A 65,304-nucleotide genomic window follows, 5' to 3' on the forward strand; every position below is an offset into this window, starting at 1 on the left:
TCCAAGAATATGCTTTCCCAATTTGGGGTTTGGGGTTTGTTTTTGTCTTTGTTTCTGCTTTGCAAATCTGATAACGCTATTGATAGAGTTCAATAGGATTCTTCATTCAACATTCTACCGTATGTTGTAGAATAGTTATTTGATGCTCTACAAAATGAACATAAACACATCCTCAAGACTCTTCTAGTCAGATATGCTTAAAAGTCGTTCCAAATATTTCTTTGGATAAGTTAATGGAGGTCCAGTGCCCTGAGATAGGGTAAGAGATCAATTAAAGCATTAGGGACTAGGGTTTGAGGAAGGTGAAATTATCTGGCAGGCTGTACATTGTCTCCCTGCTTTCTGCAATTACAGGATTTCCCTCTGGGAGGTTTCCACACAAGAGTCTCAATTAGAAGAGTCTATTAACAAAAACAAAGCCTTCTAGGCAACTGTTTCTTGCAAGTCTTCCATTCAAAACAACCACGGCAATATTTTCAATAATATGTTTATAATATTTCTGATGCTCGATATACACGTCAGAATCCATCTATTTTTCATTCTGAGAAGATTTAATTCTCAGTCTACTATGTTAGCACACATCAAGCTAGTAAAAGAAATCTATGCACAGTATGACCTACTTTTCATGTACTGAATTTTTTTTCTCAAAAAGAATTAAAAACTGTCATTAAAAATTCAGACAGAACTGCATTAACACAATGGATGTAAAAGCCTATTTCAAAACAGTAGAAAGCATTGTATTTTCCATGAGCTTCTACAACCGATCATTTCTAGGTATATTTTGCTGTTAGATACATTAACATAAATCCTCCCAGTTCTTAGAATATGTTTAATTCAAAGTCACATCCTCAATTGCCTGTTCTGGTACATAATTCTTTTTATAAAGGAAAGAACAACCTTTATTAAAGTAGGTTAATTTTCATAGTATGAATATTCATATTTTTATCATACGATTATCATGTTTTTCATTTAGACATGCTCAGAGATACTCTTGCCTCTACAGTAGAATTTTATTTTTAATACCTAATTCTTCTGCTTTGGTTATTATAAAGTGCATTATAAGCTTTTAAAACTTTTCTACATTCACAACTCTATGACATATGCACATATGCTCATTTTACAGATAAGGATAGTGAGGCTCATAAACTTAAATAACCTACCTACTTTAATTTAAAGTCTAGAAAAGGGTAAAGGCAACTCTATAACCAAGTTCTCTCTGGCTCTACGCCTACATTCTTTCCACCATATCAGGTAATGAACCATATAACTGTACTACGTCTAGTTGTGAGCGTCTGAAATGATGTGATTTTTGGCGACCAGTAAGTGACACCTACTTATTATCATCAATATCATGTTCATGGTGTCATCTAATTATGAGCATTCCTCTGTCATTCCTTGCCTATTCACGAGTCTTTTTTCAATCAAAGCATATTCTCTTCCTTGCCTATGTCTCTTCTTGCTTAACCTACAAAATCTACTGACTGAACAAAATACCATCCCTCATTTTCTCCTCCATATACATAAGTTGAGGACAGTAGGAACACAGTAGAAAGAACACAGGCTTTGGACAGGTGGATCTGCATTTGACTCCCAACACCAACACTTAACAGCTACCTAACTGTGGGCAAGTTACTTCTCGGAGATGACGATCTTTTCATCTGTAAAGGGAATAATGGTGTTTATCTTATAGGGTTTATAGATAAAAAACCAATGCGTGCACGTGGTAGGTACTCAGTAAATAATTTCCCTCATTATTGTTTTCATCATCCTACCATATGCTTCAGTTAAATCAGATCACATACCCACCCCACCCCCAGTACTGTCTGTGCTTTGCCACACCTTTTGTCTGTGATTCTCACCCACCCCATCGTCATCCAATTTATTCTTCAACCTTAATTCAAAAGTCACTTTCATCTTTCCCAGCTCCTACTAACTGGGAGAGATTGCTCCTTTATCTGAACTGCTATAGTGCTTGGAACTTACTAGATTCACTGTATCTTTATCATATGTTTATTTTTGTCTACTGTATCATTAAACTATACGAACCTTGACTACATGGCCAACATGGTAATCTTCTCTCTTTTCTCTGAAGCATCTAGCTCGGTCCCTGGCACTCAATACATGGATGAGTAAATCGACCATATAAATAAAGCTTTTAAGAAATCTGTATTCTCTAATAGCCTCAAAATTTCCTAATTCAAAATGTGCAGGAACTCTTAAGCTAACAGTTTTAGAGATGCGACTTATTTCTGAAGTGACCAAATAAAAACTTCAACTCCTGTGACCCTTCTCCAGAACATCCCTACCAGGATGGATATGAATAAACCAGAATACTCAGACGAGACTTAGAAGTTCCGCGATATACTATAAACATGTAATCTGAAACAAAAAGAATGAGAAGATGAGCAGTACCGTGGGGTGAAGGGAGAAGTAACATGGAAAATCAGACAGAAAAATAAAAGTCCTTCTACTTGAGAATGAACATCCTTTGGTCCAGAAAAAGAAAACTCCGTGATGTGTTTGTGAAAAATCAAACAATTTTATACCATTATTGACTCTAATATTAAGGTTCCCTAGAGAAACAGAAATAATAGGTGTCTATACATATATATATATATATGCAGAATAAAGAGATAAGGATAAATTCCTTATAAGGAACTGACTTACAGGATTATGAAGGCTGAGAAGTCCCACCACCTGCCATCTACAAGCTGGAGTCACAAGAGCCTTGGGATAATCCCAATCCAAAATCTGAAGGCCTGAGAACCAGCAGCACCCATGGCGTACATCCCAGTCTGAGAGCAGAAGACCAACTGCCCAGCCCAATTAGCCAGCCAGCCAGAGAATTCTCCCTTCGTCCATTTTCTTATTCTAATCAGACCCTCAAAGTATTGCATGATGCCCACCCACGTTGGGGAAAACAATCTGCTTTACACAGTCTACTGATTCAAATGCAAATCTCATCCAGAAACACCCCCACAGACACACCTAGGAAATAATGTTTTTACCAGCTAGCCGGGCAACCCTTGGCCCAGTCCAGTTGACACACAAAACCAACCATCACAACCCCCAAGTTTGAAAGGATGTAATTTTGGCAAAAATGAGGAAATTCAGCGACTCATACCACAGGAGTTAGTAACTCTTAAACCCCATGGTGAACACAGCCACGAGTCTGCAGGAGAATCACCGAAGACGGGCCTGGAACGCGAGAGGTTGTAATAGAGGACTTGTTCCAAATTGTCTCCTGTGGTCGACAACAGCTTGTCAATAAACCCTTTGGGCATTCTGAGAAAAGCATGCCTCTTCCATTCCCTAGTAGGTATGTGTCCCCAAAAACTGCCTGCTGTGAACTGGGGCTGTGAATGCCAAAAGGCTCAAAAATATTCAGTGCAGCAAGGCCTCACCTGCACTTTTGCCACATATAAATTCTTTTAGGGCAAGAAAAACACCTTAAAGTATTAAAAATAGCTACTAGCTCTTGGGTGAATCTTTGAAAACAGACGTGCTTTCAATCTATTGTTTTATTTAAGAAAAACAGCCTTACGTGGGGATCCCACTATTTATGCAAAAGACATCAGAGAAAGACTTGTCACATGTGCTCCTGAGAGGGAAACTTTCTCTCGCACTATTCCTCCCACTTCTAAAGAGGCACTCTCTCAAGCTTGTTTCTTTAAAAGCTTGAGAGAGTAGGCGGCTCAGAAAAGGATGACAGTGTCATTCCATGTGACAGCCAAGCATACAATGAACACTCCTCTGCGACTCACCCAAGGATATTCCCTTCTGCTGAGACAAATTCTGAACCTCTGCAATCTGGACCTCAAACCACTAATAAAACCATCATAATTATGGACTTGCATCCTGGCTCGCTGATAGCCTCCTCCCCACACACAAGCCATCTAAGCAGCGGCATCAGGAAGTCTGAGGGTAGGATCACCGTGTGGGGGACAGTGGCAGGAGGAGGCCAGTGGCACTGAATGTGGGGTGTGTGCTCTGAGGCTTCCTGGAACCCAGGGGAGGTGATGGGAGGAGCCTCCTCTCCCTCAGGAGCTGGAACATTGTGGAGACGATGACGATTATACAGGTGGGAACAGTGGGCAAAAATAGGCCAGAAGAGGCACCATGCAGGTCCCTCCGCCTGGAGTGTCCTTCTCTGCTCCTCCCCTTATGGGAATTTTCCCCCACCCCTAAAGACCACTTAAATAAATGCTTCTCCAGGAAGGCTTTCCCAATCTTCCTCTTTCGCTCTGTTTTCCCCTCCTTCTCCCTCTCCTCCACTAGCACAGGCCCAGAATTCATCTCCACTTCCTCTATGATGTTAACCTTTATTGCACTTACTCCTCCATTATTAGTATTTAAGTTTATCCTGTTTATTGTGTTTGAATCTTTATGGGTTTGTTTCCCATAAAATCCACAGATAACTTGAGGGTGGAGATGAAACTTTGGTTCATCCCTATATCCACCACCATCCCCCAACGCTGGGCACAGGGCCTTGTTCAAAGCTGTCGACAGGGCCTTTGCACATACTGTTTTATTTACCCAGGAAACACTTCTCTATTCTCTACATACCCCACCCCACCTTAACCAGGTTTACTACTACTTGTTAAGACAGGAACATTATCCTCTCACTCCTCATGCGCCCATTCATGACGAATTCCCATCGTGACATTTATGGTCTTTTTCCTCCCACTCTGACTCACTCCATTCTAGGATAAGGAGCAGATGTTGGCAAGAAGGGCCTGAGTAAACCCAGCCCAGCTCTCATCTTACTCCCGATTCCAGCTTCCATGAGGGTGTGTTCTGGTCTGCAATCTTGCCTGAAGTCACAGAGCGTAAATTCAATTCAGAGAAGTATTAGCAAGCTTATCTGACTATATAGGTAAGCTTGATCCTAAATTGTATCCTTAATAAAGTTGATATTTTGATCTCCATCTGTCTTTGTCTTCCTCTCAATTGTTTCCAGACTCAAGCAGGAGAGGAGGGTTATGTACAGTCCTCCTTATGTCTCATTACTAGTCCTATTCCAGATTAGAACAAGTACATCACTTCCTTGGAAACCCTTTCCTGGCCACTGAAACTTGGTTGGGTCCCCCTGTACATCATATATATGATATATGTTATATATATAAATATCACTTTATCATACATATTTCCCCCCTCGTGCCACTTATCCAATAGCATATTTTTCTCGGGACCACTTTCTTAAACATCTTATTATAGAACATTTCAAACACATACAGAAGCAGAGAGAATAGTATATGGATCCCCACACACCCACCAACTAGCTTCATCAATAACCAACCCATTTTTATTTCATCTATACTCCCAACCCCCTCCACACACCCAGTAAACTGAAGAAAATATCCCAGACCTCGCAGCATGATATCTACGTTTACAGCATATATCTCTAAGGGACAAACACTAAGCGTTAATGTTTGATGGGTTTTTTTTCACTTCACCTGTTTGTGAGGTTATTTAGTTTAATGATTGTTCGTACTCCTTCCCTCAGATTACAAACTCCATGTGTTTGACTGTTTTACCCCTATTACATTCCTAGTATATTATAGGTGCTCAATAAGGAAGAAATTTTAAAAGTCAATACAGAAAACCATTTGCAACTTGGGGACCAGACAGCATCCATTGCCCTTCTTTTGGTAACAATACTCAGAAGTTCCCTGAACTCTCATTCCCTGTGATTCAAGAAGTGTTGCTCTACCCATCCATGGCTCTAGCGTGATGGCACATGGATAAGGTCTGACAACGCAGAGTAATGTAACCTCACAGCCCAACAGTATTGGTTTAGTGATGAGCACAGGACCCAGTCAAAGACAATGGGATGCCGGGAAACGTGGTTGGCAACAGGGAGAGAGACAAGCACTTTCTCCTACTGGACATGAACCTGGAGAATGAGAAGCTCATATCACTGTAAGGAACCGAGTGCATTGGAAAATGGCTCTGACACAGAGGGTACAGAACCAAGGCACAGAGAGAGAAGTCAGGGCCTAGAGAAAGCACTTGAGTCAAATGTCATGGGCACCAAACCAACCTGGGGATCTTTAAAGTTATGTTACTCAGTGAACACCATTTTGGCTTAGACAAGCTTGAGGTATAGTTTCCAAGAGTTTTCAACTGGAAGTTCCTGTCTGGTTATAAGGGAAGAGGGAGAAGAGAGAGAGTAAAGGGAAAACCACTTGCATAATAAATAAAATACATTCTCCTCAGTCGAGTCCTCGGCCTAGTAATCGAATATGCTGAGTTTTTACAGCTCATCAAGCCTCTAGCCTTCAGATTTTTCCTTCATGTGAGGAAAGGAACGAAGTGGCCTCTAAATCCCCTTTGAGAAACGGTGTGAGTTTTGTGGGGGAAAACTTGAGAGAGCATTCGGAGGGATCTAGACTTCCTTGCTGGAAATAGCATCAGCTTACTAGCATACCTCCTTTCTTGGTTTAGTTCATTTTAAAGCATTTCCTATCTCCTAGGAAAATAAAAAAATAACTTCTAAAATGAGGAAGACCCCTGCTCGGCATTTCTCTGTTGGGCAGCAGATACTCTGTAGGAAAAAAATAAGTCTTTCCTCACTCACTGCGGCCCAAGACTATAATATAATATCGACATTATGAAAGCACATTCAGATATTAGGCAGGATCAACAGGGAGCCAGAGATAAGCTTTTAAAAAATTTTCCCCAGCAGAGACGTTGCCTTCTGCAAAGAATATGCTCACCTCAGCTGCTATGAAGATCACTTGTTTTCTCTTAAACACACGTGTCTGTATTTCAAGTTCCTCTTTTTGGAACAGTATGAAAATGTTCACCTGGGTGAGAGACAAATCTCTGAATAATGCTTAAGGGGAACAAAGAAAACTCGTCTAATAATTAGGAATTTTTTGGCTTTAAAGCCTCGGAGTTCTTAAATTCTGTTAGGAGAAAAGACATTTATGGTCCTGCGACTAGGAACCCACTTTTATTGAAGGAGGTCAGAATAAACTGTGGCGGGAAAAGAAAAGGGGCTCAGGAAACACCAAGATAGGGATAGGGCCTCTGGCTGTCGCCCTCCCCTTCGCTACCTACCCTCCCATGTGGTCAGAAGGAAAGAAACTTGGGCAGTTAAAGAACCTACTGCCCCTTGGTATTCTCCTCCACCAGAGAATGCAGCAGCTGGGAAGATTGTTCTTCGAAAGACACCTCCTCTGATCCTGCTGAAATCTCTATTTATCCAAATTTCTGGTTGTCGAGATTCGTGAGATCTTTCTAGGGAGCAGTGTGACAATAGAGAGATCAATACCTTAAAAGCAGACACATCCTCTGTGGCATCCAAGATGGCTCCGGGACTTCGCTCCTTCCTGTAGGTTCCCCCACCCAGTGAATCACAGCCTCGTGACTGCAGCAGCTTCCTGTTGCTGCTGTAACCGATTGCAACCAACGTAGCTACTTAAACCAACATAGATTTAGTGTCTTCAGGTTCTGGAGGACAGAAGTTCAAAATGGGTCACAGTGGACTCATTATGGAGGGGTCGATGGCGTATGTTTTCTCCAGAGTCGCTGAGGGAGAATCTGTTTCCTTGCCTTTTTCCAGGTTCCTTGGCTCGTGGGCTCCTTCCAGCCAGCCATCGCACCACTCTGACACACCTGTCTGTTGTGTTTCCTTCTCTAACTCTCCTTTCTCCTTATTTTACCTAAAACAACCCTTGTGATGATGATACGGGATCCACCTGGATAATCCAGGCTAAGCTGCCCATCTCAAAATCCTACCTTAACAACACCTGTAAATTCCCCTTTGCCATTAAAAAAAAAACAAAACAAAAAAACAAAAACATAGTCACAAGCTCCACTGTTTTAGGACGTCTTTGAGAGATCATTATTCTGCTTACCACAGTGACCAATAGAAAATGGCAGACGTAAGAGCTGTGATTTACTTTGTTAGGTCATGAAAGGCAATGCAGCTTCGGTCTTGCTTTCTGGAACGTTTTGTTTAGGGAAATCAGCCATCATGTGTGAGGACACTCAAGCAGCCCTGTGGGGAGGCCCATGTGGAGAAGAACGATGTTTTCCCACCCACAACCGCACCAACTTGCCAGCCACATGTAGAGCCACGTGGAGTGGATCCTCCATCTTTGGTCAAGCCTTCAAATGACTACAGCCCAGCCAACATCTGACTGCAACCTCAGGAAAGACCCTATCTAGCTATTCCTGAATCCCTGACCCAACAATAAGACATTATTTTTGTTTTACACTTCTAAATTTTGAGGGCAACTTATTATGCAGCATTATGACTGACATAGTCTCTGGCCCACTAATTCCACTCCTAAAAATGGAATCATGTGTATGTGGAGAGAATTCTGAGCAAAGAATGTTGCACAGAGTCATTACATGTATACAAAACTCTGAATAGAGAAGCTCATTGGGGTTTTTATTAATGAAACTTTAAAAACAACCTTAATATGCAGCTATTGGGAATTGGTTAAATAAAGTAAAACATGCCCACGTGATGGATGAGCAAGTATCACGTCGCAGAACATAAAAGTCACGTTGTAGAAAAGAAGATCTCAAACCTTGTCTGGGTAGAACCTGTCCTATAAGCAAAAATGCTAAGAGAAGCTTGCATGATAAAAGCAAATCTTTCCCACTGAGGTAGGTTGAGGTTCCTAGAATGAGGTCCTGGCAGTGGTGCACCCCAAGGACACCTAGGATTCTGGGAGCGGTTTGAAAGTCACTGTTCTCAGAGGATCTTTAATGTCACATTAACCAGTATGTCAACTGAAAGAGGCAAGATCCCTGTTTTTTCTCATGTGCCCAACCCCCTCACCAGCCTCACCTTAGATGCTCTGCCCTTGCCATCAGCGCATTGGCCTTTTGGCTTTCTCAGCTCTCAGCTTAAATGTGACTTCCTCAGCAAAAACCTCCATGTCCATTTCTTCCTTTCTCCCCATACTAGCCCAGATTGGATCAGATTCTGAGGCTGGAAGTCTAAGACTAAGGTGTTGGCAAGGTTGGGTTTTTTCTGAGATCAATCTCCCTGGCTTGCAGGTGGACAATTTCTCGTTGTATCCTTGCATGGTTGTGTCTGGTCTATGTGTCCCTATGTCCCAATCTCCTCTTCTTATGAGGACACCAGTCACACTGGATGAGGGCTATTATGGGTTGCATGTGTCTCCCGCAAAGTCATATGTTAAAGCCCTAAACCCCAATGAGATGGTATTTGGGGGTGGGGTTTTTGGAAGTGAATTAGCTTTAGATCTTCATGATCTTCATGTCCTTGAAGAAGAGGCCAGAACTTACTCTCTCACTAAGGCGTGCTCGCTCTCTCTCCCTCTCTCTCTCTCTCCCCCACTTCCTTAAACACCCCCTCCCTTTCTCATGGCCATGTGGTGATATAGTGGTATGGCTGGCTACAAGCCAGGAAGAGAGCTCTCATCAGTAACCAAATCTGTTAGCACCTTGATCTGAGACTTGGCCTCTGGAACTGTGAGAAATAAATGTCTCCTGTTTAAACAACCCAATCATTGTATTGGGACCATCCTAATGTGGATATGTTCTCTTGACACTATGTGACAAGAAGGGCAATTCATCTCTGTGATATTCTTCCCCAAACCTATCACCCTGGCCTAACCTTGAAAAAAAAAAAAAAAAGAAAATCAGACAAATCCAGATTTGACACATTCTACAGGATATGTATCCAGTACTCCTCAAGATCATCAAAGTCTTATGGGGAGGCGGAGAAAGAAAGAAAGAAAGAAAGAAAGAAAGAAAGAAAGAAAGAAAGAAAGAAAGAAAGAAAGAAAGAAAGAAAGAAAGAAAGAAAGAAAGAAAGAAAGAAAGAAAGAAAGAAAGAAAGAAAAGAAAGAAAGAAAGAAAGAAAGAAAGAAAGAAAGAAAGAAAGAAAGAAAGAAAGAAAAGATTGAGGAACTGTCAAAGACCAGCAGAAACATTAACAGAAAAACTGGTGAAATCCAAATGAAGTCTAGAATTTAGTTAAAAAAAAAAAGCTTGTCAAGAATAGAAACTTTATTCTGATATCTAACTCAGAAAAAATAATTCTCATAATTTCCTAGAAGCAAGTAATTTACATTCTCAATACAGGAATGGGAAAGAGGCAGCAACCTCATCAAACCCACGGAGAAAGTTCCTAACTTGTTGGGAAATTTGGCTCTCATTCTGTGTACATTAGAATCCTCTCGATAATCTTGTATGAGATACATGAGAAAACTACTGATTCCTTTCTATCCTCCCTTACACGTGCCACAGCCAGAAGGCCAAATCAGCTTGAAACTATATTATTTTAAGAAAGTACACTATTGATTTAAAAAAAAAAAAGCTTCAAGTTTAATAAACTGAGATCTCAAACCATACAACCATTCACATAATATACCCAATGCTAATGCAGCTCTAATCCCTTTAAGGAAGATTGTGAAGAGATACAAAACTTCCAAGAAAAAAAAAATGAATAAATGATTTAACAGAAAGAAAAAAACATATATAATCTTGTATACTCATATCAGAGGGCCATTCTTATACATTTAAACTAAGAAGCAGAATAATAGTTTTTTTTATTTCAGTGGTACTATTTAAAAAAAGCCACCAAATTTAGAAACTTTCTGAGGACTCTTTCAGGGAGGGAGATACTTAGGAAAAAAAAAATGTGAGTACATAGTCTTTTGCTCAGATAATCTTTTATGTTACCCAAGCTGTTGCCCTCCTCTTCTGGCCTTTTCCCTTTCCTAATTCCTTAAATCCATCTTTCTCCTCTGTCTAAAATCTGAGAGCATAATTAGAGGGCATGTGGCTCCACCTTTTATGGAAATAGCCCCACTCCTTATTTGCATGTGTTTGGACCCATTACCAGCTGCCTGTAAAAGCAGGAGGGTGACCATTCCTCTTATTATCCACACGGATTCTGTTCAAAGCCAAAGATTAGAACAGTGCAAATGGTAGAAAATAGCTTTTTTTTTTTCTCTGAAAAATACAAGAGCAGTTTAAAGTGAATAGAAATTAGTGGATCAGTGAACTGGAAGGAAACGTTATTGCCTCTGAAATAGCCTTGCTCCCACTCAACTTTGCATAACAATATTCAGTTTGCTATTATGTGGCACGACTTCCAGCCCGCTGCCCAGCCCAAATCAGGAAAGCTCCCCTCTCTGCCACTGGCTTGGTGCGAATGAGATGCACAAGGCAACCAAACCTAGTGAAACCTTTTAGAGAGGACTATTTTTCTTTTTTAATCTGAGCAATTATTTCTGCCATTAACAGGTGTAAAATGTCTTCTAACAAGAAAGTGCAAAACAGCAAATGTGCTTTTGAAATATGCAGCACAAGTTGCATATAAATAAGACATTCGAGGAGCCTATCTGCTTCAATTTTATAAAGCAGATGTCTGCTGTCCTAAGCAAATAGTTCAAGTTGTTTCCAAAATATGGAGGCAAAAAGCAATAGAGGTACCATTTACACACTCATTAGTAAGAGAGGAAATGCATCTGCTTTGGAAAATTGCTGCTCACTAAAAAGCAAGTTTCCCTAGCAACGGCTACATCACACAACCCAGACCACTCTAAGCTACAAGAGAAATTATAGGAAAATATATAAAAAGATTTTTATCGAATATTTTTCTTTGCCATGGGAACATTTCCCCTGAACTAAGATATGCCTAGGGAAAATAAGACTTGCCATACACTAGGCAAAAAAAAAAAAAAGAAAGAAAGAAAGAAAAAAGAAAAAGAAAAAAAATTTTAAGGATGTATCTATAATTACTCATCCTTTGCTAAGGGCAAAAAGATGGAAAGCCATTCTATAGCCTCAGATGACAGGGAGGGAGAGAGAGAAAGAGAGAGAGAAAGAGAGAGGGGGAGAAGCATGTGTAAAACAGGGAAGTGGATGGAGAGGGGATTCCCCGCCTCTGGCATCATCACAGTAGGGGGTATGGTTGGTTTGGTGACCCCTGGCTCCATTCTTCTCCTTGTGGCTTTTCTTGTTTCCAACCTTAGCTAAATAATTGTTACCAATCAAAGAATTAATTTCTAACTGGATGATAACAGAATTAATAGACAGAGGCTCTAAATCTCATAATTCTGTCCTTAGTTACTTAACCTCCCTCGCCACCCCCAGCAGCCAATGGTAATGGTAAGGGCGGAGGTGGGCACTTCTCCTCTCACCCTTCTGCCTAAAAGCTTTCATTATTTAAAAAGGTACTTAGGAGTCTCTCAAAGTTCATCCAAATCCAGTAGGGATTATCTTGATTTTTCCAGAAAAAAACCAACCAACTATAAAATATGTCTTTTTGCAATGAGAACTGAAATAATGTCTAAAAATAAAGCGGAACATCTGAATTTTCCAGCATTTCTGGATTGTTCTGATATGTATGTGTTGTTTTAACTGAAATGCTGCTTGGGAATATAGCATAGTTTTCTCTCAGTGAATTGTTATCTTATAATATCATATTTGAAATGTATTTTAATTGCTGATTGCAGTTTTAATACCATAAATAAGAACTCGTGTGCAATGTCTTCTAATTGTACCAGGTAACATTTAACAGAGCCCATCTCCTCGTAGAGGATGACTTTTGGTCCTGCATCTGACAAAGTGAGCAAAGTGAGCATCTGACAAAGAGAGCCAAGATAGCAGGAGCAGTCTTCAACCCACCACTCTCCTGGGCCTCTGGGATGGGGGAAAAATAACAAAGCAGCAAGTATATGGCTCTAAATTCAAACACACTGTCCTGCCAAAACCAAGATGATACCAACAAAGAAGAAAGGAGCTGAGATCAACTCAGTACCTGTTCTGTGCTGTGCATCCTACCTACATTCTTCCTTTGGTCCTCACATTTTTCAGATGACAGTTTTGAAGGTCAGAGGTCAGTAATTTGACCACAGTCACAGAGGAGTAGCAGTAGAGCTGAGATTCAAACCCGAGTCCATAGTTTATGCTGTTTGTGTCTATCTCCCTTTGCCCCTCTGGTAGCAGGGATTATTTTTGTCCCCCGCCCCCCACCCCCCACCACCACCTTTTTCTTTTTAACTCACACTTCTTGGCAGGACTCACATACTTGATCCTTTGTTCTTTTTAGACAGAACAGTTTCATTTAAAAATGGGAATTAAGAGCCAAATTTAAAGTCAGAGCTTTCATATAAGATCTTGATTTGGAAAAATAAAAAATAAAAAATAAAAATAAATAAATAAATAAATAAATAAAGTTAAAAAAAAGATCTTAAAAAAAAAAAAGATTTTGATTTGGGGCCTCTCCTCAAAAACAAAAGCATAAAAGGCGGCAACAGCACCAGGATTCCCTCATTGCAACTGACACCTGGGGGATGGCTGTGCTCCTTCCTCACGTGTCCCCAGCCCATCACAGACACAAGTTAACCTCCAGGCTCTGAAGGGCCGACATCTAAATTTGCCATTTCTGGATGAATGGTATCAAAAGAAGTCACCTTATATTCTGAATATTGTCTGCAAGCAGCGCCAGTGCCTTACATCTTGGGAATGGGTACAGTGGTTGTGGTGGTGGTGGAGGGGGTTGGGGGAGGGGGTGTCCAGGGACCAACTAGAAGCCACAAAACATAATGAAGGAAAGAAAGAAGACTGAAGAGAAAGATGGAACCTGTGATTTCATTGAGACTTGCTAATGCTCTAACCAGGAGAGATAATGAGCCAAGACGTTTGAAGATTAGTCATAAAAAAAAAAAAAAAAATTAAAGACCTGTCCTCAGCCGAATAATGATCTTCCATGAATTTTAGCTAAAGAAGATGAAAAGAACAGGAGTCAAAGAATCTGGAAACTAGAACTTGCACTGTCACCCATTTTACTAACTCACTTTGTGATCCGTAACTGGATTTTTGCATGGACAGCAGCCATGCAGGTGTAGATAAAGGAAGACTACTGTCCAGACCAGTGTTGCCTCCGGGGTTCTGGGCTTGAGGGTTATCTGGTCGAGGACCCCCTTGACCAGAATAGCCAGCAGCATTCGTGAGTCTGACTTTGAAATGTCTGACTTTAAAAAAAAATTACCAATTCCAACTTTTAAAAAAATGTTTTTTAATTCTTTTTTTTTTTTTTGAATTCCAACTTTTTAAAACACCACCTAAGCCAACCGTGGGCAGTGAAAGAAAATGTCTCTGGGCTGCACTGGCCCCCAGGCTCTCGGTTTTCTGTCCCTGGACTAAACACCAGTTAGCATTAGAATTCTGTGATGATAAGCACTGAGTAGATATAATCATCGTTGAGAAGAGAGGGGTGTAGGTGGGTATGTTTTCAGTGGAGGAGCTCTGAAAGATGAAATGTGTGGCATTCGCTAAGTGGCCCGTTTTGCCATCCTCCTCTGACTCTTGCATTTCATGAGTACAAAGTAAGAGATGTGGGCAGGTGCGCTGTGTGAGCATCACTCGCAGAGTCTGAGTGGGGAGGTGGTGCTGGAGAGGAGAAGGAGGAGCAGAAGGTACAGATTGCCCTCCAGGGAGGCATGAGTGTTGCATGAAACGCCACAGACGAAGTAGGTAAGAACATTTTTAAAACATTTAAACCTAAATCTTATGGTAGATGCTGATGTTACCCATCACAATAGCAACAGCAACGTACTGGGCATTTTTCATGAACCAGTGTGAAGGGATTCAATTTACATCTTAGGTCACCAGAAGCGTGAGAGAACCATATACAGCCAATATACAGATAAAAAAAACAAGACTTTAAGACGGATTGGGCCATTTGGCCCAAAATCTGTAGCTACTTAATTGGCAGCGTGATTCACATCAAGGCCCCTAGCTACATTGCACTTGCTCTTCACTCTTTTCTGCTTCTCTAAAAACTCAGGGGACTTATTAAAAATCCCATCGCCAAGAAGTAGTCGGATGGAGATCCTGTTGCAACTTGGAGCACTCAGGACCCAGCTGCTTGTTGCACCATCCGTTCATCTTCCAGAAGCACCAGCCAGATACAAGTCTGGTGATAAGGGTACAGTGCACTTAAAAACTATCCCCTTAGGGCAGCCCTATGGCCTAGTGGTTTAGCTCCACCTTCAGCCTGGGGTGTGACCCTGGAGACCCTGGATCGAGTCCCACATCGGGTTCCCTGCATGGGGCCTGCTTCTCCCTCTGCCTGTGTCTCTGACTCTCTCTCTCTCTCTCTCTGTCATGAATAAATAAATAAAATATTTTAAAAATATATAAAACTGTCCCCCTAAACTCTTCTTGAATTTACAAACTACCATCCTTTGGTTTTCATTCCTGGGACACAGGGTTCACAAGGTACATAATCCCTGTTCCCCCTTGACGGGATGAGCACTGGGTGTTATTCTAAATGTTGGCAAATTGAACACCAATAAAAAATAAATTTATTATTAAAAAAGAAATCCCTGCTCCCCTAGAGGGAGAGCAACTCTGGGCTAAGAGAATTAGACAGCATTTAATAATCATTGTTTCTCCTTTTGCCAATAAAGCAAAAATATTAGAGCGTGAATGACACGGTACTTGATTTAAACAAACACACACACACACAAAGAAAACAGAGCTTCTGAAAAAGAATGCTAATGCATTGAATATATTTCTATTCAGTTAGTCACTCACTTACTACATGAGAAAAATACTCTAGACACTGTTTCAGATACAAAAAGAAATGCAAAAAAAAAAAAAAAAGCAAAAAACAAAAAGAAATGCAAAAACAGGCTAAGCAGAGACATGGTCTTGAACTTGAGCCACACCAACGCTGACACCAGCGCGCACAGTCCTAGGCACTGTACACGGATGACCTCCTTTCATCCTCACCCGACTCAACTTTTCAGACTCGATCACTGACATACAAAAAGGCTAAGGGACAGGCCCCCCAAGGTAACACAGCTGCTGGAGCCCAGCTTTCAGACCTCGGCACCTGCTCCCGGGGCTCTGACGTCCTCTCAAAATTGTCAAGTGATGAAAGTGTGGTCTAACTTGGGCAGGCATGATTGTAGGATTTGAAGATTTCTCTTTCCTTTGGTTCCTTCCATTCTCTAAAAGTACATGATTCACTTAGAGTGATTCACGCGGATACCTTCAGTATTTAACCTACACCGTAGAAATCTTTTTAATGCACGTGGTAATTCCTACAGGTCGGTAGGGCTCTGTTGAACACAAATACTGAGAATTGCAGACTCCTTAGACACTAGGGTGCTTGAAATCGCACATGTAATAAAGTGTTAACTAAATGAAAAATCTCACAAACCAAAACAAATAAGTAAATATACTCGCAAACCAAGATAGGTCCTTACACGAGCCATAGGGCACGCCGTGTCCGCCAAATAAATGTCTGACGAATGAACGATGCTGTGGCTCTTAAAATGTATTTATTCATTTGACAAATCTTCATTTGGTGCCAACTCTGTGTCAGGCACCATTCTAGGCAACAGACAGATAACAGTGAACAAGCCAGACGAAATCTCTGCCTTCATGGAGTTTACATTCTGATGGAAAGAAACTGAAAATAAACAGGATAAGATATTTACTATGTCAGATAACCATAAAAGCTAAGAGGAAAAATAAAGCAAAAAAAAAAAAGTATATTAAGACAGAAATAGTTTTGCAACTTTAGATAAGGTGGCAGGAAAAGGCGTCAAAGCTTTTAAAATAATGCCCTGGTAGAGATTTTTATTTTTTTATTTTTTTATTTTATTTTTATTTTTTTGGTAGAGATTTTTAAACTTGCTTTTAAACATTTGAAATTTTAGTATCACATATATATGATTTACTATATATATAGTAAATTTGGTCAAATATATTCAAGGGATATTATTGAGTATGAGAGATGTGATTTTCTAGACTCCAAAGAAATTGTAGGAACAAGTCAAAAAGCCAGATAGAAAGAGAGGGTGTAGGGGATCCCTGGGTGGCTCAGCGGTTTAGCCCCTGCCTTCAGCCCAGGGCCTGATCCTGGAGTCGGGTGATCGAGTCCCACGTCGGGCTCCCTGCATGGAGCCTGCTTCTCCCTCTGCCTGTGGCTCTGCCTCTCTCTCAGTCTCTGTGTCTCTCATCAATAAATAAAATCTTAAAAAAAAAAAGAGTCTATCTTACAAATCACTAAAGACAGGTCTAGATTATTGTTATTTTGCTTATTTATAGTGATATCTGATCCTTGGAAACTGGATGTATTTGCAAATGAAAACTAAGTAAGTAAATCCCATCTGGAACCTTCTTGAAAATAATCCACCCTTGCAGATTCCCGACATCCTTGTGTGACCTGATGCTGCCTGAGTAGCATTTGAGGCGGAGACTGGATGCCACGGTCGGTCACCCACACACAACCCACACACAAACCTCCCCGGTGTCAGCGAAGCACTTAGGGCCACCAAGCAGATAAGGCAGTTTTGACTTTCCTGCTCTCTCCGAAACATGAAGACTCACTAATGAAAACCCACTCGGTACTAAAACAAAGTAATTTCACAAGATCAAGGCCTTAAAAGTGGGCCTGTGGAATTGGGGTTAAAATTCAAAAGGGTCCCTTAAGACACAACCGTCTGTAGCTAATTCTGCAGGAATAATAAGGAAAAGCCCTGCTCACCTCCTTGCGGTTCACTAGCCTCACTTCGCGCTGTGAGCTTAGGCATCGGGCTCCGCAGAAGAGTTTAAAGGACTTTATTTATTCTTTTTCCATTTTAATTATTGAGTTGTCTGTCCACGAAGAAACTACCAAGTTTTCAGTCTGTGAACTTGTCTCCACGTGTCCACTGTTTCCTACAATAGGTGTCCATTGTATTTTTTTAATTTTTTTTAAAGATTTTATTTATGTATATCAGAGAGAGAGAGAGAGGCAGAGACCCAGGCAGAGGGAGAAGCAGGCTCCATGCAGGGGGCCTGATGTGGGACTCGATTCCGGGACTCCATCACGCCCCGGGCCAAAGGCAGGTGCCAAACTGCTGAGCCACCCAAGGATCCCCCAGGTGTCCATTTTAAAGCATTTCAACATTTGAAAGCATTTTGCTTCTGAAAATCTACTAAGCATTGGTCAAATATTTCAGCTTCGTTGGTCCTGGTAAGAGAAAATGGGTGACTTTGATGTTTAAATATATATCCCAAACTTACTTATCCCAAACTCACTTATCCCAAACTTATTTAGTCTTCTAAATCTATGTAGATACATGATACTATATATACACACTATAGTCTGTATATACTATATATATAATAATCTAGATATATACCATACTACACATATAATCTATATATACACTGTACTATATATACATACACCATAATCTCTCTATATATTATATAAATGGTATATATTTACTAAATAGAAAAACTGTAAAGTTCTTCATTATAATCAGGCACGCAGAGAGCTCCCCAGATGCACTAGAAGTGAGACCAGCCGTCGCCCCATCAGCTCTGTTCACGTTTCCCTCCAGCCTAATAGCTTAAATGTCACAGCTCCATGCCAAACGCATCAAGGACTTTCCTGGCACCGATGTCGCTACTTCAGAGTGAGCAATACTTCAGCATCATCAGAATTAACCATCCACTAAATTCAATTTAATAAGGGCTGCATCACCCTCAGTGTTTCACCTTCATGCACAATTTATTATAATTTCACATGAAAAGCGAAAAGCTCAGAAAACACATATGCTATCACATTCCCGAAAAGAAAGCCCTTTTCCTGAGCCGTTTTCGATGCAACTCTGACTGTAATTGGGTGCCTCCTCAGATCGTCTGACACAGTGCACGCTGAAAAGGAGATTAAAGACGAAATGTCAGGGTTTACGGATCGTGAGAAATCCCCACATTCTCCTTCAGCCCCTCGGCCCTGACAAGGTGAGAAGGCCCAGGCCAGGACTCACTCCCAGGGCCTCTGTGGAAGCAGGCCCTGCCCCTGGCTCCCCTTGGCAGCTCTGCTTCCCCCACAGATGTGGGAAGGATACCACGGCTTTATGGGATTCCAAAACAAGACTGGAAGGGCACTTCGTCTGCATGTGTGTCTTTTCTTAACTTTTATTTTGTATTACTTTCTTCTGGCTGGCAAGAAAGGGAAACAGCAGGCACCACCGTAGTGCCCATAAGAAACTGCGAAAGAAAAGAAGTAAACTGTAAGAAGGGACTTTTCCTTGACAGGAAAAGCTAATATTAGGAACATGAACGAGGGTGTAAAACATCATTTTGTTGGCCTCTAGTTAAAACGGTGCATATGAGGTTTTTTATTTTATTTTTATTTTATTTTTAAGATTTTATTTATTTATTCATGAGAGACAGAGAGAGGCAGAGACACAGGCAGAGGGAGAAGCAGGCCCCACACAGGAAGCCCAATGCGAGACTCGATCCCGGGACCCCAGGATCACGCCCTGGGCCAAAAGCAGCTGCTAAACAGCTGAGCCACTCAGGGATCCCCCCTCTGAGATTATTTTAAATTCAGGATAAGGGCTATCTTAGACTTCATAGGAGGGTCCTGGTTAGATGTAGGTGATACAGATACAAAGCTCCCACGGTTAAAAAAAAAAAAGAAAGAAAGAAACTAAGAATTTTAAGGATGGGGCAAGGGAACTAAATCTTGTTTAGCTTAGCACCAACTACACAGGCCAGCTGTGTGCTCATCTTGTTAGAGGGCGAGGCTCTCCCCTAGGGAAGCAGAAGCCAACCACCAGAGTGTTCTTTCCTGCATGGTACCAGCGTGCAAACAGGTGTGTGCAGTGGGCAAAGGCCACGGGTGCCACACCAAGCCGGAGGCTCCCAGCAGCGCTGACACGCCGGAGTGACCCTCGGCCTCGTCTTGCACATTGAACAATAACTGAAATCCATCACAAGATCTCTTGCCAGTCCTCCTCAGTTAAATGGGTCTTTATTTTTAGAGAACAATGGGAATTATAGGAAGCTGGAGGTCTTACATCACAGAACTATAAATAGTCGCTGTGGAACGCGGCCCTATGTTTTTGTTTCTCGGTTTTGAAATGAAGTTGGTATTTGAGAGGGGTTTCTCATCTCCTGGGCCGTTTATGATGTCCCAATGACGTCATCTTATCTAGGTGATTAAGGACTTGTTTAGTTTTTCAATCAGACATACCACTAGCTCTCAATGGGAATTTTAATCAGAAGGATGGCTTGCTGCGCTGAGACCGTCCCAGCGAGCAGAGCATTACTGACCTTTCCTCCACAGGAAATTTAAATTTGTATCATTTGGCTGGTTAGGATTCCTGCCATTTCCCTGTGGATCAAGATTAGAGATGAACTTTCAGGCTCAATCATACACTAAAAACACAAACACATAAGCTGTGAAAAGCCAGAAGCAGAAGGATGTGTTTCCCCTGATGCAAAGGTCACCACTGTTTCTGCTCATTCATCCCAGCTGACCACGGGTTCCTATGCCTACTGCCCTCATTTAGGGAACTCAAATTGGAAAATAGCCATACTTACGGGTCCTCAGCATGTTCACTGCATTAAGATTATCTGCTATATTTAACCCAGCTCCCTCATTTGTATGTTAAGAAAAAAATATTTCCCTTGTGACAGACTAGACCTAACAGGACATTTTTTTTAATGTGTAAATGAGGTTATATTTATCAGAATAGTTGTAGTTTGGTCTAGAAAGTTTCTGATTTGTAGCAGCTAGAGAAAGAGGAAAAAAAAGATAAATATTCCTTAGAGAAACCTGCTGCTCTCAAAATAAGCAATTTCATGGCACAAACCCATAAAACGGCTGTGTCATCAAGTATTAATTAAATAGGTTGGGGGGGTCACACAGAGAACAAGATCCTCTACCCCAATAAAGTCAGTAAAAATTAACTTCGCTGACCTAGTGACCATGATCTACAGGATTAAATTTGCAATTGTTTTTGTATTTCCTAAACTGAATTCACAAACTGATATAATTATGAACCAAAACCATCTTTGGGATCCCACTGAGCATTCACTTAATGACTTAGGATGGAAAGGAAAGATTGAACGGTCTTATTCTAGAACCAAATATGAAGCAGATGTAATAATTTAAAAAAAAGACTCAGGACTAAAGGTTTATTATATCTTACTTAAAAGGTGATTTAAAAGGTGATGTTGTCTGAAACCAAGGTGAGGCTACATTTCCACCTCAACACTTATCTCTAAATTAATCTTCAATTTAATTGGTTTAGCTACACTGTAGTATCTGATTCCAAGAGGATATCCAATTAACTATTGGGAAACTTCAGGAAAATACTTAAATCTAACTTGTAACTAACATATAGGTCTAGGTTAGGAAGCAGTTTAGAAATGCTTTTTAAATATTTATAAATTTGATAATCCTATTAATTTTATAATCTGTTGGATTATAAAATACTTTGACGTTTGGTCTTGAAAGGGCTGGGATGTTTTTGTTTGTTGTTTGTTCTTAAAGAAAATTAAATCAGTGGGCTAGAGAATGTCGTATCTTGAAAGGCAGGTTTGATTATGCATTGTTTTTATGAATTGCCTTTCCAACGAAAATGAGTCACACAAATGAGAGAAATGAAAAGCATTTCAGATTTCAGCTAGGTGCAAATGCACAACTGCTTGACACTCTTCTTGGAAAAGCAATTCCAATTTGACGTTGGCAGCATCATTTCTAGCGCACAATATCAAAAATACCTTGAGAGAATGGCTTGTTCTTCACAGCAGAAGAATATGCCCCAAATTGTTTTCAGACTGAACTTTCACAGCGTGTGAAATGCCATAGCATTATTCTAATGATTAAAAAAAAAAAATGAAAAGTCAATAAAAAAAAAAAGAGTGATGCATTCATCCTTAGTTATATGCTAAAGGTGAAGAGATATCTTCCTTTATCATAAGCTGGAAAGAAAAAAATGAGTAACTACTGCACCAGACACTGTGCTAAGCAAAGACATGTCCACGTAAGCTCGCATCTCCACGATAGACTTAAGAAACTGAGTCTCCAATTCACTGGTTCAAGATCATACAGCTCAACGGGTCAGTGCCAGGGTTCGTGCCCAGAATTCAAATCCAGGTTGTGTCCCATTTCAAAGGCCCCTGTTCTCTCCACCCCATAATCAGACTGACCTGGCTCCTTCCAGTTGTGGGGCTTTCAACTCAATGACTGACCTTAGCAGTGCTGAGAGGCTGAGCCTCCTGAGAACACAGGTGGTTGCTTTCTTCGCCTCACCTGGCTCCCTTACCCCACCGCCCTGCCCTCCGGATTCTGGGCAGGACACTCCCGTCCTCCCGCTCCAGGCAAGCGGTGCATGCAAAGAGATTTTAAAGTCACTCTGGCATAATTACCCTAATCAACAAAAACGAAGTGCAGCTCAATTAAACTTTTGAGGAGAAAAGATTGTGTGGGAGTTAAATCAAGTGTAAGGTCAGGCTTTTGTAAGGTGCTCCAGATTCTATCACCTTGCTCTAATTCTTGCATATTTCAGCAGTCACTTTTTTCTTTCTTTTTTTTTTTTTTTTTTTTTGGTGACTTCACAGAAATAACAAGTCATTTTAAAAATCCCGAGATGGTTACAAAAGTACTGTTAACACACACTGTGCCTCCGCATATAGCCCACAGCACTGAGAACATTGGGATAAACTTGGAAGTCTACAATTGCAAAGTTATTTTTAAATCTAAACCAGGTGATAATTTAAAAAAAAAAAAAAAGGAGAAGAGGTGAGTGTTACTGAACCAAGTTAGATTTCTCAGTTTCCACATTGTTTGCATTGCTCCTTTCATTTCTGGCACTATCAGTGTCATAAGGGTTTGAACAAATCTAGAGCCATTATCCGGAAGGCCTCACACATGGGCTGACTTGATCATCCTGAGGCCTTTTATTCACCTCTTTCTTCAAACATCTAGTGAAATGATTTACTTGTGCGGATTCTTCATCTCCTTTTAGAATGGTAATTTCAAAGTTTCTTGAGTAGTAGTACATCAGTGATAGCAAATGACTATTATCAAATTGTCAAACAGAGGATATCTTGCACGATAACCCAACCGCCTGAAACCTTTGGTTATACGTACACAAAACAAAGAGCATGCTATTTTTAATTTAAGGAAAACTCATGGGCTTCCTGAACATTAACCATTATCCTTAAAAGACTCCTAAAATTTGGTCTAGGGTCAATGCCCTACGTGCACGCAGTAGGTTCTCAATGCATAATCTGAATGACCCCAGGCAGTTTCAACCTGGGAAATTGTCCGAGGGAAAATATATACATAAAACAGTGACTAATTTCAAAACGAGACATGGACAGAATGCATATGAGGAATGCCACGTATGAGGCAGGCCTGCAGAGGGGCAACGAGACTTCCCAGGTACGCTGAATGCAAGGCTGTGAATGGGGAGTTGCTCATTAGATGGCCCACATAAAGATGCTTGTTAGTACAGATTTTTTTGTTGTTGTTAGTACAGATTTTTATGGAGCAACCAACTGCACAGAGGGCTATTATAAACTTCGATTATGTATCTAAATTGGTATGAATGGAACACTGCTTTAAAAAGCCGTGAGGTACATAATGTTTCGAGAATTTCTATAATTTCGGAAAGGTCCCCTCACAGGCTCACCCTCCTCCACCCCACTGCTTCAGATGTTTTTATTAAAGCTAGCAGCTCAGAGGTATGGTGAATGCAGACTTAAGCCCAATGGGCTCTTCTGTCTACCGTGTTCAACCAAATAAAAGTTGGCTTTTAAGTTTTTTGTCAGCATACCCAATCTTTCAGATAGATCACGAAACCTTAAAGAGAGGAATTAATAGCATTTGAGGCTCTGTTACAGAATGAAGAATCTATAGTCGTGCATTAAAAAAATAAAAATAAATAAATGTGTGTTTACCTCCAAAGCTATGAAAAAGTAAGCTGTACCGGTCACAAGAGATTTTTGGAAAAAAAGATCAAAAGAGGGCTAATATATATATTTTTATATGACAACAGAAGACAAGCCAAATTCTCAGCGGATCTTGTCAAAGCCAGTTTGCACAGCGGCTAGACAACAAATAAGGGCATTGTTAGCAAGTCAGGAAAACTCCTGCAGAAGTCTTTGAAAATTTCCCCTCTAGGTTCTCAATTTACCCCGGGGCAAAACAAAACCAACCCTTAAACCAAAAATACACACTAGAAACTGGACCAGGGTGGGGCGCCCGGGTGGCTCAGTGGGTTAAGCATCTGACTCCCGGTTTTGGCTCAGGTCATGATCTCAGGGTCCTGAGATGGAGCCTCAGAGAGGGGTCTGGGGGAGAGAGTCTCTCCCTCGGCCCCTTCCCCACCACACCCCCAATTTCATGTGTGCATGTGCCTGCGCTCTCTAAAAATAAATAAATAAATCTTGAAAGAAAGAAAGAGGGAAAAAGAAGAAAAAGAAAGAGAAAGAAAGAAAGAAAGAAAGAAAGAAAGAAAGAAAGAAAGAAAGAAAGAAAGAAAGAGAAAGGAAGACCCTGGACCAGGCATTGAGAGGACAGCCAAGCAGGTGTAATGAAGAGATGTAAACATGGTACATGGACATATTTTCTTCTCTCCAAGGAGAGAAAGAGAATGATGAAAGGGACCTCGTGTCTTATTAAGTATCCCTAACACAGATGCCTTATGGGAAGCTAGCTGTGGCTACGTGTAGCCAAGTTAACTATGGCCAATGACTGTCGGAGGACGGCCTAGTTATGCTGTGTAGTTGAGGAGAGGCCCCCAGTTGCCGGCAGCCCCTAAAGACGGAAAGAACAACGTGTGGGTCACCAGACGTGGGTCCTTGAACTACAGTCAACCCCCTGCTTTCTACTCCGTGCTTGAGCACGAGCAGCCTGGGCCCAGAGGGGGGGTGGGGTCAGCTGCAGCTCTTAGGAGTTGTGACAGCATCAGGGCAAAGAGGGAGCTAGAAGCCACTTTCTACATGACTTTTTGTCCTTGTGATTTATCCTTTGTTGCCAAAGATGCTGGCAATAATATGTAGCACCAACCAGTCTCTGGTTTTACTCTCCACCCCGCCCCAACCCCCTAGGAGAGGAGAGCAACCATATGCACAATGTACCTGGCCGTGCAAGCGAAGTCCACCTCTGGGGAGATGTGATGTGTAAGGGCATCGCGAGCCGGAGAATGTGATCAGGAATTCTGCTAATGAGCTGGAAAAAAAAAAAAAAAAAAAAAAAAAGGTCTTCAAACAATCAGAGATGGCTACCTGCAAGAACTGGGGGTAAGAAGGTTCTTCACGGTAAAGCAGTATCGTGCTCTCAAAAGACATGACTTGAAACCATGACCGAGAACGTGACCTCACTCGAGCCACAAAAAATGGATCCTGCCAATGGGCTGTTGGTGTTTCCCCACCGGTTCAGTAGTCCCTAAACCAAGAATATAATGTGTGCGAGGGTCACAATACAAACTCCAGAAATCCATTGAGACAGATGGGTTCTGTTATGGTGTCTTTTAGTTCCTAAACTGTATTAAGTCTTCAAACTGGGAGCTAGAAGGCAAAACCAAGAAACTTGAATAATACAGACCAGGGCCGAAGATTACTAGCAAGGAGATGTAGAGTAAGAATCAAAATAAGGCTCTCTATACATTTTTTTGAAAGGGTCTTTATTTTTTAATCTTGCTGATTCTCAAGCCCACATTCAAAGATTTACTAAGATGAAATTCCAAGACACCTACTCAACAAGAATTTTCTTATTCTAATGGATGGGGCCCTTTAGATCAAGGACTTCCCCACTCTTACGGTCATAAATTTAAAAAGTTTTTAGAAATTATGTTGATAACTCCAATGGATACATACTTATCTATATAATTTATGTATTTACTGCTATACCGGCACGTCGTATAAATGATGCACACAACCAATAAAAACTTTAAAAGACGATAAACAATCTTTTTAAAGCAGGTCTACTCTTTTCTTCCCAAGTACACGATCCCTGCACGACTTGGAATGTCAACAGCCCACTTCGGACAAAACTAGTTCACTCACTGGGTGTGAGCCGCAGCCTCCGTGCACCCAGAGCACATACACACGTTTTGAGATTTTGCAATATCGTATTCAAAACACTTCAATTTGAAATGTAGTGCTTTTCCTTTGCTGTCTAGAGCCTTCTTTTATTTTAATTTTTTTTAAATTTTATTTATTTATGGTAGTCACACACACACACAGAGAGAGAGAGAGAGGCGCAGAGACACAGGCAGAGGGAGAAGCAGGTTCCATGCACAGGGAGCCCGACGTGGGACTCGATCCTGGGACTCCAGGATCGCGCCCTGGGCCAAAGGCAGGCTCTAAACTGCTGCACCACCCAGGGATCCCTGTCTAGAGCCTCCTTAAAGCACTTGTAGGGCAACGTAAGCTAGCATTTGGGGGGGGGGTTTACAAAGACAGTTTTTATTTATTTTTATTTTATTATTTTTTAAGACAGTTTTTATTACTGTCAGGAGCTGCACTTTATTCAGCAACTACTATGTGACAGGCATTTTATATTCCGTGCGGTGTGTCTAATTCTCACAAGAGCTACAAAATAGAAATTATTTTTCCCATTTTATGGAAAAAAAAAAAAAAGAAGAAGCAGCAGCCAAGTTTCATGATCAACTGTATCCCACAAGTAAGTGGTACAGGTAGGGTGGGTATCTTTAAAACCACAAAGTCGGTCTTAAAATAATAATAATAATAATAATAATAATAATAATAATAATAGAAATAAATAAAGTAAAATAAAATAAAATAATAAAATAAAATAAAACAAAACAAAATAAAATAAAATAAATAAAACCACAAAATCAAAAGGGTCACAATTACAGGACATCATGTGCAGGGCCAGTGTCTCAGCCCTTCCAGGGTTTTATTTACAGCTGGCTCCTGAAAGCAGAGGGAGGCCCGGAGGAACAAACGGTTGGTTATTTAAAATTACCTTCATTTTACAAAACCAGCTCTCAGCTGTGTGCACCTGCTGCCCTCGGCCTCCCCCCCAGCCAACGGCCCTCGGAGGCCAGAGGCCCAGGAGCGGCCCGGGCGAGTGAGGCCCGGCTCGCAGTGGCCTGAAGCCTCCAGGCCTCACCCGCTGTTTCTCCAAGCAACGCCTCTGACCTTACAGAAGAGCTGAACCAGCCGCTTGGCGCCCCCAGCCGCCTTGCTCCCGCAGACACAGATGCCCACTGGCTCCCCGGGAAAGCTCTGGGGCCAGGGGCGGGAGGCCGGGGAGGCCCTGCTCAGGAGAGAGGCCGGCTGGCTGTAAAGCCCCCTCGGCAGTTCAGGCGGCCAGGATTTGAACTCTCCCTGCTCAACCCACGGGGAATGTGGGTCACACGCTAGTGGCTCTGCAGGATTTCCTTTCCTGGGCATTTTTAGGAAGACGGAAGACATCCTTCGGGCCAAGTTGGTGGAGACGGTGGAGAAAGCAGAACGGAAGCATCTCCAGGCCTTTCCCAGGTTGTATCTGCACAGAGGCGCTCACCCCGCACCCAAAGGCCCATTGACCCTCCGTATCCCAGCAGCTCCCCTGGGAAGCTCTCCCCACACTTAACATGCAATTAGGAACTTTCTCCTCGAAAGATCTGCAGGGTATGTTTATTAGAAGCACTCACTTTAAAGTGCAAGTGTTGGGGCGCCTGGGGGGGCTCAGCGGTTGACACCTGTCTGGCTCAGGGCCTGACCCTGGAGTCCCAGGCTCCCTGCGTGGAGCCTGCTGCTCCCTCTGCCTGCGTCTCCGCCTCTCTCTGTGTGTCTCTCATGAAGAAATAAATAAAATCGTAAAAAATAGTAATAATAATAATAAAATAAAATGTGTTTGTTCTTGACTATGGCTTTCCGTGCTAACTCGCTTTGTATTCCGACGGATCACTGTGCACAGAGGACGATCACAATAAATATTTTGTGGATGGATCTAGAAAGGTTCAGTCCACGAATGCGAAGAAGCATCGAAGCCTACAGATACACGATAATAGCTTGGTCTTGGTGGTTCTATTTCCAGCCCGGGTTTGTTTTTAGAAACTTCATATAAATCGTAGCTCTCTGAGCACCCTGTGGCCTCCTAAGATCACCACGTCTGGTTCTCAACACACAAAGGAGCCTCCTCTCATTAGCGGCCACACGAAAGCCAGCACGACACAAATGGGGGAGCTCATCCCACTTTTCTAGTCACAGCCTAGGAACAATTGTCATTTCCAGCACTTCCTGTGATTTCTCTGCACGGTGGCCTGGCCCGGTGGGGGAAGGTGGGCTTTTTCAGCTGTGTATCCTCTGGCATTTCTGTTCTAGTCAGTTTTAGTCTATGTGCTGCTGAAGGGAGCACCAAAGCGTTCCTCCAAAACAAGGAAAGATTTAAAGAAAACCTGAAGGGGGAAAAAAAATAATCCCCATCTTTTTCACTTTGAGGGCTTGCTCCAGTAAACATTAAAAAAATGAATTTCAGGGTAGGGTGTAGCTAGGCCACGTTATACCAAATGTAATAGTGTATGTCCTTTACCCTAAAAAAAAAAAAATCAATTTGTCATGTTTAAGGACTGTTTTTCTGACTACCAGTGAGTCGCTTTATGTGGCCTGCCACAGAATAATTAATATTCAATCCTAGGACTATCCTTGTCCCTTAGAAATTTTTTCATTTTAACTTCAGTCACTTAATATAGGAGCATGACACCAAAACTGCACGTGAAACACTGAGAGTGACAAAACCCAAACGTCATAAATATGACAAAGTATGATACAGAAACCTACCAAATAATGCACAGTCCTGGTGAGCCGCACTCAAAGACATGTCATGAGGAAGCTCCCTGCGAAAGCCACTTCCCACGTTAGCTCGATACACATGATGTCAAGAATCCACACCTGGAAATGTTCCTCTGACTCCAAATAATTAAAGCAAACCTTCTCTCTGACCTCCTCAGCCGGCTGCACCCCACCATGAGGAGCAGCCCAAGAGAAAACAAATCACCCAAATATCCATTTACTTATTCTCTCATAGCTCTCGCCTTCCCTGACCCCCACGATTCCAATATTTCAGTGAACTACCCTCTTCTCCAACACAGCTCAGCAACCAAGGAGAAAGGGACAGGTAACAAGTGACCATTACTGCCATGCCATGATCCTTCTTTTTTTTTTTTTTTTTTTAAGAGATTTTATTTATTTATTCATGAGACACACACATTGAGAGAGAGAGGCAGACACAGGCAAAGGGAGAAGCAGGCTCCAAGCAGGGAGCCCGACGCAGGACTCGATCCCGGGCCTTCAGGATCACACCCTGGGCCGAAGGCAGGTGCCAAACTGCTGAGCCACCCAGGGATCCCCATCATGATCCTTCTTAGATTCAATTGTTCTGTTAAGTTTTTGCCTTCCCCAAGCTTCCCCATGGAGGCATTTTTTTCCCCTTCCACACAGATGGCCAACCAAGTGAGCATATCCAAAAGAAGTCGGCCCTGCTACTGAGCAGGAACAAGACAGTTCTTTCTCAGACTTGGGTCCCCCAGGATTTCAGCTCCTCTTCTTACACTGCTGTTTATTCGATCCAACACCTGACCTGGTGTGCATCTCAGGCCACCTTGCCCTTCTTCTCTCCAAGAAGAGTCACGTCCTTGGAGGTTGAAAGCTAGCTTCAGCCTTTCTGCACCCAGGGTGCCAGCATGTGCTCAGTAGAAACACTGTGGGGGGGCAGCCCGGGTGGCTCAGCAGTTTAGCACCGGCTTCAGCCCAGGGCATGATCCTGGAGACCTGGGATTGAGTCCCACGTCTGGCTCCCTGCTGGGGCCTGCTTATCCCTCTGCCTGTGTCTCTGCCCCTGTGTGTGTGTGTGTGTGTCTCATGAATAAATAAATAAAATCTTTAAAAATAAAAAAGATAAAAAAAAAAAAAAAAAAGAAACCCTGTGGGTGGGACACCTGGCTGGCTCAGTGGTTGAGCATCTGCTTTAGGCTCAGGGCGTGATCCCAGGGTCCTGGGATCGAGTCCCACATTCCTGAGCCCAATGTCTCTCTCTCTCTCTCTCTCTGTGTCTCTCATGAATAAATAAATAAAATCTTAAAAAAAAAAAAAAAAGAAAGAAAAGAAACAAGAAACTCTATGGGTGATGGTAACAGGGATGGCCATTCTCCTCTGGGCTCTGGTAGGGAGCCAGAACCCAGAACAGCCTCCTACTCAGAAACATTCAGACCATTTGGGGGGTTCATACTATACCCTAACGTAGGGGGTGGGAGGGGGTGGTGAAAGAAAGAATGGGTTTTACCTCCCGTGTAATTCTGATCAATTCAGGAGCCGCTGCCCGAAGCGCTGGGTTGAGAAAGGCAGTGAAGCCACAGCTGGCCTGCGAGAGGGCCGGCGCCCTGATGGGTTAGGGACGCCTGCCACAGCCGGCCCGTCCTAGCTCTACCCACGTGGCCGAACTCTGGACTTCGGGCCGCCCAGAGCCTGGCTACGTACGGCTCGGCCCTCTCCTGGCCGAAGCCTTAGACCGGGGACAGACGGCGGCTCAGATCTTCCAGGCAGGGAATCCTACGTAGCCTTTGATAGAAAAGTTTGGCGAAAAAAAGAAATAAAAAATAAAAATAAAAAATAAAAAACTTTTTTAAAAAAGGAAATGTTTGGCTTAGAAGGCTCCTCCTGGTGACTCAGACTTACAGGTCACGGTGCCCGGCCTGCGCTCCCTGCCCTCGCTGCCAGCTTTGCCGCAGAAGCAAGAGCGTCAGATCCAGTAGATGCTGCGATCTCCTGCCCCCGGAGCCCCCCTCACCCTTGCTCTCCCGTGGATCTCCGCCCCAAGGACAAGCCCAAGCCCAGCGGGAACAGTGGAGACTCGGTCCCCGACTTTTCAAACTCTGAAATCATTTGGTAAAACCTTGCACAGAGTCGTGACGCAGGGGTGACAATCTCCCCCAAAGGGAGCAAAGCAATGGCCTCGGCAAAGTCGAAATAACAGATCAAACCCATCCATCTTTTGTTCCTGGTAGTGTTCCCCTCAGCTAGAAAAATTCCTTAATTTTTTTGTGTGTGTGTGATGTAAAAGATCAAAGAATCGTTTTCCTAATTCTTTTTTTTTTTTAATTTTACTTATTTATTCATGACAGAGAGAGAGGCAGAGACACAGGCAGAGGGAGAAGCAGGCTCCATGCGGGGACCCCAACACGGGACTCGATCCCAGGTCTCCAGGATCAGGCCCTGGGCCCAAGGCAGGTGCTCAACCGCTGAGCCACCCGGGCTGCCCTCCTTTTCCTAATTCTTATCTAAAGAAGCGTTATTACAAAGCAAAGTACAATCTCCACCTCTAGCTCGATAATCGAATTTACTGTATTTCTGAGGCAATCTTCATCAACTTGCACTTCCCTAATCAAATTACACTGTTTAAAGAGGGAATTGGGCTTGTCCCCTCTGCATTACAAGGTAGCACTAATGCACAGCCTTGCTCTCTCTCCGCCCCAACCCTCGCAAAGCATTTATGCTACTTGGACACTGTCTCACAGCCTCTCCTCCTGCTTGCTCCGACTGAGAACAAATCACTTAGGCCGGGGTCATTTAAAAGTTCCCCTAAAGTGTTTTCAACGGTTAAAAAAAACAAAACAAAACTGTTTTCAACAGTTATAATGGAACAAAAATCTTTCCAAGATTTCTTTTTTAACATTTTGTTTAAACTTTATTGAGACCTCCTTGAAGTAAAATTTTGAACTGCTGAAACTAACATGAAATAATATGAATATGAAAATGAAATTAGCCTGTAGATAATTTATGAAAATGTCTCATTGAGACAGATCCTTGTTTTGTTTATTCTATATTTATATGAAGCATAGCTATATATCAGAAGCTTTACTTAATAAAATGGAATATATACTTTTCAGATTATATTTTAATGGAAATTGAGGGCATGTTGTTCTGAGTAAATCTTTCCAAGATTTAAAAAAAAAAAAAAAAGCATGCTATAGAGTGAGAAAAGTAAAAATATGTTGCTTTTCTCAAAAACTCAAAAAATATTCTTTGTTTAGTGAAAAGGCCAGTTTGCCTTTGTAAGTTAACTTACAGTCTTACAGAAGCTTCCCAAATCCCAAATACTGAAATTATTCAAATAATTATCACAGAGGAGGAAAAAGGCATGCACACGGGCCTCATGTGACAGAGGGAAGGGCCTGGAACAGTCCAGAGTCTGGGGGTTCTGAACCTGTGTACATTTTAATCCATCCTCCACACTTCACAGGCTTTTTTCTTTCCTGACTGCTGACTCCAGAAGCCCTGGGGCCAGAGGTACAAACACAGCCAAGGAGAAGACAGGGCCTCAAAAGCAGCTCCCCCCAGGCCGGCCCCAAGGGTGAAATCCTATCGCCACTTTATACATCAACCGAGCCTCTACAACACGGTATTTTGGCAAAAAAAGAAACCGACACATAAACTTACGTGATGCTGCAATCCCTTTAAAGGCAGACACTGTAAGATGACATCAAGTGTCTTCTGGCCAGGTGCGCCCTGTTCAGTAGGAGATATTAAACTGAATACAAATGGGGGCGGGGGGAAGAGCCCTAAAGTAGACAGAAACCATGTCAAAAGTCTAAAGAATAAATAATTCTTATACATCCTTTTGTAAAACAAAGAACCCTTTCCTGATTGAAGCATTTCTCAAAGTTTGGGTGTTCATTTAAAATCTAAGCAATTCTAAAACTTGAAAAAAAAGGGGGGGGGCAGGGAAAGAACCTTATTCCCTCACTTGCATGTTATACTTCCCTTCATTAAGAAATAAACCAAGGGTGCCTGGGTGGCTCAGTGGTTGAGCTTCTGCTTTTGGCTCAGGGTGCGATCCTGGAGACCCGGGATCGAGTCCCACATCAGGCTCCTCCCTGCATGGAGCCTGCTTCTCCCTCCACCTGTGTCTCTGCCTCTTTCTCTATGTGTGTGTCTCTCATGAATAAATAAGGAAAATCTTTAAAAAAAAAAAAAAAAAAAAGAAAGAAAAGAAAAGAAAAAGAAAAAGAAAAGAAAAGAAAGAAAAGAAAAGAAAAGAAAAGAAAAGAAAAGAAAAGAAAAGAAAAGAAAAGAAAAGAAAAGAAAAGAAAAGAAAAGAAAAGAAAAGAAAAATAAACCAAGACCATGAAGAAGTCCGGGCAAAAAGAGACCCAGGCTAACCTTTTGCTCTTGGCGGGATACCACCTACTACAGGAGCACGACAGGGCCATGGCCTGCGGAGAAAGAAGGTGGAAAGCACGAGCTATCCCCACGCATTTTGTGAACTACAGACTTGGAGTTCCAAAACTCTCTTTCTAGGAAACTGATCCTTAAAATTAATTCTCTTTACTAAACCAGATCATCGCAAACGTGCCATATCTCAAACTTCCGTCCCCATTCGTTTTGGCCACTGAGGCTCATGTGTCTTTCAGTGAAAACAAAACAAAACAAAACAAAAGAGCTACATATTTTTATTTGGCAAAAACAAATTACGTGGGTGCATGGGCAGGGGACAGATCTCACAGGTACACAGCTGTGTTTCCCCAGGGACTGAATACATACCATTGCCATGAATATATCCTTTACCCTGAAATGCGAATGAGCACCAAAAGGAATTTTTTTTGTGTTTGTTTTTGTTTTTTTTTAACAAAAATGGGGCCTAAAAATAAGTCCTTAGGCGGAATTTTTGAACAGTAGCCTGTTGATGATGGACCTTGTTTAAAGCACCACACAACAATGTGTGTTTACATCACCCTTTTTATTTCATAGTTAGAAATAATACAGTTCCACAGGGTAAATCATCAATAAATAACGGTGTTTAATCATTAAACGTAAAAATCCCAACTCTTTGGCATCTGACAGGATTCTATTTCTTGTCAAACTAATGACTGTATAGATAGAGTTAATCTTAGTGATCATTCGTCAATACAATATGTTACAAAGGTGCAATTTACCTTAAAATATACAACAGCTGAAAATTTCCAGCCCCCCAAGAAGTGTGATCAAGTTGGTAAGATACGGGTCAACATCCCCAAGGCTCTTTCACGTTGTCTGCCTCGTGAAAGAATAGTAAATGTTGGTTAAGAGTTCCTAGGGTTTCCTAATACTTATTCTGCTCTAGACAGAGTTTGCCATTCATCCTGGCAGAAGGAAAATCGACTCTGCACCAGGAATGACCCACTCATTAATAAAAGGCGTTCTTACTTCAGAAAGCAAGGCTGCTAAGACCTAAGAAACTCACGGCCCCCAAACTAAAATTTAAAATAAGCAGGTCTACGCTGCCAGAAATGCCAATTCCGTAATAAATTGCACCTTCAAGAGTCAAAAAAGAAAAAAAAAAAAAGAAATAGAAATGTTTACAAAAGATTAAGTTACATACATGTCTCTCAAAATATACTCAAGAATAGTTTGAGCTGTATTTGTTACTAAAGCCAGGGCGTTATTTCTTTAGCAACAAATTAAACCAGTGCAATTGACATAAATTGTTAAGTAATCCAGGATTAACCCATTAAAACTGCAGAAGCACTTTAGGCTCCCACACTAATCCCAGAAACTGGAATTTCAACGAGCGCGTGAGCTGCACAGAACTGAAACGGAATGACCTGATGCCATGCTGAATGGTGTCACTTCATACTCCGTTGAAGCATTCGGTTAGCAGAAGTCATGAGTCCATCGATTAAAATTTCATTCACTTACAGAACATTCAGATGCAAACAGTATTATGCCTATCGTCCACAATTAAAAGAATCCTTTCCATTTTAAAGTCGCAGATGAAGTTTTAACTTAGAAAGTAAGCACGAAGGAAACTTTTTTTTTTTTGAACTTATGAAAACGTCATATTGGAAACTTTCTGGAAAAAGCTTCCCCCCACCCATTGTAAAATAAATACTTTGTATCCCAAATTTAATTGTATTAAGACACACTTTAATAATGCTATAAAGAAATATTTTACAGCCATAGAGATCAATAACTTTCCATGCGGAAATAAAAAAATTCATTGCTCAATAATACTATTGAGGCAAGTGAAGAAAGATTATTCTCTTGTCGATCTGAAATGTTAAGTTTTTCAGTGCAAAACCAGTTATAAAATATTTAAACTCAATATTTAAAAATAAAAAGTGGTCCAATTCAGCAATGTTCAAGTTCTAAATCTCATAAAACAAATCATTACATACGTTTTATAGTAAAATACAGAGATTAAAGAAGTACTTGAGTACCTTAGTACATTAGATATAAATTTCTAATGGATCATACCAAGTCAGCAACAACCAAGCAGATTAACATTCCCCACCGGAGGGTCAGAATCATTTGCGGATGGTATTGCGGCGCCGAGGCCTCTTCCTCCTAGCTACAGAGCTGTACAAGCCAACGGCCGGCAGTCTGCTCTCCTCGCCAGGTGCGTGCTCTAGGATGATGTGCCCCCCCAAGTCCCTGTGATTTCGCTCCCGCGTTCGCATTTTGGTGCGCACACTGTGTGCGCCCAGGGAACACATGGCTGCTACAGCCGTCTAGGATGCAAGAGTCCTGTACAGAGTCCCACGGCAGGCGTTCCCCAGCCGGGCGCAGGCCCACCTGGGCTGGCCGCCCCTCGCCGCGCCCGCTCAGGTGTTGCTCCTGGCAAACACGCGGTCCCCCCTGAGGGTCAGGTGCTGCAGCTGGTACTGTAGCACTTCCGTGTCGGCTGGCTCCTTGATGCTCATTTTATCCAGGTTGAGGTAGTCCAGAGATTTGGAGTGGGCCCTCTTACCTTTGAGAAGACAGAGGGGCAGGGGCCCGTGCAGGGCCTTGCAAGGTTCGTAGGCCAAGGCCTTGGTGCACTTGTCGCCCGAGCTGGGCATCCGCCGCCGCCGCCGCCCGTTCACCGCCGGGATCTCGTAGGGCTGGTAGGAGCGGCCCCGGGCCTTGTACAGGCGGGAGGAGCGCGCCAGGCCGGCGTCCAGCTGCTTGGGGCGCAGGGAGGGCACGGCCTCGCCCTTGGCCTCCTCGCCCGCCGCGCGCTTGTGGGCCAGCTTCAGGAGCTCTTCGCCGGTGGCGAAGCCCACCAGGTAGTTCGAGTCCATGTGCAGGATCTGGTAGCCCGCCACGGTCCGGCGCGCCGGCGAGCAGGGCGTGCTGGAGCAGCGCGGCCTCTCGGGCCCCGTCTTGCCCGGGGAGCAGGCCTCGGGCCCGGGCCCGGCGGCCGGGGCGCTGCGCGGCTCTCCGTTGACGTCCACCTCCATGTCAGGCACCGGGCCGCACACTCCTGAAAGGAAACAGACGCACACGGTCAGGGCCAGGGCACGCACAGGGAGCGGCCCGGCCCAGGGGACCTCCAGGGCACACCTGCCAGGCCAGGCCAGGCACCTGTGACGCCATCCGGCGCGGGCCTAGGCGGCCGGGGGGTGGCCGTGCCCCTGCGCCTGCCCTCCAGAACCCAAGGCCGGGCCATGGGGACACGGCCACCACACTTCTCCACGGGGCCCCACGCGGGACCCCGGGCCCAGCAGGTGCGGGCCTCAGCCCGAAGCCAGCCCGCCGCACGTTCCCAACTTGAACATGCACATGTCTGCATGCTTCCCATCACTGGATTCAAAGCAGGGGCTCAGCTCTTCCCACCTACAATTGCACTTTCAGTTGCGTGTGAGGGGCACGGAATGAAAGACGAAAACGGATGGATTTCTGCAAAGGTTCCCATAGGGGCCTAAAAACTTTTTTTTTGAAGGCAAGATGCCAGTCTTAAGGGAAGGCCCCCCAAAAGTTGGCAGTGTTCTTCCTCCAACATTCCCCACTGAATCATTGGAAGCAAACCATTTTGTAGTTTAAAAATAAACCCGAAACCCAGTAAATCAGGTCAGTTTTAATACTGAATACATATATAAAATATCAGAAAATATGCCGTTGATTTGCGAGTTATTTTATTTTGTGACACTCAAGACACTGCACTTTTGAACGGTTTCATAGATGCTAGAACGATTCTCAGTGGATGCTGATATTATTCATCACAATGATCCCATCACGCAGTCTGGAAAAACCTCACTGACGAGAAGTACCACTAACAATGGCCAGGTTTCTAGAAAGCGGCAGTAAGCCGAATTTTGGAAAACAAAATACTAAGGGAAACTGAGTGACAGCGTCATTTCAGAGAAACTTGATCTCTACTTGATCATCAGTTAGGAATAGAAAATACAATTTTAAATATCTCAGATTGCTAATCAAAATCATGTCAAAGAGTAACCAACTTTAAAACGAAAAATGTACTGGAAAAGACTATTATATTAAATAATTCTTATACATCCTTTTGTAAAACAAATAATCCTTTGCTGATTGAAGCATTTCTCAGTTTGGGTGTTCATTTAAAATCTAAGCAATTCTAAAGCTTGAAAAAAAGAGGGGGGGGGGTGGGGAAAGAGCTTTATTCCCTCACTTGCGTGCTATACTTCCCTTCATTAAGAAATAAACCAAGACTATGAAGAAGTCCCCGGGTAGCACCCTGTCCTCACTGCAATCCACATCAAGAATGCAACTGAAAACTAACACTACCAAGGAGCCCCGAGATAGAGCAAATGCCAAAGGGATCCGCAGAGCTTTACTTACTTCTTGCTCGGAATCTTCCTCTTTGTGGTTAATCAAAATACGGTAGCCCCTCCACCCTTCCAGGTTTAAAGTAACTGCCTTTATTCTATAATATTAATGTAAAAATAAATTCATATTTGATCGTGCGATTCCTTGCTCTGTTAAAAGGACTGGGATAGTAGGGGACCATGAGCTACCCTGATAAGCATGCGAACACCTGGAGATTTCTTCTCTCATCCACTTTCGAGGGCCCAAGCTTTGTCAAGCTTTATGCTGAATAAACAAATGTTTACACCAGTCTAGTACCTCCTTTCTCACTGATTCTAGACAGCCCAGAAGGAGCACAAGAGGATAGATCGAAGGCCCCCAAGCTACCTAACCCTGACAGGCAGCTACAGGCGGCAGGGGTAGAGGCTCTGACGGGCCATTCTGAAAGACAGGAGAGGAAGAGTCAGCGAGGCTAAGACAACCAGTGCTGTGGGGCAAACCGAGTGCACACACACACCCGGATGGGTATACCCCAAGTTAGAATCACCCACATGGTGACACCCAAGCAATCAGCCCACATTAGGTGACATAGTGGTCTAGGTGTCTTCCAAATCTGGGACTTCAGGACAGTGCACAGACCACCACCAGGCACCTTACTGTGTTCTCATCTGGCGCATTATAAACTCGCCCCAATCCAGGCAGTCACACTCCGCCCATGCGGATTCAGGTCTTAACTCAACCAGAGGCGAGGCTGAATGTCATCCTCTGTGCACACCCCCCCCCCCAAGGGATAAAAATCACCAAACAGGGTAAGCGTGTACAAAATCACAATAAAGCCGAGCAGGTGCGGGCTTCTGCAGGCAGGATCATTAAATGTTAGCTCCTACCCTAAACCAGTGCTGCTGCCTCAAGGCAGAAGATCAGGAATTCCCAGAATCTCTAGAGGAGGAGGAGAAAGGATGTCAGGATGCAAAGGTTTGAGAGCAAAAGGGAGGCAGAATGTATGAGCTAGAAAATGGGCACTCATAAAATAAGAAAATGGAAGACAGCAGGTGGAGTGACAGATAAAGGAATCTGATGATTCAAATTCCTTCAATTCAAAGAATTGCAATTTGATGGGAAATGAAACAGATGCCAGGACACTGCCAAGAGGTGAGCAAGCACCGCAGCTTCAGCTTCCAGCAGCCACGATGTCGTAAGAAGACTCACATGGGTTGGGCAAGACTACCCACCAGGACGTTCAGGCATCTACCTGACAGATAATGAATGATCTCACCCAGACTGTCAAACAGATAAAGACACGGAGGGAGTGCAAGAGCTCTGAAGTTTCAACCAAGGTGTAAGAAACCTACCATTATTTTGCTGAGGTAAACAACACATCCCCTGTGAGAAGACACCACCTAACCAGAAAAGTTAAAGAAATGAGCATTTCCAATACACTCTAGCAAATATTTGGCCTAGTAACTAAGGTCAACACTGCACCAGATTTCTGAATTACAAGCTCAACTGTACTGGACAGAAAAATGCTTGTTTGAAGTATTACATATACAGCTGCAACCCTACTGAACTTCTCATGAACAACCCTGAATTCTGGAACTGTCTGCACATTTCAAAAACATCAGTACTTCTGTTCCAAACAGTAAGACAGTCTCAAAACCAACAGCTGTGAGGTGGTTTCATTGGTTTCTTCAGTGTATTGTCAAATGGAGGAGAACATCCTGAGATCTTAATATTCACGTGGGAAAGTCACGGTGCAACCACCCAACTCGCGCAAACTGTTTAGCTTTTTAAAATTTTTTTTAAAGGATCCTTTTTACTTATAAACTGATTGCCCTTCTAAAGAGCACCCAGTGCGCATGACAAAGAAAGCTAGGTGGTGGCTGCCGTTCAGGAAAGAGAACGCTGACTGGCAACTATCTTGTTTTCAGCTAGGTGGAATGCTGACTAAGCAGCATGCCCTCCAGTCTTCGATGTGACCAAAAGCAAACTTCTTACGCTATTAAGTGCCTGAGAATTTCCCGACTGGATTTAAATCCTGGAGCAAGACCCTGGGAGCAGTTACAGCATCAACTTCCTCAGGTGATCTCTTAAATGAGCAGAAGTAGTACAGGAGCACATGTGAAGAAGTCTAGCTACTTCCTAATTCTGCAATTCTACGAAAGAAAAGAAAAAAAAAGAAAAGAAAAGAGAAAAGAAAAAAGAGGGAAGGGAAGGGAAAAAGGAAAGAAAAGAAGAAAAGAGAAGAAAAAAGAGAAGAGGAGAGGAGAGGAGAGGAGAGGAGAGGAGAGGAGAGGAGAGGAGAGAAGAGAAGAGAAGAGAAAGAAGAGAAGAGAAGAGAAGAGAAGAGAAGAGAAGAGAAGAGAAGAGAAGAGAAGAGAAGAGAAGAGAAGAGAAGAGAAAGAAGAGAAAAGAAAAGAGAAAAGGGACACTAAAGACGGAGATACAGTATTTCACACAGCAAAATTTCTTACTGAAAGCACTAGACCAGGGAGGGACACATGGGTGGCTCAGTTGGTTAAGCCAACTCTTGACTTTGGCTCCAGTCGTGACCTCAGGGGTCGCAGGATCGAGCCCTGTAACGGCCCCGCACTGGGTGTGGAGCCTGCTTACGATTCTCTCTCTCTCCCTCTGTCCCTCCCGCCCCACCTGCTCACTTGCTCATTTTTTTCTCTAAAAGAATAAATGAACAATAAATAAAAGCATGGATCAGGAAACATGGTTATCATGACTGCAACTGGAGATGGCCTGTGTTTAGCAGAATATTCTTCATATTTTACTGTGAAAAATCTGCTTATAGGTTCATTATTCTTAACAAACCATTCGTGACTAAGCGTTTTGTTTCCTACCTAAAATAAACCGTGCCTCACAAACGACTACTGCCAAGAAGAAAGATTACAAAGAACTCTTACAAATACCGCAAGTATGTGCAACAGGCGCCCACTCCCACTGCATCAATAAGAATAAACACGAACTGGGAAGTTAGGCACGATGCTAACTTCTGCAACTGCTGAATGCGAGAAATCAGAGAGCAACAAGATCCTTAGTGATCCCGTTAGTGATTTTCGTATGTAGCTCAAAGCAAAAATAAAAACCAGAAGCAGAAAAAGTGTTGCTAGTATAATAACAGAAGCAGCAAAAATTTCTGTCCATAGAAGAGTCTAGAACAAAAACTACATAGAGAATATAGAAAGGTCCACTTGTAGTTGACTAAAACTTTGAAAAACTGAGCTTCTTAAGCAAGTTCCAGGAACATGTATGATTTTTAAAAAATGGCACGTCGAGGTCCTCAACATCAAATTCCTTCGCAATCTGATCCGTAACAAGGGTAATAACATATACTCACAAAGCAGGAAAGCTCTGACAGTGTCCCCAGGTGCCATCGGAGTTCTTTGAACTATTGGAGGATTCAAAACTAAACAAGACTAGATAAGGTAACACCTCAATATTTGCTAGAACACTGTGCATGGTGCATATTTTAAAAACATGGGGTACAGTGTGCAATTAGGAATTTTGGCTGCAACCAACGCCGCCAGGCCCAAACCACAGCACGCATGTAGGGGAATCTGCTCCACCACGTTGAGCACACTCCAGACTGTGACCTCCTGTGTGAAATCTGCTCAGCTTTGAACAATCCCCAAGAGGTCCAACTTCCCAAGCGTTTGGCACAAGGAACATTTAAAAAACGTTCGACTAGATGCCTCGACTCCTTAGACCAACCAGCTCTGAAAATAGCCAAGTTTCACAACCACCATTAACAAAGAACTCTTTTTGAGAAGTACTGCATTCTGGGAATTTTTTTTTTTTTTAAATCGGGCTTATAAAAAAAAGTCATCATCAGTAATCAAAAAACTTGTTCCATATGCTTGAACCGTTTCTTAGTCACACACAGCAATTCCACTTAAGAGAAAACATATAGAACTGTCTAAATATACAGAACAAAAATGTCACCATGTGAACAAAGTCCTTTTCAAGAAATGATCCATTTGGAATAAAGCCGGCTCTTGGCAAATGGAGTCTCCTAAGCTTGACTATTATTAGTCTAGTAATATCTAGAACCACCCAGTTTCAATGCCAGAATCATCTTGGATTTCACTTGTGCAAAGCTTCTGATAATGAATAAGAGGACCCTGAAGCCACGAAGGCAGGGGCTTGCCCAGAGCCTTGCAGGCATCCTGCTTCCATCAACGTCCTCACGCTGCGCTTGCTGCACATGGTTCCCCAACTGTATACACGCCAACATCATCCAAGGAGCTTCAGGAAATACTGAGGCCTGTGCTCTACCTCAGATCTGTAATTTAATTCATCTGGGGACACAGTCTAGACTCTAAGGTTTTCAAAAGGCTTCCAGAAGATTCTACCATGCGGACATGTTTGGGAACTTGTCAGACATTATGAGATAAAAGAATGTCACTCCTCTAAGTCCCTGCCTTTTGTTTTGTTTTATTTAAAATCAGTGATTACTGTCATATTAGTGGGCGCATTTTCGGCTGCTTCAAATTGCTAACAACCCATCCGTAAGCCTTCTAACTTACAGTGTCTAAGCCACTGGGGGCTTAAAAAGTATGTGGCAATCAAACTTGTTAAAACAGGATATAAAATAAAAATAAATCAGCACTGATTGAGAAGCAGGCCCCTCTGTCTGCACACACCTTGGTACAGTCACTTTAGCTTCTCAGAAGCCTATTCCGAGGACAGCCCTTTGGAAAACTGGTTTTGCAATTACATACACAGTTAAATAAATGCATGTTACCTCACTTACCCTCCTGGTAGGTATTTACCTAGGAAAAATGAAAATGTACGTTCACACAAAGACCTGGACCTGAACGTGAATGTTTTTAAGGTTTTTTTTTTTTTTTTTTTTCATAATCACCAAAAACTGGAAAGAATCCAGATGTCCATCAACAGGGAAATGGGGACGCCTGGGTGGCTCAGCAGTTGAGCAGCTGCCTTTGGCTCAGGTCATGACCCCAGAGTCCTGGGATCCAGTCTCACATCGGGCTCCCTGCAGGGAGCCTGCTTCTCCCTCTACCTGTGTCTCTGCCTCTCTCTCTCTCTGTGTCTCTCATGAATAAATAAAACTTTTTTGAAAACCAAAAAAAACAAAGACCACAGAGAAATGGAAAAAGAAACTGCACTCCATCCATACAATGGAATATCACTCAGCAACAAAAACGAGCAAAGTATGATCACAACAGTGAAAGCAGCACACAGAAAACACTACACAGGTGTGATTCGATTTACATGACATTCTGGAAAACTAATGGGACAGTAATCAATCAATGATTGACAAAGGGAAGAGGGGACACACTACAAAGGGGGGCAGGCAATTTTAGGGGGTGACTACAATATTCTATATATGGACTGTAAGGCACATTCCACAACTGGATACATCTGTCAAGACTCTTCAGACTCTATAAAAGGGTGAATTTTACTATATACAAATTATACTTCAATTAAGTCTGACTTTAAACATGAAACAAATAAAAAAATGAAACAAATAAAAAAGAAGCCTGTCACATACTTCGGTCAAACGCTTGACCATCCTAATTTGAAAATCCTTTAAATTATGTGGTCTGGGAATCAGAAGGAACTTTGATGGTTGTTCAGTCTACGTGTGAACACCTCCAATGACAGGTAACTCACTACCTCTTGAGTTGGTTAATTTCACCTTTTGCAGCTGTGCAAAAGATATATATAAAGATATAGATATAATTATATCCATAGTAGTTTATATACTTTTGTATATACGTGCGCATCTGAAGAAAAAGATACAGACGCACACACACATTCCTGCAACTTCCACCCACTGCTCCTGGTTTTGTGCTTTATTTAAATTACATGAGTTAATAACTCCACCACATTATTCCTTACTGAGTATCCTCTAAATGTATTTTGTACTTACGAGTTTTCAGACGTCTTGCTTTTTTTCCTCAAAACTGAAATTTTAGTAATGTTCTCATTTTCTCAATGTTTTAAAATGCACTGTCATAAGCCTGGTATGCTGTATCCACCTAATGAATACAAAAGTGTCTGGTTCTCCCCGTCATTCTTTTGGCTGACTGCTAATCTGGAGGTCACTTATTATGAAACTAGATGCTTTTCCAGACTTTTTTTTTCCCCCAAGGACTTCCCCATTCCCACCCCACGGATTATGACCACCCTAATTCAAAGCAGGGACCGACAAAGATATTGCCTGAGTAGGAGTCCCCAAAGCATGAACTCACACTAATTTTTAAAATGCTAAAAAGGTACAAAGATACTTATTCAATTGTTTTCACCTTCAAACACAGGGAGTCACATGGATAACTGTGTCAGCACAGATACAGAGATGACACACCAGGAAAAAAAAAACAACTAAAAGACAACAGCACTGCATAATTTTAACAAGTTTAAATTCATGGTGTAATAAGAGGAAGGTCACACTGGCAGTGAACTGCTATATGACCAAGTGCAACTGATGCTCCCTTAAGTCACCCGTTTGCTACTCTTTACGGATCATAACACGCAACAAGGGCTTTTTGCAGATTTTATTGCCAATCTCTAGGGATTAGTGTTTTACTAACATTTCCCCAAAATCAGAGCAATAACCTCTTACCTAGTCTATTTTGAAATAGTATTCCATAAAACCACCTTTATCTTACAGGAATAAGATATAAGCCCCCCCCCCCCACCATCAGTAAGGCCAACCCTTTGAGATAATTATGTTAGCAATCTACAGCAATACTTTCAGCTCTCATCATTCAAACTTTCATAATTGTAGTAGATATTTTTACAGCAATATTCCAACATCTCACGTTCATCTGTTTACGCAGTCCTTAAAATGCATGATGATAATAGGTTCACATAACTGGTTAACAACAGAAAAAGCAAAATACAACTCACCAGTCTAAATCCCAGAAGATGTCACCGTACAATGTCCAATGAGTCCCAAGGGAACACAGGCATAATATTTTTTTCTGCTCTACTCCAGATACTAAACATAGAATATAAAAATAAGCCTTTAATTTAACAAGTAACGCAACTCAGAAAGCAGTAACAATTCTAACTGCAACACAAGATGAAAGTAGCAGGAGGTGCCAACATCAGGTCCAGGTTATAGGGGATCCAATATTAATTCATTTAATTAAAGCAGTCTGACTCTGTTCAGCTAACGCAAACTTCATACATTTTCTCTGGTCTGTTCCTCTGCATTCTGCTGCTGACTTTCTACCTGGGGATGAGGTGCAGCTACTTGGACTAAACAGAGACGTGACATTTGTGGGCTGAAATGTAGGTGACACCACCCAGGTCCCCTCCAGGTACTGGAGAGGCTCACCGAATCCTATGAAAAAAAATAACACGAAGGCTGGGGGGGGCGGGGGGTCACAACAGGTCGTGGCCTGGCCTTGCTGACAACTGTGCCTCTTGACGTTGCATGAAGAGCAATACTTGGAAGGAGGATGAAACCTTTCTTCCTCCCACATACGGTTGCTCCGCGGATCAAGGGAGATGAGGCAGGTGGACGCACTCTGCGAGCTGCAAAGCCCTTTAGGGACCGGGGATGTCATTGTGATGCAATTAATTTTTGGGGTCTACTCGTGTCAGCCCTACAATAGCCACAAGGAATGTGCATCCTAAGAGTACTCGGAGGCAAATGACTGCAAAGGCCTTGGAGAACACTTGCTCGTCCTTTTTTTTTTAAAGAGAACACCACTTCGGTAGAGTCACCCCATCGCCTAAGGTTTTGAGCATCTCCTCTGGGCCTTCCCTTGCCTGGGAGGTGATGACAGGGGTACCCCAGGGGACTCCCCCGGGCCCCCCCCCCCTCGTCCCGGCGCCGGTCCCCCTGGGTCACCGCGTCAGCGTCTCCAGCTCAGGGAGCTGCTCCCGCAGGCCCGGGCGCCAGGAGACGCGGCTGGGGGGAGGGGGGGTCCCGCTGCCCGTGGGCCTGGGGGGTCCCGGGAGCCTCAGGGAGGGCCCGGGATGCAGCTCCTGCACCCCTGCCCCCCGCCTGTTCCCGCCCGCTGCGCTCCTCCCACCGGCATGTGTGCTTCCGGCGGCTCCTGACTCCACCCGCTGCAGGACCCCACCCGCTGCAGGACCCCACCCGCGGCGCCCCTGCCGAAAAGCTGCCAGGAGCCTGCGGAGGCCCCCCCCCCGCCCGGCCCGGTGCAGCAGCCCCCCCATCCTGCAGCCACCACCCCCGTCCCGCAGCCCTGCAGCTCCGCACCTCCCCAGCCCCCCAATCCCGCAGTCCCGCAGCCCCCCACAGCCCCGCAGCCCTGCAACCCCGCAGCTCCCGTCCCGCAGCCCTGCAACCCCGCACCTCCCCAGCCCCCCAGCCCCCCGGGGGCCCAGCTCCGCAGCCCAGGTGCAGCCTCCCCGCCCGCCCAAGCCCCGGGGGCCGCTTGTTACGCAGCGACGCGGCCGGGAACTGTCCCCTCTGGTCCGCAGGCGCCACCGAGTCCCGAGTCCCGCGCGTGCGGGGAGGCGCTCTGCTGCGAAGCGGCCCGCGGCCCCGGGGGAGCACAGGGCCGAGGTCTCAGCCGGCGGCTCGGGCGGGGCGGGGGGGGGGGGCACATGCCCGCAGGTCACCACCCGTCGCCCCTCCGTCCCAGGCCCGCGGGGAGCCCGGGCCAGCCCAGGCCATGCGGGGACAAACATGGGAGCAAGCCGCGGGCCTTTCTCAGGGCCGCCTCCTCCGGGCAGCGACAGGGATTGCATTCAGACCTTCAGAAATTCCCATAGAAAACCCAGGGGCAGGAACACTGCAGAAATCCGGATCTGTCTTAATTCTAAGTAAAAAACAGTGTTGGAAAACACTGCAGAATCACACTGCCGCCATCACCCGATGTGTATTATGTCTTTGGGGACGTGCTCTTCTTTTCAAGCTTTTCATTGCACCGAAAAACTATTATTTTCCAACTTTTTTTTTTTTTTTTTTCAAACAGCAAACGAAAAATCAACCTAAAACTTCATTCTGGATTTGAAAACAGAGGAGCCTTAAAGTAATTATCCAACACTTGCCCTGGAGCTGCTGTGGAAGTCTAGGAAATGCTCGGTAATTTCATAGTAAACAAAGTGTAGTAACTGATTATCCCTGTTATGGCAGTGCCAAGCCAGAAATAGAAGACAAACACAGAGTCCAGGGAGCCACCCAGGCGCACCGAGGTGCAGGAGCTCCACTGCCTTTCTCATTTTTTAGTCATTGCTCACTGCTTACTTCTGTGCATGGAACCACCTGCTATCTGTGCACAGGGGCGAAGAGAAGAGGAAAGATGATGAAAAAAAGGAAGAATTAAAAGCACAAGACCAGACACTAGTATAAGAACAAGGCTTCTTGGGGATCCCTGGGTGGCTCAGCAGTTGGGCGCCTGCCTTTGGCCCAGGGCCTGATCCTGGAGTCCCAGGATCAAGTCCCATGTTGGGCTCCCTGCATGGAGCCTGCTTCTCCCTCTGCCTGTGTCTTTGCTCCTCTCTCTCGCTGTGTGTGTGTGTGTGTGTCTCATGAAGAGATGAATAAAATCTTAAAAAAAAAAAAAAGAACAAGGCTTCTTAAAGAGATCACCTATAAAGGAATCTACTTTAAAAACAAAAACAAAACAAAAAGAAAACAAAAACAAAACAGTAAAACCAAGAACAACAACAACAACAAAAACTACAGTAAAGGCTTTATCCCATCTCCTACTAGAAATCAATATAACGTAGTATGAAAGTTCCCAGAGACCGGGCTTTCTAATAAGAAGAAACCAATATTTTTGAACACCTGCTTTATGCCAAAAGCTGTAAGCAATTTATAGCTACTCCGCGTGGAAAATACTACCCCCCCTTTGAAAGTATTCGACCAAGTAACACACTATTTGAGAGTTAGAAGAAGAATCCGAACGCCTACCCGTCTGACTCCAAAGCCCACAGGCACTGGCATAACAGGGATGACGAGTGAATACACTTTGTTTACTACGAAAGTACCCACCATTTCCTAAATTTCCCCTTCGGCTCCAGAGCAAGAGTAGATCATCACGTTAAGGTTCCCCTGCGTTCAAAACTAGAATAAAGTTTCAGACGGCAATGACATTTTTAGAATGCTTTAAAAATCTATGAATCTCTCACACTTGCAGCTGATTCTGGCCAATGTTTTGATCATGAAGGCTTGGCAAGGCATCAGCGGATCTCCTCTCAAAGACGGTCGTCAGCAAGAAGGAAAGGAACTCATGGGAAAGGCTTACAGGATGGACTAAACGCTTTGCAGAGACACAGACTTTAGGAAGCAGAGCAGGAGCTAGAATATATGATGCTTCCAGCTACAAACAACTGAAATGAACAGAAAACCCTGTGACATTCTCCCGGAAGCAATGAAAATAGGAAAAGGTGAGCATGGCCAAGGTCTTCCCGCAGGCCTCTGGGTAGGCAAGCCTTGAGTGACTAAGCAAAAGACACCCAACAGAGGACTGCAAATGAAGCTTCTGCAAATAGAAGAGTTTGCAAACATTAACTAGGAAGCGTGTCAAATTTCTCAGGCAGGGTGACAGATATCAAAACAGGTAAATAAAGAAGAATGTCCTTCAAAAGTAGGGTGGCCATATGTCTCCGTTCACAGCCAGGAACGCGGCATAATTATTTACAGCACCCCCTTTATCTCTCAAAAGTGTCCCAGTTTGACGATTATACTGTTATCCTACTCAAAAGTATTATTTAACAATGAAAAGGCAATGAATTAAAAGACTAGGAAGAAAAGGAATGGAAAGAGACCCTTCTGCTTGCACAGTGGCGGCCCACACAGATCTGAGTAGTTCACTGGGTGGATCCATTTGGCCATTCAATTATTCATTTACTCACATTCAACAAGATTTCTTGAGTCTTACTATATCCCAGCATTATACAGGCACTGGGGCAAATACAAAAAGTGAAGCTGGAGACCAGTCAAGAAGGAGAGACAGACAGACAGACATGGCAATACATGGAATTCGAATACACAGAACAGTAAACCTGAATGGTACTGGGAACCCAGAGAAGGGAGTGTTTTTCCCTCAAACACACTCCACATGGAAGTGTTCACACCCACACAATATCCCTGCATACAAAAAAGCCATAAGTATCAGACTTCAGCACAGATCCACTGACAAAATAGCCATAAGAGAAACAATGAATGGACAGAGAACAAACTCATGGTTGACAGGAGGTGGGTGGGGGATGGGCTAAATGGGTGATGGCTATTGAGGAAGACACTGGTTATGATAAGCACTGGGTGTTCTATGTCAGTGAAGAATCACAAAATTCTACTCCTGAAACCATTATTACACTATATGTTAACTAACTAGAATTTAAATAAAAAATTGGAAGAAAAATTAAAAAAAAAAATTAGGGGCACCTGGATGGCTCAGTTAGGCATCTGTCTCTCGATTTCAACTCAGGTATTGACCTCAGGGTCGTGGGTTCACACCGTGTGTTGGACTCCACCATCGAGCCTACTTTAAAAAAATGTTTGTTTTTTTCCAGAGAAAAAAAATTAAAATCTATCACTTCCAAATCAGATGGCCGGCTATACATATGAAGGCTAGCAAATAGCCCTTGTGAATTCTGGTAAATAAGTCCCACGAGTCACTGAAGATTATATGATGGGAAAGAAGATAAATTTTAGGCAAAGAAAAATGGTAGGGTCTAAGTTCTGGGTTCTAATTCTAGATCCCCAAACACAAGGGGAAAAAATGGAAAGAGGCAGTATTTCTCAGGGTAGCTATTTTTTTAAAAATATTTTATTTATTTATTCATGAGAGACACGAGAAAGAGAGACAGAGACACAGACAGAGGGAGAAGCAGACTTCCTGCAGGGAGGCCACACAGAACTCGATCCCAGGACTCCAGGATCACACCCTGGGCTGAGCCACCCAGGCGTCCCTCAAGGTAGCTATTTGAGGAGAGATCAATAATTTTAAAAAGCACTTGGAAAAAAACCTGGATTTTTAAAAGTTGCATTCAGACTAATGAAAATATTTTGTGACCACTCATCTCAAAGATTACCCTAAAGACAAAGATAAGAGACCAAAACATCTCTCAAGTAAGAGAACACTGAGCAGCAACAAAGTGGTTTAACTGCCAAAGATACAACACACACAACAGCAACACAATGCTTAGCTGCACCTACCCTCCACCCTCCTCCGAGGGAGGACTTTAATCTCACTTTTCCATTTGTAACTCATAAAAACTAAATCATCAATGATTTTTAAGAAGAGTTTTGGGTAGGGTGTGACTTTTCCGGAACCATCCTTGATCTTACAAGCAAATCATTATTAGCCTCACCAAGGTGGTATAGACAACACACAATTGGTTCAGTAAGACCCCCCCCCCCCAAAAAAAAAGTCTCTCTTGGTAGTATCAGTTCTCTTCATAGTAATCCCCTGAAAGTACAGCATTCTTTTTCCCTCTACATCTGCTAGTAGAAATTAAAGCTAGATCACCACTGTTGTCTCACCATTATGAAAAGTCACCCTTCTACTTTTAGAAAAAAACATTTGGTTTCACTACAAATATGACTACCAATAACTGGAACCGCAGGTCTACAGGCAGGCTTTACAAGAAACTTGCCTCCTAGGAAGCATAACCGAAATGGGACAGGTGCACACGGTGGAACTGGCTGACCTTCCACCGGGAAGCTTAAATCCAGAAGCTTATTTTGACAGGCTGGTGACGGAATCAGAGCTCTCTCTGGAGGAAAAAGAGCTCACTTCCTCCCCCCCGCCACCCCCACCCCAGGATAAAAAGCAGCAACAGCAAAGAAAATCTCAACCCTGTTTATACAGAGTTTTGTTACTCCCACCGCACTACGTACTTTTAAGGGTGTGCAAGAGCTCTCCCGAGGATACAAAATCATACAGAGAAAGCGAACAAATTCGTTGACCATCATGCAAGGTTAACAAAAACCCCAGACATCTTACGTCCTGGAATAGTCACTATTAACCAGTCGCGCTTGCAATGCACTAAAATGTGGACAGGAGCATATTCTATGCACCGATCTCATGCAATCAAGAGATCTCTGGGCCCGTTAACCCTTCTCGTTCATCCTGGTCATTTTATGAAATGCAGGATGCATACACAGCTACATGGCAGGAACACTGAAATCTGTGAAACAGGCGCTGAACATCATCGCGTTGGCCTAAGTCATGGTCCTGAATTAGCAGAGTACCCCAAGCTTCTGCAATGATGACCCAGAGTGTGTTTTGAGATCTCTAAGGAAATAAACTTGGGGGAAGAGATCATCTCCATCTCCCTTAGTAACTTCCTCTACGGGGTGAAAAAAAAAATGCAACAGCTAACTACTCTAAATCGTTAAGGCGGCTCATCTGAGAAAAACCATGTCAGTCGAAGAGGCTGGCAACGTCAGAAATGCGGTGCCAGCAGGGCCCTCTCGAAAGGGCGGCGGGCGGGCGTGCAGTCCAAGGCTTCGGCCTCCAGGCTTTCTCCAAGGATCAAAGTTCCCAGCCCCGGTTCTCCGTGGGCACAGCCACAGCCACGGCCACAGCCACAGCCACACACACACACACACGCGCGCGCGCACACTCGGCCTCGGGGTCCGCCACGCAGCCCTCGCCCTCCCGGGTGCGCGGCGCGGCGCGGCGAGGCAGGCCGACCCCGGGAGGCGGCCCGTCTGCAAGGGGACCAGGGCAGGGCCCCCGCGGCCTCGCCAGGTCGGCGGATTCCACCGCCCGAGAGTTTGGCCGCTTCACAATGGGGCCGCCCGCCTGGCCCCCGGCCCCAAGCCCGCCCTGCGCTCTCCCCCCGCCCCAAGCCCGCCCGCGACAGGTGGGGGGGACGCCCGGCGGCCAGTCCGCGCCCCCCCCGCCCCCCCCCCCGGCACCGGCCCGGCCGCCCCCCCGCGCGCCCCCGCAGTCCCCCCCCCGCCGCACGCTCCCCCGCCGCACACTCACCCGCTGCACACTCACGGCGCCGGCCCCACCCCTGGGCCGAGCAGCCGCGGCTCCCCGCACCCCGCACCCCGCTCCCCGCACCGGCCCCACCCAGCTCCCCACACCCCGGCGTCCCGCCCGCCCGGCGCCCCGGGACCTGCCCGCCGAGCCCCGGGCCCGAGGCCGCCCCCGCCCCCGCCCCCCGCGCGCCGCCGCCGACACGAGGCAGGGAGGAAGGGGCGGCGCCGCGACCCGCCGGGCACCCGCGCCCCGCAGCCCGCCCGCCGCCCGCCGCCCGCCGCCCGCCGCCTTCCCTGCGGCACAAAAGGCTGCAGGCGGCCCCGCCGGCCCCGCGCGACCTACCGGCGGCCCACGGCTCCGCCGCCGCGCCGGGCCCGGGCCTCGGACCGACCCCGGGCGGAGGGAGGCGCGCCGGGGCCGCGGCGCACGGATCCGGGCACAGGCCGCCGGGCGCGCCAGCCGCGGACCCGCTCCTCGCCCGCCGCGCTCGCCGCCAGCGGCCGCCCGGCCTCGCCTCGCCCCGCCCCTCCGCGCCCCCCGCGCCCCGCCCCCCGCGCTCCGCCCTCCCCTCCCCCTCCGCGCTCCGCCCTCCGCCCTCCGCGCGCCTCCCCGCGCCCCGCCCCCCGCGCCCCGCGCCCCGCGCCCCGCCCTCCACGCTCCACCCCGCCCCCCACCGCCCTCCGCCTCCCTCCTCCCCCCACCGCCCGCCACGCTCCGCCCTCGCCCCCCCCCGCTTTCCTCCGCGCTCCGCCTTCCTCCCTCCGCTCAGCGCGCTCCGCGCTCCGCTCCCCGCGCTCCGCCCTCCCCCTCCCCTCCCTCCGCCTCCTCCGCCCTCCTCGCGCTCCTCCCCCCTCCTCCTCCCTCCTCCTCTCCCCTCCTCCCTCCGCCCTCCCCCCTGGGCCGCACCCCGTCAGCCGTCAGCAGCGAGCCCGCCTCCGCGCGCCGCCGCCCAGACACCCCGACGCAGGGGGCGGCGAGGGAAGGGCGCTCGGAGGCCTCAAGGGGCGGCGGGCGGGCGGGGCGGGGCGGGGCGGGGCGGGCGGGTTGGGGGCAGGGGTCCGACACCCCGAGGCCTGGCGGCTGCGCTGCTCCTGTGCTGCGAGGCTCGGCCTCAGGGCCTGGGCGCCAGCACCCTAGCCGGGCCGGAGCCCCAATCATTATAGGGTCCGTCTCGGAAATTGCGGGCCGAGGGGAATTCAAATTCAGATTCCGATGGAATCCACCACTTGGGATCCTCACCCTCGACCTCTTCCATTCTCACGGGGAGGCTTTGCCTGGACCGAGCTTTTCTAGCCTCAGGTCCTCCGCGTCGCCTCTGCCCAACGAGTTAGCAAACTCCGGGGTAAGAATGTGAGTATTTGGCTCTCACCGTGTGGCCGGCCTTTGCTCAAGCTTTCCAGATTTGCCCCTCTTGACAATTCTGTGATGTACTTACCAAATGCGATCCACCCTTTAAGGATTTGGGAAGTGTCATTCCCTTGAGGTCACACACCTAGTTAGTGCCTGAGCTGAGTCTGAACCACAGAATTGCTTATAAATGTTGTTTAATTCACGTTCCAGTCTCAATCCAAGAGAGTTTGTTGTTACTGTTTGTTTCTTCCTTTTTTTTTTTTTAAACCTAAATACCTTATCTGAACATAAAAGGCACAAACTTGATGTAAATTAATACAAATGTAAGTAAACCTTGGGTCAAAACAGTCCCAAAATCTGCATACGCCTCTGGTAACATAAAGGCAAGTAAATCAGCACACCCCTGTTTCAACAGAGTGATGCCCGTGGGCTTCTACGCGGGAAGACGATTTACACCACCTTGCTGTGCCCTAAGGTAAGTCTGGGAAGGTAGAGGGAGAAGGAAACTTTGAAGAATATTCTCTAAGGAACAATTTGAGAAAACAGAAATTACTTCATTTCCAACACTTGGTATGTATGTAACTTCGCAAATATAGGGCCTGGCCAGATAGACTATGTGTTGGCTCCCTGCCTGGAGCCTGCTTCTCCCTCTGCCTGTGTCTCTGCCTCTCTCATGAATAAATAAATAAAATCTTTTTAAAAATAAAAAAATAAAAGAATAAATAAATGAATGGATTTTTCTTTTTTTTTCTTTCTTTTTTTGCATCAGTTATCTCAGATTAGAATCTGTCTGACACAGTAGGGAATTGTTCTGATGATCATTCTCATAAAACCACTTCCAAAATATTGTATATTAGGAAATGTCCTTTTGTACTGTCCTGTCTGAAATCTTAGAACCTTTTCGGGACAATGACTTGTACTTGCCCTTTGCTCTAGAAGTTTGGCAATGTTCTTTGGCCAAAAGCAATAAAGTGCTGGATTGCCCTTAACTTGATGAGGCTCACGGCTAGCCCTCTTGCAAGGGCTTGTCTCCAGATTGCCTTGCTCTCTGGGTGGTGCGTCCATCCCACCTTTGGCTTCTCACCTATCAAAGTTTCGGTGGGTTTCCGAGTAGGGCAGAGAACACCTACCTAATAAACCAGTTCATGAGGCAGTTAATGACCCATAATAACAGTCTGTGTGGCCCCTCCGCGACACGTCTCTGCCACCTAAAGACTGGGACGGGGTACTGCTTGGTTCAGATCGACGATGGCTCAGTAGGCCTGTGGCTGAGGGGAGGTGGGGAACGCAGAAGCTCTTCGCAGAGCTTCTTCGGGTTCTGTGAAGATCTAGTCAATCTACCAAGAAAAACGCCATGCCTACAAACAATAGACACAAATGTAGCAAAGACCTTGTGATCTGAAAGGCCTGCATCTGAGGAGTCCCACGCTCGGTGTCAAAAGGTCCCTGGTGTGACTTCCATCTTTGCCTCAAGCCATCCTTTCCAGAAAAGTCACTTGAAAGTGATGGTTGTCTGGGAAGGCTTATATTACATATGGACGTAACAGTGTCACTTAGCACACAGCCTGAGCGAATAAGATGGGTAGGTTTGATAATAACACAAGGCGAGGGATCTCTGAGTGGCTCAGCGGTTTGGAGCCTGCCTTCAGCCCAGGGAGCGATCCTGGGGACCCGGGATCGAGTCCCACATCAGGCTCCCTGCATGGGGCCTGCTTCTCCCTCTGCCTATGTCTCTGCCTCTCTCTCTCTCTCTGTGTCTTTCATGAATAAATAAATAAAATCTTTAAAACAAACAAAAATAACACAAGGCGAATATAAACTACAAAGCCAAGCGTGTAAGAAATGCATCACAGCCTTTCCTCTAAACCCATTTGTTTCCAGCAGGGGCTAACGGGGCAAATGGAGACCACTTCAAGTATTTCCTATCAGACAACGAAACTCAAGGAAATGACCTCAGACGGCACAAGAACTCAGGAGCTGGGCAGCGGTGGGTGAGGTTGTGCAGAAATGAGCAAGCATGGCCCCTTGCTGGAAACGGAAAGGGAGGAGACAGAGGGACTGGGGCCCAGGGGCCCGGCAGGATGGCCAACCTGGGAGCTGTGGCCACAGAGGAGAAACAGCTACTGCCACAGAAGACATTTATGGCAAGTGAAGGGGGGATCTGTGCTACACCTTTTCTTCTCCCCCACCCTCTCATCTCCTGCCAGCCAAAAGTAGGCCCCAGCCACCATGAGAACCAGGGAAACACCCTTCAGGGCAAAGGCACGGAATGTGCATCTGAGGGCAAACAGGCCCTGAGTCAGCACATCTTTGTATTTCACTTTCAAGGCTTCAGTCCTTAAACGTTTTTTCCCCACTCCCATATAGGGTCAAAGATTCAAGAGTTCCATGCCAGGCCATGGGTAGGTGGGGATGATAGTGAGTAGGAGGAAGTCCTTTGGTTTATATGCCTCCATCCACAGAGGTTTTTAGTGTCTCTTCCCAGAGCTACCACCTACAGCCACACGCTACAGTGTACAACTTGTCCATAGATGGGATGGCCCTGTCCAGCACCACAGTTGGAGCCAGAAAGAATATTTCTAAGGTCTCGGACTATCCTGTTAAGCCTCACACATTATAAGTCATTTGTATTTAGGGTTCTTTATCAAATATATGATCCATAAATGAAAAAAGAGATGCATCTCGTGCACATTGCTGAAAACAAAGTACTAGTGGCTCCATTAATATTAGAAAACGTAGACTTCAGATCAAAGAAAACCGACAGACAGAAAGGGATATTATAAAGTGATTAAAATGATCAACATACCCAAAAGACTAATGTCTAATGCACCAAATAGGAGAGCTGCAAATTATGTAAAACAGAAGCTGGTGGATCTGAACCAAGCATTAGGCAAACATACAATTATAGGTGGAGACTTCAGCCCCCCTCTGTTAAGAACTGATAGAGCAACTAGACAATAAGTCAGCAAGGATCAAAAGCATCATCAATCAGTAGGATGTAGTTGACATCTCTCTTTGGGTGGGTGGAACACTCCACCCAAAAACAGAAGGCACAATCTTTTCAAATGCCCATGGACTACCAAGAAGGACAATACCCTGGTTCATAAGTCAAATCTGAACACATTTAAAATAAATGCGGGGGATCCCTGGGTGGCTCAGCAGTGTAGGGCCTGCCTTGGGCCCAGGGTGTGATCCTGGAGTCCCGGGATTGAGTCCCGCATCAGATTCCCTGCATGGAGCCTGCTTCTCCCTCTGCCTGTGTCTCTGCCCCCCCCCCTCTCTCATGAATAAAAAAATAAATAAAATCTTTAAAAAAATAAAATAAATGCAATCATACTACATCTACTCCAACTACAATAAAATCAAACTAGAAATCAATAACAGAAAGAAAACCAGGAAATGTCCAAGCACTTGGAACAAAACACCAAACTCCTGCACAGCCTGTGAATCACAGAGGAAGTCTTGAGAGAAATTTTTAAAATATATTTACTTAACTGAATGAAAGTGAAAATGAATTTCAGAACATGTGAGACAGGTAGAGCAATATGGAAAAGGAAATTTGTGGCACTGAAATGTGTACATTAGATCAGAGGACAATCTCCAATCTTAAGAATCAGGAAAAAAAAAAGAAAAAGAAAAAGAAACCCAAAGTAAGCAGACAAGAAGAAATAATGAAGATCAGAACAGAAATCAATGGAATTGAACCAGAAAAACAATAGAGAAAATGAATGAAGTTGAAAACTGATTCTTTGAAAGAATCAATAAAATTCACGAATCTCTAGCAAAGCTAAGAAAAAAAGAGAAAATCCAATGATCAAAAATCAGGATTGGGGATCCCTGGGTGGCGCGGCGGTTTGGCGCCTGCCTTTGGCCCAGGGCGCGATCCTGGAGACCCGGGATCGAATCCCACATCGGGCTCCCGGTGCATGGAGCCTGCTTCTCCCTCTGCCTATGTCTCTGCCTCTCTCTCTCTCTCTCTCTCTCTCTCTCTGTGACTATCATAAATAAATAAAAATTAAAAAAAAAATCAGGATTAAAACAGAGGATGTCATTATAGACCCTACAGACATTAAAAGGACAATAAAAAATACCAGGAACAACTCTATACTCATAAATTTGACAACCTCAATGCATTGGATCAGTTCCTTGAAAACTATAAACTACTACAATTTACCCTCTATGAAGTAGATAATATGAACAGCCATGTAACTATTAAAAGAATTTAATTCATAATTTTAAAACTTCCAAGAAAGCAATATTTGGGCCTAGAGAACTCCTGAAAAACTATCATACATTTAAAGAAGTTAATACCAACTCTGCGGTCCCTTTCAGAAACTAGAAGAGGAGTGAACACTTTCCAATTCATTTTATGAAGCTGATAGTACTCTGATACCAAAGTCAGAAAAAGACACTATTTGAAAAGAAATCTACAAATATCCCCTGTGAATATAATTGTGAAAAACTCAACAATATATTGGCAAATAAAAATCAGCAATATATAAAAAGAAGAAAAAAGAAAGAAGTATACACTATGACTGAGTGAGTTTATTCCAGGGATGAAAGGGTAGTTTGATATTCAAAAATCAGTGTTATCAGGCAGCCCGGGTGGCTCAGCGGTTTAGCACCACCTTCAGCCCAGGGTGTGATCCTGGAGACCTAGGATCGAGTCCCATGTCGGGCTCCTTGTGTGGAGTCTGCTTCTCCCTCTGCCTGTGTCTCTGCCTCTCTCTCTCTCTTTCTGTCTTTCATGAATAAAAAAATAAAATCTTAAAAAAAAATCAGTGTTATCCATATAGTAATAGAATCAAGGAGAAAATTCATGTCATCTCATCAATTAGAAGAGAAAAGGCATTTGATAAAATTCAACAGCTATTCATGATTTTTAAAAAAAAGCTCATAGAAAAATGGGAATAAAGAGGAAGTGTCTCGGTTTGATAAAGAGCATCTGTAAAAAAGTTATGGTTACCATTGTACTTAGTGGTAGAAGGTGAAATGCTTTTCCCTCCAAGCACAAGGATAAGACAAAATTATTTGTTCTCACTACTCACATTCAAGTTGTACTAGAATTTCTAGCCAGTACAATAAGTCAAGAAAAGGCAAACAGATTGGAATGGAAGAAATAAAACTACCTCTATTTTCAGATGACCTGATTTTCTATAGAAAATCTCAAGAAATCTACAAACAATAACAAACAAGCTCCTGGGAATGATTTAGTGAGTTCAGCAAGGCTTCGAAATACAAGATGTACATGCAAAATCTACTGTATTTCTGGGTACCCATGATGAATACATGGAAGTCAAAACTAAAAATTCAGTATCATGTACAATCACTCAAAAAAGGAGAAATACTTCGGTGTAAATCTAACCAAAGAAATATAGGACTTGTATACTGGAAACTACAAAATGCTGATGAGAGAAATCAATGATCTAAATAAGTGGAAAGATGTACTGTGTTCATGAATTGGAGGATGCAAGCTAGTAAAGATGTTGGTTCTCCCCAAATTGATCTACTGGTTTAATGCAGTCCCTATCAAAACCCAAGCAAAGTTTTTTTGTAGGCACAGATGAAATTATCCTATAATTTATATGGAAAGGCACAGTCCCTAGAATAGCTGGAAAAAAATCTTAAAAAAGAAGAGTAGGGGAGCCCGGGTGGCTCAGTCAGTGAAATAACACCAAATGCTGGTAAGGATGTGGAGAAACTGAATCATTCCCATTGCTAATAAGAGTGGAACATGGCAGGGAACCTGGGTGGCTCAGTCAGTTGATTAAGCATCTGCCTTTGGCTCAGGTCATGATCTCGGGGTCCTGGAATTGAGCCCCGAGTCAGGCTCCCTATTCAGTGGAGAGTCTGCTTCTCCCTCTCCCTTCCACCCTTCCCTCCTGCTCTCTCTTTCTCTCTCTCTCTCTCTCTCTCTCTCTCATGCTCTCACTCTCCCACTTTCCCAAATAAATAAAATCTGGAGGAGGAGGAGGAGGAGGAGGAGGAGGAGGAGGAGGAGGAGAATGGAACATGGCATAGCCACTCTGGAAAACAATTTGAAAAAACACTCTGGAAAAAAGCAAACATGTAGTGACCCATGACCCCAAATTACATTCCTGGGCACTTTTTCCAAAGAAATGAAAACCTACAATCACCAGCAACCTGTAAATGAATGCTTAGAGCTTTCATTAGAATGATGCTCAACATTATTCATCATAGTCGGAAACAGGAAACAACTAGATGTTGTTCAACAGGCCAATGGTTACACCGTGATGCATCCATAGCATGGAATACTCTTCATCAATAAAAAGGAACAAACTACAGCCCCATGCAACAACGTGCAGAGAATTATATTGAAAGGAAAAAAGTCAATCTCAAAAGGCTACAAACTGTATGATACCATTTATAGAACATTCTTGAAATGACAAAATTATAGACTTGGAGGGGGATCCCTGGTGGCTCAGGGGTTCGGCATCTGGCTTAGGCCCAGGGTGTGATCCTGGAGCCCCGAGGTCGAGTCCCACATCGGGCTTCCTGCGTGGGGCCTGCTTCTCCCTCTGCCTATGTCTCTGCCTCTCTCTCTCTGGGTCTCAAATAAATAAATAAATAAATAAATAAATAAATAAATAAATAAAGTTTAAAAAAAAATATAGACTTGGAGAACAGATTAAGGGGGGCCGGGGTGAAGGCTGTGATATCGCACCAGAGAGAGGACCCTGTGGCACCCTACTGTAGGTTACCAAGAGGGAATCTGGGTAAAGGGTTTATGGAATCTCTCTGTATTATTTCCTGTGACCGTAAAATAACTCAACGTAACAAGCTTTAAAATACCGAAGGAATTTAAACGCAGCACATCTGCATCTTGATAACATATCTTGAGAAGCAGAGCCAAGAAGTGGAAAATAGGAGTTGCCCTCAGGGAGGAAAAGATGATGTCTGGGGACCGGAATGGGAGGTAATTCTTTTAGTATACATTCTTTTGTATATTTTGAATTTTAAATGATGCAAAATTAATGCCTATTCAAAGAATAGATTTTCACATATGCGTTTTGAAATTCTTCAACCAATCAAAGCCTGATGGTTTCCAGTTGTTAACAGTTTTGATTAATCTCTTAATTTTCTATTCAGAAACTACGTGAAGTGGCTTTTTTTACCCTCCTAATCAGTAACCTCGTGCGGTATTACAACTTCTTGTTCTTCCTAAACACTTAGCCCAAATCCTTCCTTCCTTTTTTTTTTTTTTTTACTTATGAAGATTCACTTTAATATGCTCTTTCTTTTCCAGAACAAAAAGAAGTCTGGGGCAAAATCCGCGTTCCCATTTGTTACTATCGCTGACCACTTCCTAAACTTCTATGTGAGCACCGGGGCAAGAACTGGATAATTACCTTAAGATTCCACTGCTTTCAGATCCAGAATGACATTTTAGGTTGATTTTTTTCCTTTGGTGTTGAAAAAAAAAACACAAAAAAACAAAAAACAGCTGGGAAAATACAACTGACCCTTGAAGAACATCAGTTCGAACTGCACCAGCTCATGTATACAGGGGTTTTCTAAAATGTGGATCCGGTACAGCACCGAAAATGTATTTTTTCTTCCTTGTGATTTTCTTAACATTCTCTCTTCTCCAGTGGACTTTACTACAAGAATACAGGATACAATGCTACCTACGCAAAATATGTGTTAATCAGTGGTTTGTGGTTAGGCTAGGCCTCTGGTCCCCCGCAGGCTCTCAGTAGCTGCGTTTTAGGAGGTCGGAAGGTACGTGCGGATTTCCGTGGCGGGAGGTTCTTCTAGGGTCAGCTGATCGTTATTTTCGGTGCATTGAAAAGCTTGAAAAGAAGAGTGTGTCCCCAAAGACATAACACACATCAGGTGACGGCAGCAGTGTGATTATGGGAATTTCTGAAGGGCCGAATGCAATCCCTGTCGCTGCAGGGAGGAGGTGGCCCTGAGAAAGGCCCGTGTGCTTGCTGTGTTACTCACTAGGTACCCCTGAGAAGCATCTTATCCTGTGATCTTAGGACACCCTCCCCCCGCCACCCCGCCCCGAGAACCAAAGCCCACCTGGACTTTCTGCTGAAATTCCCTTCATGTTGTTCCAGGGTGATTATCTCGTTGAAAACCCGGCTGGGACGGTTCCACTTTCTGGATTGTACTTCTTGGAGAAAGGGGATGGAAGCAAGGGCCATAGAAGTCCCCGTGGGGCAGGGAGTAGGGTTTTACTGAAAAGGGGATGGAGAACATTGGCAGCAAGGATGAAGAAGGCAGAAGGACAAGACAGAAATAGTGGGTGCTCTTAAATGACCCTTCTGAGGGGCTGAACTTGCCTCCCCCCGCCACTAGGGAAACAGGCATATCTGAGGTATAATATTTAAAGCTCTTATCCTTGGCGGTAATTAATTTCCTTTAATTATTCCTCATTCTTTAGAGGAAACTGTTCCACCCATGCAGCCTTGACTGCAGGTGCTTGGGGGGAGTTGGACCACATAGTTAAAGAGAACACAGTGTGGGATTTCCAACCAGGGGAACAGGGAGTCGGGCCTGTACCCTGGTGGGGCAAGCAGGGAGCTCTGGCCGCACACGGCCTGGGGGACGGGGAGCCGTGCAGAGGATGCGGCGTGGAGGCGCAGGTGCCAAGCTCAGGATTGGGGGCGGCGGCTATGGAATGACCTTTCTCCCTGGCAAATCTCCCCAAGAGTAACGGGGAGGGGTCGCCACCCAGGTCACACTCTGTACACACAGCACAGCCCTTCTCACCACCCGGAAACCACCCCTGATCCAAGGAGCCCCCGTTCCCACCTTGGCCTCCCCCTTCTCATCCTGGCGCTGCCTTTCATTGGGAACAAACTTCCAATGTCGAAGAATCGTCGGCTGTGTCATCATCTAACCAGAGAAGACAAGTCACCCTGAGGCCCCTTTAACAGGTTAGCTGCTAAGTCAGCAGCCTGACGGCAGGAGCGCCCGGCGTGCACCTGAGCACCTCCTAACTGAAGGTGGCCCAGCAGAGCCCCGGTTCCTGCACACGTGGCCTCATGTACCTGGACCCAAATCTGAGAATCTGGAAGGGACATTTCCTTCATCTTTCTGTATTTCTGTGTTGTGTCGACAGCCACAGGTGTTCCCCGGGTTTCTGAAAGGTAGAGAAGACACACGAAACACACCTCTCGGCTGGTAAGTTTCCTGCTGAAGGCCCCACAGCAACGTGTAATGTCAAACGGTCTCGTTCCGAAGTATTCTGTGCTTGCTGATGCACAGTTTGCAAACAATAAGTTCTTTGTCCAAACTCTAGTGTAGTCAGAAGGTCAATCAAATCACAGAGCTTTCATATACACGTGTTTGTAACGTTGCACACGCATTAATGCACCACGACACCAGTGATTATCGTTTCTCGGACTCTTGGAATTCTAAGGGATTTTTATATTGAAGTTATCATCCTACTTTATTACTTCTTTCATTTATATTTATATTATTTATTCTCATTGTATTATATATTTTATATTTACATTAGATATTAAATTATATTTTCTGGGGCAGCCCTGGTGGCCCAGCGGTTTAGCGCCACCTTCAGCCCGGAGTGTGATCCTGGAGACCCAGGATCGAGTCCCATGTCGGGCTCCCTGCATGGAGCCTGCTTCTCCCTCTGCCTGTGTCTCTCTCTCTCTCTCTCTGTGTCTCTCACGAATAAATAAATAAAATCTTTTTTAAAAATTATATTTTCAATTTATATTTATTACTTTAATGAAGTAACATCCTACTAAATTCAGCAGAATTTATGAATAGAAGACTCCTAGGCACTGAATGGCATAAATCTCAAGGGTCACTAATCTCTCCCTCTCTATAGTCATTGATGAAAATGACAGTCTTATTAGGAGACTGGAGGACACGCCTTCTGTTACACATGACAAAGGCTTGGATATGTTGAGACGTATATATCTGTAAGGGAGAAACTAATATTCAAAAGGCATCCTGCAGTTTCTTTTCTCTCATCCTATGCTTCGGTTGATGATCTTTCAACTGTAAAAAATCAAGTTATCCATTTCCTGGAAAAATTCACCACCCAAAGTCATCTAAGACACATTTGGAGTAGAAAGTCCACTTACTCACTTCGCAAGGAAAATATTTCTTCCTGGTGGGGAGAGCAATTGGATACTAGAAGCCACTTATTTAGAATTCGAGTAAGAACTACACATGCCTTCCTAGGTTTGGGTCAGATCATCCAGATCCTCTTGTCAGCCCTTTTGGACCTCTCTTTCCTGGACAATCTGAAGACAAGAGCTCCAAATGGTTCTCAAGCCTAGGTTTCCAAGCCACCCTTTCTGTCCTTTGAACATCTAAGTGTTTACCTGGAAAGCCCTACCCTGTCTTAGAGAGAAAGCCTCTCCCTATTAACCTCTTTTTAAATATCTGACAGCTTCTTGTTTTTTTGAGGAAGTGGTACCTCCACCCACCGCAATTTGGTGAGTTTACTCAACGTGTTATTATATCATATGGTACTTAAGTCCCATAAGCAAACTGTAGGATGACTGTGACTTCCTTATAAGGCATTGTGATTTTTGAGCTATCACTTTACTGATTAGTTTTGAAACTTAGGTCCATTCTTATTGACTCATCAGCCAGAAATCATAAATCTGCTCTCTGGTTCCCGTGCTCCTCAGTAACATAGCCATCTTGGGGATGCCGTATTATTTACTTTATCATAGTTACCAGGCAAAAGAAAGCTTTTGTTTTCCTGTGCTAAATCATCAGTCAGAAAGAAAGAGTTGGCTCTTAAAATCACACTGTGCATGCTTATGGTTGGTCCTTACATCAAACCTGGGGCGTGTGTGTGGGTGTGTGGGTGTAAGAGAGAGAGAGAGAGAGAGCTAGAGAAAGGGAGAAAAGACATTTCTATGTTCCTGGAGGAGTTACTGATCATCCTTTTCCCCCTAAAACTAGACTAACATGATCATATCTCTGTAGTCACATTTTTTGTCCTTGCCTTTCCATTGCTACAAATCCCGGATCAGAACTTTCCTCATTCCCATATCCTGGGAGCATACCGGTGACATACAATCAATATCTTCAACATCTTCATGGTCCAGATTCATTTCCCTCAAATCCCCTAGACCCCAGGATATTCAACACAGAACTGTTGAGCAGGGAGCAGTTGCTCACCAGTCTTGGGGGCTTCTGGAAAGTACAAGTCAGGGATCAAAGCTTTTCTTCTCCTTTATCACCATCATTCGGTGCTAGTACACAGTGAGTACTCAGTACATATTAAGGAAGGCAAAGAAGGAAGGAGCATTTTGCAAATAATCTAGCAAAAAACAAAAACAAAAACAAAAACAAACAAAAAACAGAAAGCCCCCAAACTAGGTACTTACATGTTAAGATATGGTATAAGGGGTTGGTGGCCAAGGAAATCCCAATACTTCAGACAATCAGAAACAAGACTTCCGTCTTATACATGTGGGGCAGTGGGCAAAATTATCTGCACGTGAGAGTGGTGATGATAGAGATGATGATGATGATAATTCGCATTTAAACTTACTGATTTTTAACTGGAGGACTAAAAAACAATGAGGAGAGAGCTAACTTTTGATTGGTTATAATAATATTACTTACGATCACTTACATGAACTACTTCCATCTAAGCCAGATTGCTTTGTAATATGATAATGATGATAAACAATTTTCATAGGCAAAATGATTTTCATTATAATTTTATCCTCACCCTCAGAGTATTAATCCATGCATACCTCTTCATAGCTGTCACATAGCATGGCAATAACGTTTCTTCAGAAGACTGCTTAGGAGTCTTTTGACTCTTTAAAAAGAGTCAAAGGAAATATTGCATCTATTCAAGGAAAAAAAATCTATTTTCCCCGGCCATGGTGAACAAGTTATTTTGTTCTTTTAGTCAGATCCCCAAACCAGGTTGGATCCTCTTCACAATTGACCTTGGCCAACAAGTGCTGTTTTGTTTCAGTTGCCCACAAGCTGATGTCTCAGAAAGTGAGCACTAAAAAAAAAAAAAAAAAAAAAGCAAGCATTTTCTCATGAACAGTACATACAGGGATAAGCAGAACCAACACAGATGAATCGCGGTCGGAAGACCTGATTTGCTTTTCCCGAAAATCTTTTTGTCCTTGACATTCTTAAATTTCATAGACCATGCCTAACTGTGGCTTTTTCTTTACTTCTCATGTCTGTCCCGCTCTGTTTTTTTTTTCACTGAAAATGTTCAGCTTTCAGTCTGGGGCCTCGATCACCATTGTTTCTTCAATATTAAACCCCCTATTTCTGGCACTCCTACTATCCAGATGTGAGCCTTTCCACAGATTGCTTCCACCTCTGCTTGGCTTGGCATCTCTTTTCTATTTTCTGTGTCCTTATTTTTACCTGTTCCCTTTGGGAAGGAGCCTCCATCACATTTCCAATGGGATCATTAATTCTGCAGCTGTACCAACCCTACTTTTAATCCCATCCATGGTGCTCCTATACTTTTTTACCCATAATGTTTCCAACCTGTATCTTTTTACATTTTCTTTTTATCGTTTCATGTTGGTGATATTGTTCCCAATCCATTTGAGTGTGTTTACAATGCCTATTTTGAACCCTTGTCCCATCAGTTGTAAAACTTCCTCTTTTAATGGACTCTGTAATCCAGTTTGCTGTTTTCTTTTTAAAAAGCTGAGCTCCTTGGTTATCTCCTTATTTTAATCAGTTAATAATCCTATTGGAATATTCATTGCTCTGTCCAGCAACCTAGATGGAGGAAGGCCAAGCGTCCAACACCAGGCTA

At 44.0% G+C, this 65,304-nt stretch overlaps 1 protein-coding gene and 1 long non-coding RNA gene across 11 annotated transcripts; both read right to left on the reverse strand.

The window, feature by feature from the left end:
• Positions 1-16,305: 16,305 nt before the first annotated feature.
• Positions 16,306-30,189, reverse strand: LOC140609825 (uncharacterized). Of its 3 annotated transcripts, none has more exons than XR_012011553.1 (3): positions 30,050-30,189; positions 24,895-24,985; positions 16,306-16,426 (listed from the first exon to the last, which is right to left on the reverse strand). It is a non-coding gene; the product is annotated as an uncharacterized lncRNA (long non-coding RNA). The 3 variants fall into 3 exon arrangements; XR_012011546.1 differs by lacking the exon at positions 30,050-30,189 and adding an exon at positions 26,923-27,050; XR_012011539.1 differs by lacking the exons at positions 16,306-16,426; positions 30,050-30,189 and adding exons at positions 17,894-19,002; positions 26,923-27,050.
• A 3,294-nt stretch (positions 30,190-33,483) lies between these two features.
• MACIR (macrophage immunometabolism regulator) lies at positions 33,484-60,603 on the reverse strand. Of its 8 annotated transcripts, none has more exons than XM_072789262.1 (3): positions 60,585-60,603; positions 44,167-44,257; positions 33,484-35,986 (listed from the first exon to the last, which is right to left on the reverse strand). In XM_072789262.1, exon 3 carries the CDS (start codon positions 35,961-35,963, stop codon positions 35,346-35,348), a length of 618 nt encoding a protein of 205 aa, XP_072645363.1. In that variant the 5' UTR covers positions 35,964-35,986; positions 44,167-44,257; positions 60,585-60,603; the 3' UTR covers positions 33,484-35,345. The 8 variants fall into 8 exon arrangements, with proteins under 8 accessions (XP_072645363.1, XP_072645362.1, XP_072645354.1 ...); XM_072789261.1 differs by lacking the exon at positions 60,585-60,603 and adding an exon at positions 52,425-52,443; XM_072789253.1 differs by lacking the exon at positions 60,585-60,603 and adding an exon at positions 51,528-51,667.
• Between the last annotated feature and the right edge of the window lie 4,701 nt (positions 60,604-65,304).

This window comes from Canis lupus, chromosome 2, assembly GCF_048164855.1.
Source record: "Canis lupus baileyi chromosome 2, mCanLup2.hap1, whole genome shotgun sequence".
In the NCBI taxonomy this organism is placed as follows: Eukaryota; Metazoa; Chordata; class Mammalia; order Carnivora; family Canidae; genus Canis; species Canis lupus.

Coding starts and splice junctions, on each gene's coding strand:
- MACIR (XM_072789262.1), bottom strand. CDS start 35,963: ATGGAGGTGGACGTCAACGGAGAGCCGCGCAGCGCCCCGGCCGCCGGG.